Source organism: Ischnura elegans, chromosome 4 (assembly GCF_921293095.1).
Source record: "Ischnura elegans chromosome 4, ioIscEleg1.1, whole genome shotgun sequence".
Classification (NCBI taxonomy): domain Eukaryota; kingdom Metazoa; phylum Arthropoda; class Insecta; order Odonata; family Coenagrionidae; genus Ischnura; species Ischnura elegans.
This window is the reverse complement of record NC_060249.1, coordinates 87,575,161-87,647,249: the sequence shown is the minus strand read 5'-3', so window position 1 is coordinate 87,647,249 and position 72,089 is coordinate 87,575,161. Positions and strand designations below refer to the sequence as shown.

The window sequence follows — 72,089 nt, the reverse complement described above, 5'->3', positions numbered from 1 at the left end:
GCTGTTATATGCTTTCAATGAATTTGAATAACCCCAGCTGCTGCCTGCAATGTGATTTAGAGGAGACCTTAGAGGAGGAGTTGCACCTTTCTTGACGGAGCTGGCATAAGGATCGCGGGGAGCCGTGAGCTACGTGCTTCATGTGTGACGAGTCGACTGTCGAAAGCCGCTTGGAATTCCATTTTTCTATTTAACCACCTTTTTCACCACTCTTCACGCCATTTGATCACTTCTCATTTTTGAATTTACTTACACACAACTTTCAACGTATACTAAATAACATAGTAACTTTCTCTGCGCACAATCGGATAGAACCTACTATTCTCTACTTGCAGATATTCCCGAAAGGGAATGGTAGCATATTTACTTTTAACCTGAGTAGCATGGAAAAATGTACAATATTTAGATAAAAATGAATTCAACTAGGACAAGAAACCTAAACGAAAGCAATCATCTCCACAGTCGTACAATAACAGGAATAATTTTAAAATGGCTTAATATTTACCACCTTCTAATACACATTGGACGAACAGTACGAATTTGTATTATTCTGTTGAGACCGGTGGGTGTCCAAGTCATTTTCTAAGTAATTTTTCTTAAGTGCAAGCTTGAACGTATCTAGTAAATTAATCAAAATTTGGCATTAATTTCTAACTCAGGTAATGACAAAAAACTGCTTTTGCAAATTTTGAGTCCGAATATGCTGCCCATAATAGTATCTACCTATTGAAGTTAAAATTTACCTGATTTTGAAGGTGTTAATACGGATACAATAATAACCCTTTCCTAGCCTAACAGAAAATTTTACTGTAATAGCTATATCCAAGTATTCAAAGGTGCCGAGCGTGAAGTTGTGGACCATGTTACAAGGATTAATAAAGAAAAGTTTCGTAATGTTCACTTAGACTTTTAATTGAGTACAACGCGATTCATGCTTCTGCGTCATCATCTGTCTCGCTCTGTCAGCTGCGACATGTGTACATGAAGATGACGCAGAAACATTGGAAGGCGTTGTACTCAGTTAAAAGTCTACGTGGGCATTTCAAAATCTTCTCCAAATCAATCGTATTAATTTTTTTAAAGAATATAAATTAGTAGTCATTCTCTATTGACTGTGGTAAAACGATAACTAGAATCTCATGAAAAATTTATTTGATTTCGATTTTCAGGTGAGAAAAAAATGAAAACGAACAAGAACCAGAACATAAAGGAATAATTTCCAACATTTCTCATTTTATACACTAATCGATGGTTTTCAGATGTGGTGAAAATGTGGTGAAAAAGTGGAAGTAATCACATTTGAGTGATTTCGAAACAACCCTCACCGACCCGGTACAAGGTGTCGTTTAAATCGAACTCCGGGTTTATAATTACTATCCCTGCAAATATTTCCAAATCATTTCTATATCATGGAATCCTTGAGCATATCTATCAAATAAAATATAATGTGGCATTCATTTTAAATTTAAGTAATTAGAAAAGATGCTGTTTTTCCAAACGTGCAGTCAGAATAGTGCTTACAAAAAAAATACTATTAGAATTCCCATATAACTGGTTTTGAAGGTTTTGGTACAGGTGTACAATGAAATACCATTTCTAACGTAATGCAATATTAATTGTATTTGTAACGTAATAAAAAGTTGTGATTGTTAGCATTTCATGAAATATTGAATTATTTCCATTTTCAAGAGGAAACGAATTCAACACGCACTGGAACTCAAAACGAAGAGATTAAACCATTTCTCATCTAATGTTCAAATCGCTGGTTAAATAAAAAAAGCCAGCATTCTCTCATGAATGAGGTAAAATGATAATTATTATTTCATGAAAGATTGATTTTTTTCCATTTTCAGGTGGAAGCAAATTCAACACGCACAAGAACGAATGGAATAATTTCCACCATTTCTCATCTAATGTACGAATCGGTGGTTTTCAGATGAAACCAGTGGGACGCCTGGGGGAGGGGGTGGAAGAGGGGGTGAACGTATATACGAATGTGCGTGGTTTCCGTGGGACCCTTATCGGAGCAGGGGCGGTGGAGAGTGAAAGAGGATTGGATTGGGAATGCCCCAGGGGCAGCAAGGAGTTCCAACGTGCCATGATGAAAGGGAACAGGAAGAGGACCGGACAACCATCCTCGGACCCTCTCTCCAATCCAATACAAGCCCTCACAGATTTTTTTATCCCCTTCGCCTCCTCACCTTTTTCGTAAAATATTCTGTGATATATTTCTCACTGCCCCGGGATAAAAGTCTTCCCCCTCCACATGACCAATTAAATTCCGAGCTCTTTTTGATCATATAATCATTTCCAAATCGACGGACCAGAACATAACTCTATGCATGCCGGGCTCATACGCAAATAAAGGCTTAAGTCTTCGTTTCAATTGGACGAGTGATGATGAAAGAGGGAAAGAGTTGGTGTCATATTTTATTCAGCGCATCAGAATCGCGTATAATGCCGCAGAAAACGCTGGTACGTCCATCAGATTCTTTTAAACATGTCTGTAAAAATTTCTGAGCTTGCCCTAAATAGCGATTGAATCAACTTTTTAATATAATAATAGCGACAAAAACTTTTTTGGAATCCCATAAAAGGTTATCTTTATACTTTATTATACATAAGTTACTTTATACTGCCACTTATTAGTCCAAAAAAGAACAGGCATAGAGAGACTTAATCAGAAATAATCACTGAGCGAAGAAAAAAGCGTAAAAAAACTTATAAACGTAATATAATACGTTGGACTTCTTATTATATTACACTTGGAAATAAAAATAATTGAAGACTACTACTGGGCTCTTAAAGCATGAATCAGGATGTTTTAAATAATTCACCACATGGTTAGTCTACTGTCTTCGATTCGCAAAGTACCGTGGAGATAAAAAGAAGTCTGTTACTATATTATGGCTAAAATATCACTATCATTACATCGAAACTTGTAGCACGTACGTGGTGGAAGGACTCCATATTAATAATGAAAGACATTTTGTTTCTTCCACAAGTTTATACAAATTTCCATTATATTACCGGTTTCGGCTGTTACACCATTCGCCTCTTAAGTATTTGATAATTATTAATACGTAAATATATTTATATAAATATTAATTCATTATTAGTACCACCACCATGTACCATGGTTTACATGAAGGGAAATCATCACACCTGAAGGCATAAAATTGCTGAGAAAGTCTCATATTTTACCTCGTTATATTGCCAGTCATTTATATTCCCAATCGTCCAATTTCTTTCATTGGCTTCTTCTTTTCCGATTCCAATGCTTCTTCCACCAAAAAAAGTCAACAATATTTCCTCAACCTATATAATACGATTACATATACCAATATGTTATCTTACATCAACTCCCAACCATGGGCATAAGTTGTATTTTTTTGAGTGAGAAACGATACTTGAGTATCGAACTTCATCGTTTCGAAGTAGGTTTTCAGTTGTATTCTTCCAATTAACCCTTATATCACGTGTTTGGGTGGCTGCATATGCTTACAATTTTATTTAATACATAACTCAATCTTTTTATATGTATGAAACTGAAACCAGAGGTATTTCATGTGGCCCGACATTTGTGTGATTTCACCATACAAGTACGAAATTCAAAAATATAGGCCTCATAGCATTGTGCTCCAATCCACGTTGTCAAATGCTTTCTCTAAGTCCACAAACGCAACGAATGTTGGCTTCTTCTTTACCAAAGGAAATTGGGGTTCTTTATAATGACAGAAGAATCATCCACAGTTTATACAAAAACCAAGTAGCCTGGTGATAAAATCAGGGCCCAGCTGTGAAGAAGCAAGAATTAAGAAAGGAGTGCGACAAGGCTGTACATTGTCACCCGTAATTTTCAACGTTTACATTGAAAAAGCCATTAATGAAATCAAAGAAAAGGAATTGGGAGTGAATATCCATGGAGAAAAAAATAGCATGCTAAGATTTGCCGATGACATAGCCGTTATAGCAGAAACAGAGAAGGATTTAAAAAATATTCTGGTTAATATGGGTTGGGTAATGAGTAGATATCAACTGAAAATAAGCACGAAGAAAATCAAGGTCTTAGTATGCAGCAGAAGAGAAGAAGACAAGACCAACATTGAAATAGGGAGGCAAAAACTGATAGAGGTGGATGAATTCTGTTATTTGGGAATCAAGATAACTAGTGACGGGAGAAGCAAGAAAGAAATTATCAGCAGAATAGCCCAGGCGAAGAGAGCATTCCATCAAAAGAGAGACCTGCTTACAGCGGGAAACTTAAATATAGAAGTAAAGAAACAATTTATAAGAACGTACATCTGGAGTATGCTCCTATACGGAAGTGAGGCATGGACAATGACCGCTGCGGAGAAAGCAAGGATAGAGGCCTTTGAAATGTGGTGCTACAGAAGAATGATGAAAATCAAATGGATCGACCGAGTTAGTAACGAGGAAGTCCTAAGAAGGGTAGGAGAGAAGAGAAGCCTCATGAAAACCTTAATAAGAAGACGGAACAACCTTATAGGCCACATCTTGAGACATGATGGCCTGATGAAGACAATCGTCGAAGGACAGGTGGAAGGCAAGAATGGAAAAGGAAGACCTCGAACAAAATATATGGAACAAGTAAAGAGAGATGTGAAAGAGAAGAAATACGTAGGAGTGAAAAGATTAGCTGATAGGAGAACTGAGTGGAAAGCTGCGTCAAACCAATCCTAGGATTGTTGACCAGTGATGATGATGAGCATAAATCTCATATTAATGTATTACCTCTTTTGGGATAACAAATACGTTTCATAACGTAAAATAATCACTAAAATGCGAGTGATAAAATGGAAAGACAATGATCGATATGAATCGAGTAAATATTATATTTCAATCAATATAATACTATAAATAAACTTTCTGTGAACAAAATCAACAGGAAAAATACATAAAACCTACTAAGCGAAAGTAAATAAGTCATGGATATTAAATCAGTAACCATTTTATCCTGTATAATATTTACATTAATTTGATATCAATAGCTATTAGAAAAGATTATAATTAATTCTAGCAGATTAAAATCATACGATGCGATAATTTATACGATACAATAATGTTTGACCAAAAAAATGCGCTGCAATTCGTGTATTGGAGTATAATAAAACAATTTCAATGCTATACACAATTAATTGGAAGGGAATGCCTTTATCGCGATGAAAACTAATAAATGCCCAAAGCTTAGGGGTTTATTATAGATTTTTATGCCAAAAATTTAAATTCTAAGGACAATGAAATTTCACATGATGGTCAAGCTTTCATATTGAAGCCATAATATAATAAATTCCATGCTGAAAAACTAATTCCAAAGTTTTACAGTTAATGGGATTAAAGGCACGGAAATTTGCGCATAAATTTATTCATTCAAATGATAAAGGAAGTTGAACGTGTTGAAATCACTATTATAAAAATCCATAAGTAGGTGAATATTTACTAGAAAATGACAGATTTTTGAAACCATGGTCGGTATTCGAGTTATATATTGAAGGGTGAAAATAGCCATTTTTGGTTTATATTTTACTATAAAAATATACCGCATTTCCACCACGCCAAAGCCTGAAACAAATTCATACGTGTGAAAATAATGTTCTCTGCCATACAAAAGCATTGCTGAAATGATGACTGGACTAGTATAGGAAAATTCATTGTGTGATATAGGGTTAATTAAGGTTAAGAATACCCAATGGGAAAATACATGTCATCACACACCCAATATGGCGACATTTTCCCAAAACCTTCGATGTTAGCCTTAAATATTCTGTGGCTAATATTTCGGGAGTGGAAGATAAAAAAAAGATGTCTCTATTCGGGCGAGGTTGAGACTAAGAAGTCCCCTCTTCCACCTAACCCCTTCACAGCGTCAATGCAACCATATTTAAAAACGGTAGATAAACGTTTACAATACAAAAGATATACACTATGCATTATTTGTGAAATGTCAAAAAAGATAAACAGGTATGTGTGAAAATTTTGTGTAAAAAAAGATTTCTCTTTGTTGGAAAAAACATAGGATAAGGGTGTAGTATCATTCAGCGAAAAAAATACAGTGCAGGAAAGCGCCCACACTAGAAGGGGGGCGTGAAAACCCTGCGAAAACCTACTGAGTGAAAGCTAATGCCATGTTACATATGTTACATGTGAAATACAACATAGTTAATGAGGTACAAAGTATACACAAACACTACAAATGCAGAAATATGACCAGGTGTTGGCAGGCGTCATAAACGGACAAGTGACTGGGAAAAAAATGTTCAGGAATAAATTGCCTCGGAGAAAAGCGTTCCCGGATACTAGGAAAAGCTATGCGATACCAACGTTAAATTCCCACCTACATTCACACTTACCGAGACAGTCACATGCGTGCACATCATCGAATAAGAGCCCGCAAACGCATAGCTGGGAGACCCATATACCGTTCTGCACTTCTATTTGCCCACCATCGGCGCCCGAACCACTTGCCCCACGCTTTCCAACCCCCGCAATCTCTCCCTCCCACGAACACAACGCGAGACGACTCCTAGGCAACTTTGAAAAGCAATCTTATTCCAGTTTTTTATGACACTGACTTCATACGCCGAGTGAGAAAAGCCTTCCCATTCCTTCATCTTCCGTCCCATACCACCCGGTACCAAACCGACAACTCCATGACCACAACTTCTTTTCTCTTCCGTGAACTTTATACTCTCATCTACAACTGCATTTACATACTACCCCGCAAGCCGCCTCAATAGGCAAGTGGGGGAGGGTGTTAGAACACCAGCCGTTTACACATAAAAAGGAAATGATCTATCGTAACTACGCTTAGCACTTATTAAAGTCTTTTATTTTTCGAGGAAAAAACAAATTCCCATACCTATCCTATCGGAAAAATATCTTTCTTAATAAATCTGGTCTGTTGGACCTTGAAATGTAGTGGGGTTCCGCTATGATGTTCTCCGTGCCGCTCTCAAAGATTTCCGTTCTGAATTGCTCAAGCAATCTAAGTCTAGAATCTATGGAAGCTCTCTTTTCGTCTTTTTTTCATAATCCCTTCCCTTTTACTCATTCCTCCTTGTATGATGTCTTTTTTTTTCATGGTCTACTTTCATTTCAACTACCTTTTTCCAATGCCTCTCAAGAATACGTTTTACAGGCAATTAGCTAAAAATATTACCCATTCTTTTTTTTAAAGATATATTCAAATTGATCTCCATAATTAATGGCAAATTGGGTTTTAACTAGCTTCATAATAGTGACTGACGTTCTATACCTACATGAATAAAGAGTGCAGTAAACGTTCATATCAAAGCACAAGAGAAAATATTACGCTATTCCACTATTGGTCCAAATCTTTGAGGATTATCTAATGTAGACCAGTATATTTCCTGTTTTCAATCCATTGCCAACTTCCTGATATTTTTTGTGACGGAAAATCGACTGCCATTTCGAACGATTTCAATGAAATACGATAGAGGGTCTGAGTTAACCGATCTTTAATCGATGTAGAAATACCGAAAATCGAGTTTCGATTCCTTTGTGCTATTATTCGACTCGAAGGATCGCACAAGGCTCCGTCTCTTTCTGTCCCGGCTACCGCTTATACTCCCGTAGATCGGTAGGAGCGAGGATTTTGCTGGGGGAGTGGGGTCGGGGCGTCGCGAGGCGTCAGTTGTAAGCAAGAAGAAGAGGGATGGCGTTCGTGATCAAATTTCGAAGGTGTGTTTGCGAGGTGTTGTTTCTGGGGGAAGGAGCATGGGATAAAGGGTTGGGAATGAGGAGGGAATGGCTGCAACAAGAACCCTGAATGGTTTCCCGTGCTCGAGTTGACACTTTCAGGTAGAGAGCGCTGCGGTGGGAAGTTTTTTTTCCTCCGATCGTAAACGTGGGTTTTGCGAAAAAGATGCGAAAGACTGTTAGTTCACCAACGGATTAAATCAAAGGCAACAGATGAAGTGAAGTACCTGAGAGCTACGATAACCTGAACCTTTCGTGAGGAACACATAAAAGGAATATTTGCGGTACGGCCCTGAATAAATTAGGATTCAAGGCGCATTGTCGGAAGATTTTTGGATGAGAAAGGAGAGGAAAGTGCTGTTTCGCTCTCTTCCGAGCGCACCTTAAATATGCATCGAGCATATAGGATCCGACGCAGAAAGATTTAATTCGTGAATTGAATAATATACAGAGGAAGGCAGTGCAGTTCAAAAACTGCTACGGGCGTACAGATAGCGTTACCCAGATGTTACACTGGCTGAGAACCGCTGGAGATTCGGAGGTAGCGCGCTAGCCTTAGATTGCTTGAACAATTGAGAATAGTTACCTTTAAGACCGACACGGAAAACAAAATATTAGTGCCCCACTATATTTCAAGGTCCGAAAGAGGCGATAAATTAATAGAGATATTTAGCCGAACGGATAGATATAGGAATTTGTTTTTCTCCCGAACCATTAAGGAGTTAAATAAATGTCAATCGTAATTTCGCATTTCGGTAGCTTAACTGGCTAAAGCACTCGGCTGGAAATCTAGGGATACGGCTTCAAATCTCGGTCGAGGCGAATGATTTTTTTTCTCTGTGGATTTTTGGCACGAGTTGAACTTCAAATAATGCTCGGAAAAACTATCACCACTTCGTTTTATTCGGGGATAAAGTATTCAAATTCATTATAGGCAGATTAGAGAATCAAAGCTGAACTGATTCTTTTCATTGTTATACTAAATAATTTTAAATTCTAAATAAAATAAATTTCTCCACTGTTTGGAAAAAAGTAACTAATGGCTGATATAAACGTATCAATTGCTATCATGATCTATTATGCTGAGGAAATCACCATTCCATAAATGCGTTATATTACTTATGTAGTCTCTAATTACAGGCAAAAAGTAAAATGATCACTAGCATTTGGTTCATGCTATGATCTCTGCGTTAAAAACAGTTTATGATTTTTTAACCGTTTAAAACAGCGTAATTTTGTTCTTAAAAGATAACTCAATGTAATCGTAAATGGAAGAAACTATCAACCAAGGTTCATTATTTTTCAATCGACAATTCAAATGACATTAATGTGACGATATATAAAGGCAAATTAGACTAAAAAGCGCGTTCGAAAGATTGTCAAGCTGAAATGGTGCATATGTAACATCGATGATCTTCTTAGACCCTAGTATGTCACCTAAAATTGAAATACTATTCCCGAGCAATGCCCTTAAAATAATAAAAATGTACCGATACATAGAATTGTGTCTTTTAAGTTAACGTCATCAATATCCATATCCCGAGTAATGGTTATGCGTTAATGCAATTCAGGATAAATAATTTCCACCCCTAAAAAAAGGACATTTCCCTTGAATGGCGATTTTGGATACGTAAATGTAAAACTAGATATTTGGTTGAATTAAATACAATGCAAAAGTTTCATAAGATTCATAAGGCCTTTGATAAGCATAAATCGTCTTTTACCCTGGAGGCAGTTATGAGTTTACTTATTTTAATACAATTCCCGTAAAATCTACTTCCATACAGCAAATGTGTATTCTTAACACTTTAAGTATATGTTTCCAAATACCATAGTAAAATTGATCCATATTGTCATGTTCCATTCGTAAAATAATTAGTTATCTATTAATATTCTAGTTAGCATACCACATATTTCAATTTGCAGGTTTATCTTAATAATATTACATTCATTCCTATCTCTCGCAATAAAATACGCTATTTTCAAGCATGCTTGTGATTCTAAGCCTCAAGGTTTAGGCACCTGTATGTACTTTTGTCAACGGCTCAAATTCCCCGATTTCATTCGCAGCGTGTGAGAATAAGATTTTCTCAATTCCTGGGGACTCGGGCGCTGCCGAAAAAGAGAAGCATTGGCGAGGAGAATGGTATTGGGGTCCCATCCGCCTCTATCTCGGGGACCTTAATTTCCTCTTCCGGCGCATAAGCATTCACGGAGTGTCCCTCCGCTGCGTTAAAAGCTAACCCCCTTCCAGAAAAAAAGCATTCTCCCCCACACGTCTCCTCCAACCAACTCCATGGTTCCCTGATTTCACATACGCGCCCGACACCCCTTCTTCTATACGCCATTGTCTGAGACTTCCTGAGGTTATTGAGGTCGCAGATAAAGGAGAGGAGGAAAGGTGAGTGATGTGGGGAATATTACGCACGTGCGTAAACGAAAAGAGGGGTGGGTTGATGAAAGAGATCTTTTTGAAAGGATGGAATCAAAATTTCAATTGTCCTCCCATGGCGAAATTTTGAACAAAAATTGTTTGTATAGCTCGCCATAGCTTTTGAAACCCTCAAGGACAAATATAATGCTGTTTCCAAGAAATAAATTTATAAAAATTCTCGAAATTAATCATTTTCGAATAATAAATAAAGCCCTCATCATCCACTTACACCGAATGAAGGAACTCAAATATAGCTCAGTGCTCATAAACAATATATCACAAACGAGCAAAGACAAACACTCATTTTAAAAAATTTCGGTATAGATAAGCTACGCCTTTGATATTAAACACTTCCTCACAAAACCAAAATAAGTTTTAAATACCAGCGAACTGAAATATCTGAGAAATGAACGGCAATATGTTGCGTAAATTTCATTACAGGCTACATTTTCAGGTTTGTACATAAGGTAACGTAATAGGTGTACATAATGCCAAAGGAACATGCGCCTTAGCGAATGCTAACAGCAATGATTTTTTAAATTAAGCAATCGAATAAAAAATGACGTCCTTTAAAATTTCAAAAAAGATGGAAAAATAACTAATGAAGGTTAGCATATTTACATATCAGTTTTTTTTAAATCATAACCATTATTCTTTTAAAAATCAACGAATAATGCATGCCTCTGGGAAACTATTATACCTACATAAAAAATCAATCAGCACTCCGATTCTCTACTCGCTTAGAATATTCCTCATAAGTCATGGATGACTTATGAGGAACATTCCTCATAAGCCCTGGTGAACATAGCATACCATTCCAAATAAAGCATAAATATTAGTTTTTATTAGATCGGTTCGGTAGAGCATACAATTTACGTATCGTGCATTGAAAAGTTTTCCTTAAACCAACCGCCGTATACTGGAGAGGTTTCATAACGCATAAATACTTTCAAAATGAGGAAAGTCAAGTATTGTAGCCAAGAATATCTCCACTGATTTTTTTAATTTTTGATAGCACTTGTAAAAAAACTTGTTTGCATATATCGAATGAATTACTCGAGCACTCAGGAAAAAAACGAGTAGCTAACTGTAACCCAACAACACTTTGCACAACCAAAGGAAAGATTGTAAGTGGAATAATGCCAATATACTCGTAAATTTAAATACATGATTACTCCAAGGAAGTGAGAAAAGCACGCAATCTACTGAAGCACCGTGAAACAAATTAGAAAAAAATGTATAGTCGGCAAGTGATATGAATCATTTAAGAATAGGTGAACGAAGTAAAACGCATCCGTAATTATTATCTGCAGATATACAGAATAAAACCTCTTTGAAATTTGAGATCACTTAGGTTCGTGGATAAACATATTTGTAATCAATATCCTTTTTAATTTAAAACCTTACATAAGGTTACTTACTTTTCGTTTGGAAGGTTAACTACTCAAAATGGCGATTTCAAAACAAGGTACGGATTTTATTTTTCAGCTTATCACTGCTATCTTATCGATAAAGCAATTGTATGATTGATGCAACAAACCTTAAAAGGATAGTTATTATGAGAATCAACAAATCAAATACGCTACTATTTCATCACAAAAAACAGCACCATAATAAATCCATGATCTTCTCGTCTCTTCGTGCCGATTTCGGAGTATTGCGAAACTCACATATTCAAATTCTTCCTCTTATTCATCCATCACGGCTCTCGGGCTGACTTAGAGGTAAACAGGGAAAAGTGTACGGGTTGTTGACTCTGGAAGAAGCCAGGAGAGCAAGCAAAAAAGAGTAACCAAAAAAGCACATTGAATTTAAGCTTCCGTTGGCGAAAACTTAAGATTCCGCTCGATTGAAAAATTACTCACCGTTAGAAAAGAGACAAGTTGGGGTAAAGAGGAGAATTCGGAATATCCCGATGCTTTGCAAACATTTTGAAATCCCGTTACCACACTTTTACTACAGAAGTAAAACGTTCATATTTCCGAAAGTCATACTAAACATGCCTCTATTTCAATTTTCACATCACATTTATTAAAATATAATATCCTAGTTTTCATGCACAGTTAGGAGATTATAAGCCCATAGTGAACAATCTTTTCCGGAAATCATCTAAGAAATTGATGATTTTTAAGTTATTTAACGCAGCATATTATAGAATACGATACCATAAAAACCCAAATAAACAACATTATATACGATGAATCGAGAATCTAACCATTAACATGCTGCAAAAGTAAGTTACTTGTTATGAAATTGGAAGATATAAATGCAAGTCTATTTGAGAAGATAGTGAAGCATCAATATTTTAAGTTAAACAGCTACGATCTAACTTTATTTCACTAAATATATCTCCAATGATGACAGCTAAATTAAAATCAGACTAAGCAAAATGATTACTAGCAACACATAATCATCATAAGCATTTGCACGAGAAAGATCAAACAGTAGATTGAATAAAAGATAGATACATGAGTCACAATGTTCCTTATAAGTTAAAATGACTTTGGCATTACGAGCACATTTAATGTAAGCATTTAAAATAATGAACTTACGTTTATTTATCTCCTCTAATATCAAAATCCTTCCGAAAACGTTGATGAGTGTAGTTAAACAGCATTCAAGCATTTCAACAATTGATATATTTTCTGTTTCCGTCGTCGCATAACTCAATAAACATGGCGCTGCGGTCGCTGAAAATGTTAGTATTGTAAACACGACTAGTTAAATGATAAATCGTTTAAATTCATTCTTTTCTATGGAGAGGCATGTCTCATCAAATTTACCAGTGCTTAAGTTAACGTTCCTTTCCCTGATTTTCATTTCTGTGGTGGGAAAAATCGTGAACATTTATGTGAAGTGAAAACTTGTCCAAAATTGTCCTGTGCTTCTGGACCGTGACTTCGCAGTACCGCTAATAGTTTGCTCTTCAGAGGTCATCGCTGCTACTCTGCGCAGATAACAACGCGGAAAATCGCCAGAAAACGTGAGTGCATTCATATGAGTTGTTATCGTATGTTTTAATCACCGACAGTATAAACATATATCCTAAGGTAAAGCATTCTTTGCATGACTAACGTTACTCCATTAGTATCCTATTTATATATTTAAGGCCAGTGAACAATGACCACCAAAGCTATTTCATATAACCTGAGTAAGGGTGATCCTATTGATATTTCATTTCTTATTATTTACACGCATATATTTATTGATCGACACTATCGATGATTTCAAACATGCAGTCAGTGAGCCAAATATAATGACATTACAGTCTTTGAATGATATTACGAGCATTTCATGTTGCATGGTAAGGATATGTGCAGGTTAGCGTGCAAATATTCTCTTGCTGTCAGCCATTAAAGCAAAAGAAGGATATGAAACTGGAACATAACGAAAAATATTGCGTTGATTTATACTTATAATGATCTGAGATCACTCCACCCTCAAGATATTTTTTCACTTGCAGATCTTAATTTAGCTTCTAATGTGACGATGTTTATACCTTGCAAAGCGTATTCAGATAACTCTGGCGAATACCATCTTAGCTCGATATAGAATCGATAAAATACAGACGAAAAAATGATACATGCTCAAGGTGACCAAAATTACTTTAAAAAAATAGAATTTACTTCAAGGTCAGCTTTATTTATTCATTTTTTGTGTGGATTTTACTGACCTAAGTTAAGCATAAGGTATATTTATCTTGTTGAACCACCTTTATGAAAAAAGTTAACTGTCTACCTTTCTGGAGCCATGGGGATAATACTATTGCTGGAAATTTTGGAAAACATTACTTTCCTCAAAATTTATTATTTTCTAACTGTTTTACGATTTAAATATATACTTTATTTTTCATTTATTTATTACTACCTTCCCTATAAACAGCATATAACGGCCTTTTACAACGAGGGTTTCCAACATTAGCAAAGTACAACACAAACATACATGCCCTGGATATAATCACCTACCCAGGTGGGATTCGATCTCACGACCTACGGCTTGGCAGGCGAGACTTTACCCCACCGCCACCTAGGCCAGCCTAATTTTTAACATTTGTGAACACGTACGTACTTGAGGAAATAGGACTCGGGAGTTCCTATGGAAAATGCTAATGGTTACAGATGGAAAGTTTGATAACTTATTCGAGCCTAAAAACATGGAATAGGTTGCGAGTTGCAGTTTGATATTTTATAGCTTTTTAAAAATAGAAAAGAACTCAAAATTGAATTTAAATCGCTTGTCATTCATAGCCAATCATAAACTTGATGGAAATTGGCAATCCAAAATTGCAACGGAATAATTACATTACTGCAATGCACTGTACACAGGATAGGGCGATCGCGTGATCCAAACTTTGGGCCACTCATCCCAGAGAGTAAGTACTCAGGGTTCGTATTCATTTTTACATCATGCTCTTCGATATACACTTGCAATTACATTGCATTAATCACGTACCCTCACATGAACAAATTTAATGCAAATTCTATCCTTTGATATAGATATTCAATTATTTATGCGCATATTTTATGTAGGCATGCCTTTGCAAGCTATATTCTATCAGGTGGTACTTTTTTCTTCAGCGATCCAAAATGGGCTACGCTACATTAGCCGTGTATTAAAACACTGAAACAGCAATACGTTACAATCAGCAGCTCAAATTTAGCTTTTGTAAATTATTATCGGATAAAATCTTCCGATATATTTCTCTGCTAAGTTGCATTGCGATTTCTGCATTCAAATTGTAAAAACTACTCATCAAGAGTCGTAGTAGGTAATTCGTTTATTTGTGAATAAAGCGAGCATGAAATTTCAAAAAGCCGTATCAAGTAAGCTAATGAATTTAATACAAAGCATTTTTCCTGTTCAAAACAACTAATATAACTCTGCTCAATTAATTAAGATAAAAGGGCTTTTTAGGGTGAAATACAACGACGCATTTTAAATATTATATATTATCCAATAAGGGTTTGCATGAATTCCATTAGCATCATAAATTTTTAGATCTTTGCATTTATGCCTTTTTGTTTACAATTGTATTTTCAAGAGATGCATATTCCGAAGTTATAAACTTCCAAACATTATATTCGCCAATTTGAAAAAAATAGGATGCCTCAGTATGAAGACCTTGTTCTAAGTACCGGGGTAACACTGAATCATTGAGCTACATCCAAAAATAATCGTTAGAATAAATGGCCAATTAAATTACTGCATGTGCGAAGGCTATGTAAAATATATACTCATAAAATTCATAAGGGGCTGCCTCACAAGGCTAGGGCTGAGATTATCATGTAGCGTCATGACCAGTGCTGCTAAATTATGCTCACTGGCGAGAAAACCCAATTCAACAATTCGTCATTAGTGAGAAAAAAAACAATGAGCGAGGTGAAACTAGCCATGTATAATTTGAATGAATAGTTTTTCTGCATGCTCATTCGCTTATTAATTCAAACTTATTTACCGATTTCTACTACATACATACTCGATCAGAGCGTAAAAAGTCTTTTTCCTAGCGTGCTATAAAAGCTTGTAGCAAAGACAAAAATAATACATAGTAAGAATAATGCAGACATTATGTATCGATACCATTAAACGGGAAAAAATAAGATGGTACCTAATTGATCAAAGAATTTCAGTAGTTTAGTCCCTGCACGTGAAAAAGGCATACTAGCGGAAAATGCCAGTACTTGCTTGTAGTCCGGTCATAAAAAAGTATCTTCGGATGAAAGTTTTGAGGTGAGTTTGATTGTTCAGTCCTATGTGTAATTTGAGTGCATGAATTCGAATATGAGACTTGTTAACAAAATTTAGCGACGAAGCATTGAAAAAATGGCCAAATGGTCTAAAACTTATTCTGTTTAGCTTCTGTGTTTATAACTCGGATCTTATCAACGTTTTAGGGATAAGATCAAAATACTTTTTTTACAAATGATATCCATGCGGTTCTTTTGACTAACCATTTAGACTATAGCACCTTCTGAAAATTGGCGTTTTTGCTTGTCCTCGCAAAAAAAACAGTTTCTCCGCAATTAATCAAACAAACTAACAATTTCTGTACTTTCAAGTTAATATAATTGATTAGTATGTGCATTGAATTGAGCGAAAAAGCTTTTTTCTCACTCCAAGAAGTTGCAGATTACATAAAATTTCCGATTTTTTGAAAATCTTAAACTTAAAAAGACCAAAATATTTGACAAGCCAGAAAATAATAAAGGTTATTATCTAATTTTTCGACAAAAAAAACAATAATACTTTAGCTAAAAGTACAACCATAGTGAGCTTTTTTAATTAATAATAGGGAATATTTTTTTGGGAGAGAAGCAATAACCACCAATTTTCAAAACGCTTTTCAGTGTAAATGATTCGTTAGAAGAAAAAAATCGCAGAGATAAAATTTGGGGTAAATTTTAATACTTCACACTTGAACTGCTAAAATATTCCTTTCAATTTAATAGAAACAGAGAGCTAAAGAAACAATGTAAAAAATTAACATTTTTTTTACCTTTTTACCAATGTTACTTCTTGATATTTACTAAAAAAACTCAGATTCGGATTCAACAGCCCAAAATATATACAGAACAGAAAAAAAAACTTTCCCGTAAAGAGAATATCTTGACCGGACTCATGCAAGAGCAGCTGTTCAACGATACTTCCATCAATCCTCAATTTTGTAAGACGTCATCAAGAATTGCGACAAATGACTCCCCGCAAAAAAATTGTCTCTGGCAATTAAAGAGGAGAAAATTGCTGTACAGAACGTGAAGATATCATGTTTATAAGCAAAATATTAAAAAATCATAGATATAAAAAAACATATCTACTTCCAAAGCCGAAACATTCATTTCCTAAGCCTAAGACTTCCACTTTTTTTCGGTATTGGTTGAAAGTATAGAGAAACTTGAATATTTTAAAACATTAAAATTATAAGAAGTAGTTATGGAAACTCTTTATACCAATATAGAAGGCTTTCAAGATGTCTTCATTTCCAAAAAATATTGCCTTTCTACAGTACGCGTACAAATACTACGTTAATTCGAAATATTGGCCATATTCGAGCACTCATAACCAGTTAAGGGAAATTTTACATTCTCTCCCATTTCAAAAATTGAATTCGATTAAAAAACTGTATTGACAAAAGCGGCTAAGGGATGGATCATAAATATATCTTCGATAAAGAAGAAGAAAGGAGTAGCATGATGATGTAATGTGATTACTTTTTAAATTAATTTTAATTATAATAATTAAAATGAAATTACTTTTACACCAGATGGGCTGCTTATATGGTAAACATTGAACTTCATACAAAAATATTATAACTGAAGCCTGATGCAATGATAGTCTTAATTGGATGGAATCTCGGAAATTTCACAAACGATTACACGATACGTTCCCAATAAAAATAGCATTTTACTTACAAACCTGAGTCTTGATATGAAACACTTACTAGTTGATGCTGAGAAATTATCAGAAGTAATAAGAAGTAAAATTTAAATTAGTTTACCATCAAAAATACTCCTTGCTGTCCTAAAATTTTACAGACTGCGCGGGACAGAAAGAGTTCTTTGAGTAAAGCGCGAGTGACAATCACATTTTACGAGAAATAAACATTGCAAGCTTCCATTTTTGCATATTACTAAACGAGAACGAGTTGCAAACGAGAGAGACTTATAACGCTATTGAAGCCAATCACTTTGTAACAGCGGCATAATATTCCGTCACAGATAAAAATGACTTTGGTGTGCACTGAGTTCTCAACGTCGGAGAATGTTTACATGTCATGATGCAAAATCAATTACCTTTCAATTGACGGCGTAAATAGAGTATTTCGCTCTGACTGCACTGCAGGTGATGTTTTTCCGTTTGGAATTTGATGTGAATTTGCATTCAACCGCTCTCTTACAATAATCGAATATTCTTCTTGGCGATCAAAGGACTACACTTTTTGCAAGCTTAATGGGCCTTTTGCACGAGCTTAATGCAGGAGTGGAGTTATTTCAATTTATTTTCAAAGGTAGATATTAAAAACTTGCATTCATAGAACTTTTCCAAAGTGAACTACAGAGCCTTCAGTGTACATCCAATAACATCGCTTAATTCCTACATCCATGCATTCACGAATGGCTACACTCCTGCACAGGAAAATACGCCGCGAGCACTATTAGCATTTCTGAACAGAGGAACGAGATCACAAAAATAATGCATGCTTTCCATCGACTAGAAAAAAATTTATATCAGAAGACACTGGGATATATTTTCCAATATCTAAAGGAAAATATAAAAATGTTGCATTGATAGAACTTTTATAAGGCAAGCTGCAGAATTTTTAGTGTACCTTCGATAACGTAGCTTAATTTCTACATCGACATATTTGAAAATAGCTACACTCGACGGATACGCCGCAGGCTACATGAACGTAAATAATCCATCCGAGGAGGTCACGTTAAAAAATATATCTGTTATCTATCTTTACATTTAAAATTTAATCTATATAGGAATACGCTGGGATAAAAGGTTACCCTAGCATTCCAAAATGGAAATAAATGGAATTATCTTTATTTTTAATTGTTAATCATTGCAAAATTAAACTAAAAAACCGTGTCTATCCAAAGCTAGAAGCTGCGCGCGCTTTCCTAGCCCGCAGTTTTTTGAGGATGCGACCGACAACGGATGTCATCAGATAGGGAAGGAACGATAAACAGAACCCTGACGTCTGCATTTGCCTACCTTAAACGTAAGGCCATTGATGGTGGGTGGCTTAACGTCCAATCCAATGAACAAGGTAGTATTGCATTAAAAAAAACACAGCATTGGAGATCGAGCAGAGTTAATAATATTTATCCCACCGTAGAGTCTAGATTGCCACTACACCTTCTGTTTCTATTCAAGCATTTTCTTAGCCTCCATTTAAATCAACTAAAGTAGCTCGATCACTCCATTTTCAACAAATGAGTAAGAATCGATAGAAAAATGTTCGCAAGGCTTCGATGATACCCTTAAACCGGTATGCTAACCTAATTACCTGACTTGAAAAAAACGATAAATGAAGTCTAGCGCTCCAATAACGATAGGTGTACCCTGCTACAGGAAGACAACGACACAATACAATTTCAAATACATTTTTTGGTTAAAAAAAGTTCATACTCCTGTTTCATTAGGAATCGAATCATGACATTCTAAGTTCTGGCATTAATAAGCACTTGTGTTGTCGCTTGGATATTCTCAGGAAATTGACCCCATGGAATTCAATTCAAACTATGCTTTTGAGAAATGAAATGTATCAATCGTTTGAATTTCAGTAATTATTAATGACCATGAATTCTAACGTCCCTACAAGTGAACCTTTTCCGGCTTCTTAATGCGCCTCAAAGTTTTATTCTTTCCTCCCTTCTAAGTATTCAACGCATATGAATGAAGTTTCATCCTATGGACAACATTAGCCCATAGGTATCAACAAAATTGCATACCCACTTTTTTAACACGCTATGAAGCTTTGACAACAGAGGACGACCATGACTTTTCAAGCACCCATTAACAAATATTTTACTTGACTAATTATAAACTACACAATTTTACCTACAAGTATTTCACTGCCACGACAGATGCAATAATTTCACGGGGAAGTAAATTCATATGCAGTCTAACGAAATTAATGCACCATGCTTCTTGCATTAGCATCGCACGTAACAGGCTTTTATGAGTATACACGCGGATAAAAGTTTCCTAAGTACCCGAAGGGATTGGTTTGAGTCGGGAAGAAAACAAAGATGTCACGAGCGTCTATAAGGAGTAATTATCCATTTACGCGTATGCGTCCAACGAGGTGACATCTCCTAGCTGTCAGTCTGGTCACATTTGTGAGAGGTATATTTATCGCATAGCAGTTTGGTCTCATTGCAAGTGCTTCGTAAGGGTTTTGTGCACATTTACCATGGAAGAGTTAAGCACTCGGAAAGCGCAAATGGTCGATCCAGAGTCAGACGGAGATTACAGAGATTTTTTGGCCTAGAAAAATATCCCTCACGTCCATGGAGTAGAGAATGCATTGCAGTTACAATGAAGTTGCAATGCACCAAACTGCGTGCATCAGACCGAAAACTCGAATAGGATATTTCAGAGCAAATGTAACATTACGGGGTAAAAAAATTCCTACGGCTTCTTTTAAAAAGCCGATGACAATGAGCATAACTTAAAGTAAGGCTATAGAGAATTAAACACCTGGTATTGCACTCATAATCAAAATTATGAAGCGTATATAACATTTTGAAACATATAAACAAAATAAATATCACACGACATTAATCCGGGAGGGATTACACAAGTTATTTATCCAATAAAGCTTTTTCTTGTATTGCTGTACCACTAGTTATTATGCATTTTAAATGAGATAAAAGTAAGTGCACGCTTTAATTAAATAAATAGAATATTTATTATCAACTATTTAACCATTCTCAAATTCTCACATCTATTATGCTGATAAAAACTTAGAATCCAAGTGAAGATAAACTCAATCAAAGAATACAACTAACTAACCCCAATAATCAAACCTAAAATTTATAGGAAACCATACAATCGTTTACTGTTTGACAGTCCCTTTATATTTCCCACATGGGAAATCGATCCTTCTTTTCATACTCCCACTTTGTCCATGTTTGGTTTAAGAATTGAGAACTAGCCTTTATTTCTCAATTCTAATTCAGATTAATGGACGCAATCAAATACATATTTCATGTCTACACACTAATCAAAGGAATTTGCGTGAAATTTTAGAGAAAACTGAAACTATCTTCTGTATATACCAATGATGACTCAAAGCTACGTGACGGTCTAAGAGACCCGATTCTGAATAAAAACTGGTGGAGAGGATCTCAAAGCCGAACTGCATTATGACACCATCAAGTAAAACCTCAGGGATCGGAAAATCATTACAAGCGAGCATTAACGTCCATATATATGTAATTCAAGGGAGAATGGAACACCTTTGCAACAGTCTAAGGAAAAGAAAACTCAAGAAAACATAGGGAAGTCTGCTGATGGCTCCCCACGCGTCAGGGCTGGGAGTTAGATGTTATCCGATGCCGAGAAACACAGTGACCGCTGCTTAATTAGCGGTCGCAAGGGGTGCCCTGTGGTATGACGCGGGGATAGCGGAGAGGAGGGGGAGAATTAAAACCATGTTCATTATGGGAAAGCTGGCATGCCTTACTTGACCAGAATCGATAGCCGGGGTACCTACGTAGAGGGAGGACCATCGAAGCGGAGAACTTGGAGAGAAAATGGTGAGGAGAGAGTAGATAACATGAAGTTAAAACGAGAGAAAAATGAAAGGAACGTGATACAAAGAGTATTATTGCCCGAATATATGCCCACTTGTACATAGACTTTAATTACGTTCGTTATAGCAATAATTATGACGTGAAATAGGGTCATGAATAGAAGAATAAAAGGGTTTAGGAACGGTAGAGAATAGACAGAGTTACCACCTCCGTAACCGAATAATCAACCAAAATTTATTCCAACAACGGAAAAGATGGCAATAATATTTGCCATGAAAAAGGAGAGTACTGCACTTGCAGCCTGATTTTTTCCCATTCAAAATAGTGGTACCTGGGGATAATTTTCACTTATTTATCAGTCCTCTACGTGGATATTATGCTATGCCTGATTACAATTCCAACCTTGGATTCAGACTGGAGAACTAGGTAACATTAGCATTCATGATGCCAAGGAGATAATATTATATTGAGTATACACACAATAGCTCTGATTGTAGAAAACAAAACATTTCTGCACATGATCCACCGAATGATATATTGCACAGCAAGTGAAAAAGCTCGACTCTTTGAGAACACAATATAGAAAAGCATTATGCTTGTGTAGAAGAGCCTGTATAAAAAATGCAACTTAAAGGCTAGATTAGTGAGCAAACATTACACGGTTATTGTCAAAAAGAGTGATGTATTTTAAATATGAAATTCAGAGGGAAGCGACAAAAAGGTAATAAACGGGTGGGGTTTGGAAATTTGGTGACGCTATAACGAGGCATACGTGCTGCTGATGGAAAACAGGCTTTTTCTATAATATTTCTGCGAATAGTTAATGTCTACTCGAAATTGTTCCTTGCTCAATTATTGATAAAATACCACGATGGGGCAAGCGTTTAAAGCACAAGTATTTAATGACACAAACAAGAGCTTCCAAATGTCTTTGTTTGATTCATGAAAATGATAATTGCATTTATTTTTTGATTAAATGATCAGCAATAATATACTCTTTTAAACTATCGGCTCTGTCGTCTGCGACCTATAACGCCACAAACACCTTACCGGGGAAAAGAAAGACAAGCAGCACTTGTCACCGACAGCCTTTGTTTCAACAGGCGAGGATTTGACCGTATCACCACACAAGCAGGCAACATTTGTCCAGAATTTACCACTAATTTTCCACGAACTAGGTATCAAAAGAGCCATCTCCATTTCGTCATAATCAACAGCAGGTCATAATAAACTGGAAATGATTACCATGCTCATAGCATAATGTAGAACATTCGCAAAAAAATTTCCAGGCGCTCGACGTTCAACACGGTGCCTCGGCACTTCTGGGAACTGCAAAAGAAACTCGATGACCGCAAGGATTCGAACATGCGGCGAAATAAGGGTAAATTATAGGAGATTTCTCCCTCTCCTCTCCAATCCACTGTTATTCCGGGCCATAATATTTTCTTGCTATGCTGCTGACTTGCGAGGCGGCTTCAAGGACTGGAACGGGGAAGACCGCTACGACAGATATTGCCGATCTAGGCACGCGGCCAACTGTTTCTATGGACCCCCCCTGCGCTTTAACGGCTGTCTCCACTTTTTTATCATCATCCCGACCGCACGACGAACAATACCAGAGTCGCCGGTCCCTTCCGCTGTCCTCCGATACTGCCTCATCTCCTCCTCATTCGCACTTCTTCCAGTTCCAACCGTGAGACCTCCAAGAATCCTGCTCGATAACTCTTACATTCAATGAATGAATGCTAGTTAAGGACTGCATTTAGGTTTATAATGCTCTCGGTTTCTCCATAACAGCAAATGCAATATATTACAATTTATGCTCAAGCAAAAAAGATAAAAATATACTTGGCACAATTCTACTTGTGATAAAAAGCAAAACAATACATCGTAAGCATAGAAAGCTCAGGTAAAAATGACAACAAAGAGAATTGAGCAAGAGGAAGAGAAAAATCAGGAAAACTCCTCGGATAACTTATGATAGTACACAATAAAATAAATATAAATGTACACCATACAATTAAAATTGACACCACAAAAGAAAATATAATCTACGGACATTCTCTATGAGGTAATAGTTAAAAAGATTTTCTTTGAAAACTTGCTGAGAAGAGGAATCTTTGAAAAATGACGGCAGGGAATTCCAGAGACTACAACTACAAAAGATAAATAAATTGAGATTAGTGTTTGCTTTAGGTACAGGATGTAGGAGGTGGGAATTTCAATATATATGACTCTGATAAGTCGCCGAGAACAATATCTACGAAAGCCTAAAATTCCTTAATGCTAACACCTCAACCACACACAAATCACTAATCAATACCTATGGAGACAAGAGATTACGTCAAAAATGCATCGACATCCAATCAAATTAAGTCAATATATCAGGAGAAGCAAGCGTGAAGGAAAGGAATTTCTTCATATTGACAGAAACACGTTCAATTTTTCAAGATTATAAAATCTTATTCCGACCTAGGCTATGATGTTACACTACATCACCTTCAAGGTATAATTGTGAATTGGAAAATTGTAGGTTTTTGTTTTAAAATTAAATTATAATTTCTATCCTTATTATATGTAATAGAACGTAATATCTTACGAAAAATACGTGGTCGTAATTACTAAAATGTGGTAACTAACCTTAAATTTAATTTTCACTCAAATTACTCTTTTTTGTAACCACAAACTCCAAATCTTTATTGTCGGTGCCAAGGATAGCTCTTTGCAATAAAGAAAACGATTTTTAGGTCTATGGTTGCCATTTTAACAATAACCCTTAAAACCTACCCATGAGTATAAGCAAATACCACCGCTAGCTAGCAAGCGATTTCACGTATCGGTATCGTAACGCTTATTAAAATTATTGGAAAACACATTTTCGCCCAATCATCTAATAATACAGCCTACCCATAAGTTGCATCTAAAACGCTGTAAAATTATTAATTAAAAATAAATGATTGTTTTATGACAAAGTTTGCCCATAAATTTCATTCTGCTCAAAATCAGGTTGAAGTCTGCAAAGGATATTGATTAACGGTCTTATGGTCTATTTTTTTAAGAGAAAATACAGTGATAATGAAGAATGGGAGAAAGACTTAATTTAGGCAACTCAAGACCATAATAAACTCATTTTATAAAAGTCCACAGCAAAGTCCACTTGGTGGGAATGTGGGGTGGACAGATTTTAATGTTTCTTTTTGAGCTTGCATAGCTTTTTTTCGGTTTTTGTGCGAATTCATATCAGGGGTATTAAGCAATGTATATATTCTCGGAAAATAGCTGAAGTGATGACTTTGGTAGCTTTGAAGTTGAACAAAGAACGTTGTGTGTGTGTGAGACCTTTCTGCATAGATTTGCGCTGTATAGAAATTTATATCTCTAATTATCGAATTCTTAAAACCAATTAACTTTATCAAGGATATAAGCAACATTAGGAGCGTATTAAAAACGTAAACGTTAAATGATACGTAAATTCATAGATGACAACGATTCGCAAATACTAGTTAAATCTACTCTCCTGACTGCCACGACGATAAAAAGCTCATTTTTACTCTTCGGCGGGCCGTAATGAAATCACTCCGAAATCTTCGATCGCGCTCAAAAACTCCTTAGCTACTTCTTTTTCCCAATTCTGAATCCCGACGTACAAGTTACACACTTAACTTATATATTTTATCATAGGTAAATTATGGTGGGAAGGATGACTGTCAGAAATTCTCAATGGCAACTTCTTAATGCAGTGGCCACGGCAAGTAATGGCCAATTCCTGGGAGAAGGGTCACAGACTCGGACGCAAATCGGGCAGTTACCCAGAGAATTATCCTCAAAAATAGTATGGACTAATATATACTACCTCATAGAGTTACCAGATATCACGCAATGCAAGTCCCACTTATAAAATATTCCCGCACCCTCAAGATCCCGCACATAAAACGTTAATCTCGTAGAAATTAAACCAAAAGAGACTAGAATTGTGCCATAAACTACGCCGCAGATATACCGCAATATCACCTGCATAATATTGTCATATATCTAGCTTGGTCGCTCTATATTTGGCGAAATTCCTGCGAACTTCTCCACATCGTTTTGTTGAGCGAAAGAAACTTAAGAAGTTATAATATCTGCAGTGCTATAATAAAAAGATAGAAATAATAAAACCATCAATCTTTCCCATGCAAGTATTCCCTCTCTCTCCATTACTCCGAGATACGACTCGAAGCTAGGAAGCTTATAAATTACTTCACGCTTAAATTTGAGGCACTTACGCATGGGAGACCCTAGTCTGAGCCAATGGCAGTGGAGCAGGCATAAAGATACGGCAGCGTTACGTATTGCACGTATTTCTCACCCCAAATTTCCTTTAATTCCGGTTAAGAACGCAATTTAATCCTCAAAACACCAGCTGTATCTGAGGAGCCCGTAGTTCTAAGTGACGGGCCCAGCCATTAAAGTCATGAGTCGCATCGTATCTCTCCTCTAGAAACAAGCCTCTAGTCGTTTCCCCATTCCCCCTTCATAAGGCTTTCCCAGGGCAATAGCCAGGGGTTCTCCCAGCACTCAAGCCAAAACAACGCCGGGGACCCCGCCCCTGCCGTTCCCCAGAAGAGCACAAGCCCGGAAAGCCCCATTACTACCACTTCGCCAATATTTTAGGACTAAACCTTTTACAATCGCAGCGCATCTTTAAACGCGGGGAAGGGCTGGTTTTTTTTCCGTGCCCGCGCTACGGTGGCCCATCTTTCCCCACACCCCGCAGGAGCAGTATCAGTCAGGGCAGATAGCGCTAGGATGGGCCTCGCACATTCGGCCAAATCTCCAACATCGCCACCCGCCCATATATATACCACGCACGGCCTTCTCTCCCCGACCTACCGACGCCCCACCCCGTGGACCGAGAGCTACCACCACGGCAGCGCTAACGCACGCAGAACTTAACTTCATATAGTGTATTTTCGCTAGTAATGACTTCGAATATCTACTTGAACTGATTTGAATTTAACATCTTATTACTTTCGATCATTTCTCAGTATCAGCGTAAAAGCGTATTTATATCCATACTTACGGTTGTAGGTAAAACATAGTTTATGTTGGGATTTTATCTAATTTTATAACTTGTGAAATTTCTAAGATTCCAGCCAATAACGACAATCGTTCAAAACTTAATTTGGATCAATTTTTTTTATTATGAACAAGACCAACTTATGCCCTGTTTCTTAAATCCCAGAATTGAACTGAACTGAACGTGCATTAATCCTGATATTAACTTTAGAGGATTTGGTTGTTTTCATTCTCCTCGATAGACAACACTTTATTCCTTGATGCAAATTCTATTGCTTTAACGGCAACTTGGGTGAAGATCTTTCGGGTATCACACTGCGTTAAGTTCTGTCTTTCTCCATCCCTCGATTCGACTAGCAACTCAGAGAACTCGCCCTCAGGAATCCAGTGATCTTTGAAGTGACAGATTCCTCGATCTGTGAAGACAAAGAGGGAGTTGCTCATCAAAATTTGAAGGAAAACGGGTTACTTCTAGGATAATTTGAGATTTTCTCAATATAGGGCTATCCCTAATCTGTGACGCCATTTAATGATGTTTGTAACCTACGCACGCTACTAAACCGATTCGGACGTAATGTAGTGGAATTTCGACAAGTTGAGATGAGATGCACTTCTCCACATTTATTGAACGCGTACGACACGTTTCGGCTCACTCACTCGGCCCAGTCGTGTACCAGATCAAGGGGACTGCATGTGGGTGGCCAAATTCCATCCCATAGAAGGCTGATTTCTGTAGCCACTTCGATCGTATTTTAAGCGGCTTTTAAAATTGTCTTCGGCGCGGTGATGAGTGCAATGCGATCCAATTTCTTTCCAATATTTTGCACTATAATCATTTTAATTGCGAGGAAAAGCATTGAAGAGTTATGTATTTTATAAATCACATTATCGTGAATGTGAATTACAGTTCACTCCCCTAATTGTACCTAATTCCCCGAGAAACTCGAATCAATTTGTCCATCAGCGACACAAGTGGAGACTTTAGTGAACCTATTTAAATGCGCGGTGGTTGAAAACACATTTAGAAGCAGGCTTGAGGATCCTCTTTTGTATTAATCGTATACCAGATGATGGCTATGTGTACAAAACGCGTCATACGTATCAAATAATTGTGGAAGTATGCAACCACATTTCATTTCAATAGACGCGCTGTCTTTGAGTTTTCAACTTCACAGCTACGCCACGTTAAGTCAAGTTGAGAAGTTGAGAACGAGGCTTAAGTCTCCAAGCTCCTTCCCTCCATTACAGACGAAAAACCATCTCCTACCGTGTGGGTGGCACTCCTGAGTCCCCACCCCACAAGCACGTGGGGCATTCCGAAACATTTACCGAAACCGCCCAGCACCCGACACATTCATGCATGGAGATTACGCGGAGATGTATACGGTCATGGGCTCACGTCCCCGTTTGTTCCAGGGAACACTATCGCGCCACTCCCCTCCCGCCACCCACAACCCATTCCCAAGCACTACTCCGATCCCTTCCCGTACCCTTAAAATATAAATATCCAACTCTCCACCCAAAAAACATCCACACTATTCCCACACTCCTACAAACCCTATAGTATAAAAAAATACGAAGCGAGAGAAAAAAACTTCCCCTTCGGAAACTTTATGTCGAGCGTTGACTCAGCCCCTAAAAACTTCCGCAAGGTTTGTTTCTCGCTTACCCATGCTGTCGTCTTTTATTCCGTTTAAATTACTCCGGCGGTGACTTATCCATCGCCTCTATCCCTCCACCTCCTCTCCTGAATGGAAATTTACAGTCAAGTTTTGTCCCTTTTTCCTCGGAAAAACTTGATATTCATGCCTAGTTTACTTTCAAATGTATGCAGAAATATAGTTTTATTGCCACGGGGAGTGGTAAAAATATTTTATTTCCCCACGAATAAAGATAAGCCTAGACTGCTAAATTGCAATATTTGAAAAGATTAGCCGTAAAAGATGAGGGAAACGCACGAGAGCGCCAAAGACGCGGAATACATTGGCATACTTCCTGGTGACAGTGTAACTGATATAAATATTTGGGATACCGTCGCATGGGATGGAATATGGCATAAAAGTTTTGGCACTTTTTTCCGATATTGCCAACCACTTTCTTTTTGGGTCCAATTTAAAGCAAGGAATTTACTCACGCATGCAAATAACATTATTCTTCTTTTTGGCCAGGTTGCAAAATCATTGCCACATTGGCTTCCATAGTAGTTTCCTTGCAATTCAAGCATTATTTCCCTTCAAAGTCCATCATATGTTTCCTTCGATACGTTTTTTGTAAGCTTCGTCCACAGCCGAAAACAAATGTTAATTATATAAAAAAATACTTTCCATAGATATTATGCCCAAATCTAAAGAATCAATCCAGTACACACAACATGATACCTTAATTGACAAAAAAATTTCAAATGCCATGTCTATTTGAAGAAATAATAAGAGTTCTGCACTACTAAATGTGAGTCAATATTCCGTGAAAATTCGACCATATTTCAGCACAGACTATTCTTAGTAAAACATTTTAGCTTCGATTATTTTCGGCAATAAAAAACTATCATACATAAAATACTTTAAAATAATGCTTTCATTTGATTTAGCAAATTTTGGAAATTTTAGCCCACGCCAAATGAAAATGCTTCTCTGTTCTACTGCTCAGAATATTGCCTATTACAGAACCATCTACAAATTATGTCATTTTCATTTTGCATCGAAAATACCTTAATTTACTTGAATAGTAAATCATAACAATTAAAAATTATGCAGTATGATAGCTCACAGTTTTCTACCATGTGTGTATGTGATCAACGACTTTATTTCTGGCGCTATTTATAACCGTATGAATAAACAAAAGATGAACAATTTTAAGGATGGTAATATGCCCTCCATATCTATGACTCAATACTGAAAATTTCCTGGACCGTGAGCTACACTAACAACAATATTCTAGATCTGATTTTGCTCAATGGTTCCGTAGGATCCGAAGGAATGGATGGGGAATAGACGACAAATTGATTATTTCATTGTTTAATATTAAGTAAATATCTGGTTGTTTTTCGACATAATCACTTCGGTTGACATTGATCGTGCCTGTGGAAAAGTTTTACTATACATTCTTCATGCAAGGTTGACGGCAATCACTTTCACTGAATGTTACCGTTGGCCTGAATATTATCGTCCGTTTGAAAACGCCTCCCCCTTATCGACATTCTCATTCCAGCGAAAAGATAAAAGTCATACGGTGTTAGCTTGGAATTGCACGGAGGGTGATCAAAAATGTCGGTTGAAAATCAGCGCTGAGAGGACGAACGTTGTCATGGATGCCAAAGCACTTCCAGAAGTCAAAATTTCTCTTCTTTTGTTTTGATAAGTTTGCAATAAGTGTGCTTATTCACCCATAGCAGGTGCATTTACCGTTGACTTTCGTTAGTGATTCCCCCAAGGAATTCATTCCACTTGATTCGTCATTAAGGATTAGCTATATGTAACGCTAGATAGCCATTGTAAGATAACATGACAGTTGTACTGAGACTTCTTCGCTAACTCGAGCTAGGTTTAGCAAACCCTTAGTGACAAAAGATCCGGAATATTAACCGGGAGCCTTTATATTGGTTGCCATCAGCTTTTGTTACTCAAGTAAGCGAAAAAATAAGATCTTTGTTACCTTGTTACATTTTCTTCTTATGGCTACCTAACAATAGCAGTAGTAACTGTAGCTGTAGCTTTAGTAACTGAAGCTGCCCTTTGCGGCGGAAGCGAAACACCCAGGCTCTTTAGCCTTCATCTCTCGTTTCCACCCTTCCCTTCCTCTCATTTTTTCTCCCTGCACTATGCCCATAGCGCTGTACGAAAAATCCCTTCCCTTATAAAAGATTTCCTATCCATTTTTCCTTTCTTTTTAAGTACATATGCCAGCATTATTCCTCCGTCCTTAAGACTTCCCTCCGCCTCCCTATTTCTTGCCCCCTCCCCCAATTTCACTTCTTCACACCTCAGAAACAATCGTTAAATCCTACTCTATAGTCAAGTTTCATTTTTAGAACCTGTAAGGCATATCACTCCTTGCAATATCAAAAGCGCCTTTCTATGTTTTAGATACATTCAACTACACAATAATTATTTAAACTCTTCATAAATTGTTGCTCTCCCTAGCTAGTCCCCCTATTTCTCCTACAGAATGTCCCCGAGATACCTCGTCATGCTACCTTGCCCAACAATTCCATACGTTTCCGCACTATTCATATTTCCTCCAATTAATCACTCACAGATGGTGTATTTCTTTCATTACATAAACATTTATGGTTTCCGCTTTCATTAATACTGGTTCTAAAGGACTACCTCCATTTAAAATGCTTAAAAATATTACAGGCGCTATTAATGAATATTTCCGATGGCGGCTGAATGACCTAGAAATTTATGAGAAACCACTCCGTGAAATGCAATGCCCAACACACCGTTGAACGAAATGGGATCCTACAAGGCAACTAGGCTCAGATAGGAACGATTCCCATTTCCCGCATCCCCGCCGCTATGTCCAAGGGCGATCAGATTCAATTCCTGGCAAGTACCAACCCCGATGGCCTTCCACTAAACGCTACCATTTTTTTCGCTTGACTGGGCATAAAGGGGTGAGCCCTCCCTTTGAGGAAATCTCGTGTAATGCCATGAGGGGACAAAGGAACCAGCCTTCCATGTGACGGGAAAACTTCCAATCTAAGCAGTGACAAATCAGAAGAATCACTCCCGAAAAACTAACACCGTTCTTTCTTCCCCTTATCTCCAAAATTTCCTCGTTTCCACCTATTTCCAAGGGTCCTTAAGCGGCGTCTTTGACGGTCCTCGCCGTCTTGAACGGGATCCTTCCACGCCATACCGCTTTAATGTCCAACCGGCCCGAGAGAGAGAAGGCTAAGAGGGTTCGGTAAGGGTGTAAAGGGGTTGGATCTGTAGGGAATTGGCGCGAGTACACCCTCACTAAGACCCTGAGATATAACCTCCTCAGATCTGCACCGTTTTCTGAACAATCTCGGTGAAAAAATTCACCTCTATTGGGCCCTCGTTGCTCTTGTTAAGGTTTTTACTCCATTCCATCTTTTTAAAGTCGCCATATTGCCGTCTGTAACCCTGAAAATTGTGTTTCATTCCAACTGAGATCTCTCTTTGATTTTATTCTTTCTCTTGCCGACCTCTCATGCTTAGGGGGTACTTTCACAAATAGCTAACCATCTTATTGACTACTTTTCCCTTTTCCCTCAGGAATTCTTGACATTCATTTCACATTCGTCCATGTTATCTCATATGTCCTTAATTACAAAAATTGAGGTAACCTACGCGCCAACAAATAGCGTCGATAAAGAACAGTTTCCCTCAACATCATAAAAAATTGGTTTATCTATTTAAAGAATGAACTTAAAGACTCCCTCCCTCCTGTATAAGGAGTTACATGAATGGTAATAAAATTTATCACTCGTCAGGCACCAATTCTATTAAATATTACATTAAACCAATCAATTACATCAGTAAATTTGCATTGACGGATAACGCATTGTTAAAAATAATGTCGTTAAAAATAATTCACTCTGAAATTCATAGGCAATGGAAAAAACGACCATTATACGACTTAAAAATATCCTTCCACTTAAATCATCATAGCTTGCCAGGAATAACAATATTACCTTCATAGATTACTTTCCGCGGCATTAGCGATACTGAAAAATACGAAGTTAGATCAACTTTCATAGCAGCCTAAGTTATAACTATGGATTGGATAAGCAATGTAAACATCAACAAAGTCACCCCGAAGCGAAGTTCTAGCGAAAATATTTCCCAAGACGTCGCTGAGCAACTATCCACTTGAAACGGGTCCAAAGGTTCGTCGGTCTTGCGTGTCTTGAAAAAGAAAAATAGCATTTTGTTTACTGGCACAACGCCAAAGGAGCTCCTTGGAAGGAGGCACGTCGGACCAAATAACAATCGTTAGTGCCTTCTAGGAAACCTATGTGGGGCGTAAAAACAGCTCCATGGCGACGAGCCTTCTTCCTCAACACCAAGACGCCTCCCCACGCAATCCTTTTCGCGCTTAAGGGATCCCACACTCCCGATACCACCACTGCTCCGTCCCAAGTACTGTGAAGCACCCCGAGGGGGTTTTAAGCTTCTCTGCGCCGTCAAACACGCCTGAGGGCCAGGTTGTGGGAAAGACACACACACAATGGAGCAGATTATGTTTCCATTGATGATGAGGAAAATTGTTCAGACATTCGAGGCATTAAAACTTGAATGTATTTCACCGTTAATTTTCAGTTGACAGAGATTAATCTTTAGGCTTTTAAACCGATAAAATAAATTTTAATACCTGAAAATTTGCTCTCTTATCGTTTTCTTTTCAAGAAATCTTTTTGGTCCTTCACTGTTGCTTACAATTAGTACAAAGAGTAAATATGAAATTTTCAGGTAATACATCAAAGGCGTAGAATTTTAGTTATGATAAAAATTTCACTCTTTCACTAAAAAAATACCGCAAAAAATTCACCGGAGTAGAAGTCTATCGGTTTTACATACATAATTAACACAACAATGCCTCCAATTTTTGCATAATCCGCATCTTTTAGTTAGTAAAACTAAATCCTTAATTCTATAAAACTACTATCATCCTCAAAAAGGAAATTAGGATCCGGTTCAAATAAAAAAAATAAAATTACCAATATTTTTAGGCACAAAGCTTTACATAACGCTAGAGCAACATCGAATGAGTGTAACACATCATTTAGAGAATACAAAACTGCGGTTAACGTACTAAGTATACTCTTTGCAAATTTCATATTGAATTTCTGTAATAAAAAAAATAACTTAGTTTTTCTCGATCGATTTAAAATAATTTATGAAAATTCTAGAGATAATCTACGCTAAAAAACAAAAGTATTCTAACCATCTTAAAATGGTTATATAACCCTACGAACATACGCCCGAGAAAATAAAATATATTCAGATAAGCGTTGGAAATCATAGAAGTCAACATACCACTTACCAACGCTAGAAGGTTTATACAACAACCTAACGCAATAAAATGGTGATTCTCTTTTGCTTACCTTTGATATAAAAAACCATTTTATTGATAAATATGAAATCGTCTCACGCTTGACTTCGTTTAAATACGATGTTTCCATGATGAAAACAACAAATGGTAATTTCTACAAACTAATGTGAAACTCCACAACCGACCTTGTTTGCGACATTCGATGTCATTTTAAAGGATTTTTTTCATTTAAAAATAACACAGAATGTCGAAACCAGCTGCGTAACTAGGAATATGGATTAGGAGGGCCTGGGCAGGCAACACCCCTACCCCCAGGTAACGGGAGGTCCGGGAAACATTTTGAAATATATTATACATCATTTTGGCACTTAAAAATTTTGGTTTCACTCGCAATTACGGGGAAAGTCATCACAATAGGGAAAAAATAAGACATCAGACTTCGACAGTAATTTCAAATACTTTTTTTTGTTTCTCCGTGGCTTTAGGGGGGATCTATCCCCTATTCCCCCCATAATCACGCTACTGGTCGAAACCATGGTAGATATTGGAGTTTTATATCTAAATGTGAAATGTACCTATTGTAGCTTATATTTTATCATGGATTTATTAAAAAATATATCGGATAGCTTGATTGGATAACGACACCTAATATTCATGTATAATGAGCAATGAAATAAGCGACGGTATAAATTGATATGAAAGGAAAAAATACCAGATAAACAGGCTATCCTACATATACCGCATATCCCCAGTGGGAAGCACTATGGTTGCCTTGAACGGGGTTTAGGATCTTCCCACCGACACACCTACACACGCACGCCTCAGGGTCAGGTGGTGGGGAAGACGTGCTCGCTACGGGGCGGATTTCGGCTCCTTTGATGATGAGGAAACACACAGCTCCGCGCTCAACCGCAACTCCACGAGCAAAAGCCCTTTACCGGTCTCTCCCTCACCAAGCCCCACTCCCAACGGTTCACGCTCATTAATCCGTTTTAAAATGAATGCCATCATCCTCCAATCATCGTGGCCAATTATCCCATCAGCTGGCGACCCCGTTTGAAGTTCCTCTCGCTTCTCGTCCTCATTATCATTTACGACGGTTAATGATCGTTCCGTTACTTATTTGGATCATCTCCTTCCCGATCTTTTTCCGATAACGCCAATAAGCCAGCTCATACGTAGAAGATCTTTGCGTAGAGCTACGAGGGAGGTTTTTTTTTAACCACCGATAGCTCAGCAAAAACACCATACAAGCGACGGGTGGCTACTGCGCAGGTAGGGCAGGTCCTCCACACCACACGCTCAAGTAATTTCTAACCGTAAGTTGTTAGTTTAACCCTTAAGTAGGCGCACCTCACTTTGTGACGTAAGTGGGCGCGTGGGGTCTTTTAATACCCCATGCGGAATTGTATATAACTTCGCCAAATTTGTTTATTTTACACTGCTATATTTTACGATAGATGCTGAATGTTGGATAATTCGACTTAAGTACCTTTAATTATTTCCTATTAGTTGAGCTAATTAATATGATCTCTTTTCTTCTATTTGCTTATTTCACTATGTGCGGGTACATAACTCATGTATTTTATCATTTACAAACGTTTTAAACGGTACATAACATTTTAATGCAACATATTTTTCTCTAAAGACATTATTTTAATAATTTTTGCTGAAGGAAATAATTTATATTGTTATTATATAGCAAATGTTTATGTCGAATTAGTTAGTAGCAATCTCATTAACCACACTGCCTCAGTTGATTCTACCGCCAAGTGCGTATTAGGGAGCGATACCCAGAAAACGCCGAATGGCTTCAGTATTGACATCATGTTTGACCTTAATGCCGACAAAAAGAGAATTTTTCTTTAATTCAATGTAGCGAGAGTGTGAAACTGTGTGAAAAATTACGTCCATTCCCAATCATAATAAAAGAAGAGCAAAGCTGACTTCTGGAAGTGTTCTGATCCATGACAACACCCGTCATCTCAGTGCTGATGCAGCCCAACTGCCCCTTGAGCAATTTCAATGGAACATTTTCGATCATCCGGCGTGCAATGCCTACCTAGTACCGGAGGACTTCCATCTTTACGCTGAAATGAAGATTTGGCTAGATGGCAAGCGTTTTAAAACGGGCGATAAGCTTCAGGACAAAGGCATAAATGATTGAAAGTCATCGGTGGCAACATTCCATGAAGAAGGTGCAGCAAAGCTTGAACACAGGCACAACCAATTCCTCAATCACCGAGGTGATTATGTAGAAAGGACACCACAAATTTGCTCAACCTTCAGCAATGAAATAGTTTATAATCAATCACTTCGTCTTCTGATCATGGCCCATTGGAGGCCGAAAAAACGGCCCCCGTACATTTTTTGCTTTCCTGTCAGTCAATGTCATGTTAGTTGTTGAATCGAAGAAACTTAATAGATTTCACATAAGTAACTTTAATATTTACACGTTTCAACACGGTGTGATATCGCCAGGACTAAATTTCAAAGTTTTATTTCGATTCGCCATGAAGCGATTTCACGAATTCACGCCACAAATTATCCATTTTGCTATGCGAGTTAATAAAAACTGATTAGGTTGAGCAAAAATCTTTTTAAATCTAGAGAATTAACAAAGTTCTACAGGAAAAGTTCTTACAGACAAAACTCCCAAAAATATCTAGTTTGATTAAAATTTGAAGCCGCCAAATATCGTTTGCAAAAATGTTTTAACCGCGATTTCTTTACCCACTCAAGAAAATAACGACACCAACTATCCCGCCGAAATAATACTGCATTCGAATTTTCAGAGTTAAATTCCGATACGTAACCAATGAGTTGCCCAATAATAAAATATTGAGATTTAAGGATAATTCTACATAAGAGTTGAACTCGAACTGTTAAGGAAGAATCTATAAACTAATGGCAGAATAAACTTAAATAAAATATTCTAAATACATGGCTTATACTACTCCTTTGGCAGACAAATATTTTCATAAATAAATGTGCATTGCATAGCTGCAGCACTCAAATACGATACAGATTCTATAAAAAAATCTATTTGTTGCATGACAAGGAAAAGCACGGATTCTCTGAGATGAATCTCCAAAAATACGAGTAAGGCAGTCTGAAAAAAAGATAAAACATCCTCACGTTACCAATGATGTCAACCAAAACATACAATGCACTTCGGCATCCTTGGGCGCTGATATTCGTCGTTTTTCAAAAGGAAACAAACTCAGAGCGCAGTAATATATACATCTCTCCAATTCTGTAAGGCCAAGACATTTGCGTCATCTCAAATGCTTCAAAACCATATGAACAAATGTAATCGCTAAATCTTGCGAGGATGAATCTAAAAAGGAGGAAACGCCTGTAGTCCGCTGCGAGCGATACGCTGCAGCCTTTGCATTAGCGGTGACCTAAGATCTCTACGAAGATCCTTGATGCAGGCTATTCTACATAAACTTGGCTCAAAGCTTGCGTATTTTCGAAGAAATTTCTTTTACTGTGAGATAACGACTAGGAAAATGCAAGGAGACCAAATCTTTTGAGAACGAGTCGCAGCGTGTCGGAAATGGTCCATAAAGACTTAGTGCCTGTTCTGGGTGCCACATTACGCCCTGGAACTGCTAGGTCTTCAGAAATTCCCGTGTCATTCACTGCTTTCCAGGCAAAATGTTTCAAATGGAATCGGAAAACTTTTGTGCTACGTAGTCGGTGCTTAGGTAAATTATTATGGCCTCTTCCGCCCACGGTCAATGGTCAGTAACGATAATGGCTGCAGGGGTTACTCAGGTTCGACCGACATATGATGAGTTGTGGGAATAATAAAGCATAAAATCATTTTAAATTGGGAAAGAATACTTCAAAATAAGATTTGTAGTCCATATTATGCGAAAAATTTTAGAGGTAGATAACGATGCAGGGGAATTCTATATTCTTGAGCCACGAATTTAAATAATTCACTGTGAAAGACCTTGTTTGTACCACGATATGGGATCCACAAGCAGATATTACATTTGCGTAACTCTATTCCTGACTTTGCTTACTCTAGATAACGTGTCGCGAATTTGAATGATTTTACCTAAACATTTTAAAGGAACAACAGACTGGGAAAAATTGAAATTGTTGAAAGATGAAAAATTTTGGCAACGAATAATCACTCCAAATCATGTATCACATTCATAACATCGTTCAAAAAGAACGTGAGGAATATCTAAAAAAAAAATGTTTCACGCTAGAAAAATAAGTTTGAATTTTAAAGAATAGCGGACAGGCGAAGTCTATAGAGCTTTGAATTACTGCCGCACTCGATTTAATACAGAAAGGTTGATATCCTAGCATTTAAATATGGGTGGCAAAATGTAGCCCTACTACTCAACTTAGCTAGCGCTAATCGTCATAAAATTTTATTTTATCGTATATTAAAGTAATTTTCAAATATTCTTTACGTTTAATGAAGCAATCATGTATACGAGGACTACAACCAAAACTTGAAGAAAGATAAGTGCCAATGATTGGATTTCACCTAAGAAATTTCCGCGATGCCCCTAAAATGAAGCACGTAAATACACAAAAGTGTATTATTTAAAGAAAGAATCTATTCATCATGTTCCTTATGACGCGCTACGGCATAGTTTCCCACCTGAATGCAAATATTACTATTGAAAATTATTATTTACACCATATGGCGTCTCATTACACAGCTGAATAACATTCTTGACAAAGCGATTTAAATGATTTCATTACGGCCTTTCAGGGAACATGTAAAAGTTAATACTATCGTCGTGGTTAACAAAATACTTCAAATCAGAACTGGATCTATGAGTGGGTAGGTATATGGGGGAAAATTAAATCTGTAAGATCATTCGATGACAAGCTGAAGTCTAATGGCCAAAAATGGCGAACATAAAAGCCGAGAATCGTCAGCTATCCTGCATTCACCATACTATTCTCGGATTCCAAAGCGTGGATTCCCTGAATATTTATTTTAAACAAAATCAATTCAATAAATTTTGGTTAGCCATCATATGATCCCCGAGACAAATTTCATGAAAATGAATAACAATTGGATAAATAATCTTGTTATGGTTCTTATGCTGCAAAAATCAGAATTTTAAATTGAATAATAATATAAATAGGTAAAATAAAAGCCTTTTTAATTTCAAATATTATATTAGTTACAAATTGTGCATACTTACTGTTACCTCTATGTATGTTATAGCACATAGACATTCGCTATTCCCATGTTAAAGGTTACTTTAAAACCATCTTTGGTAACAAAGCAGTGAAATTATACACTCGAATTTCCATGAGAAGTAATTCCCCTCAGACGGGAATCAAACCACGGACCTTCGGCTCATGGACCTAGATAAAGGAACCCCGCGTTCCATCCTTGATGGCAACGCGAAGGAGAAAGGACTTCCATGAAGTCCTTTTCAGGACCAGTTGAGAGCCTCAACATGTATGCATGAAAGAGTACGTGCATAAAAGTTTCATACTGCTCCATTGTAAAAGTATGGTAAACCCACGTACCCCAGCCTCCGGAATCCATCATCCATATCGATACCTCCACTGCACAAACGCTCAACAATTGCCCACTGAATCAAATCCACTTATCTTGTACTATAAGGGCTATCTAGATGAGCGGATTTGATTCGGTGGGCGATTTTTGAGCGTTTATGCAGCGGAGGTATGGATATGATATATCTAGGGCCATTTTTTACAAAAGCGTCTGAAATAACACACCTTGGTAATACACATCAATATTTACTTACAAATGTAGAACGCATATGTACAATTAAAGATAAACGATAACAAATATCACAGCAATTTCATTACGTACAGCCTACATATTTATATTAGGAACTGCCAATAGTTATAACCAAGTGTCTTGAATTCATGCCCAATGATGGAAGCATTACGAGCAAAGAATTAATCGGTGAAAGATGAAGAATCCGTATTGGCTATCAGGGCCACGTGGGAAAAGACTGAAGACAGATAAAGGCTACCGGGAATTGCGCGAGAGTTCTACATTACTTAAAGAGGATCCGTGAATATCTCTGGAGAGGAGCGCGATGAAATGAGAGGCGTGAGCCATTTGTCACGGCTGAGCGACCCGAGGAAGGTTGAAGGACTCTGCCGAGGAGGAGAGTGGCTCGCCGAATAGGAGATCCAGGCGGATTAAGCCCTGTGAGTGCGTGTAAGAGGGTGCCCGAGTAAGGAGGCTGTGAAAGAATGACGGGAGCTTAAGGACAGGATGTAAGACTTTGTAGACAAGAACAGAAGAAAGAAGTGACTCTAATCTTCACGGAATGATATAAAGGTTGCGAGGAATGTAGATTGTCTTTTGAAATACTTATAACCATATACATTCTGATGAATAAAGGGGTGTATAGATGGGTAGTCGTTTGCTGCAAAAACTGCTTGGCTGTCACCGTATTAAAATAAATAAAGGTGTAGACAGACATAATATAGTTAACACATACCCGGAATCGAAGTTAAAGTAAAAACTCGGTCGGGGAATGGGAAAAAATACATTATTACGAAAAATGTCCTCTTCAATCAGCCATTTTCTCTTCACTCTAAAATGAAAATGTGCAAAAATTTGCGGGCCACTTTTCATGAGTTAGTGACGTCATTTAAGTTCTGGTTCATTGAGTCGTTCATAGAGACCTGATCCTTGATGGAAGTAATCGTTCATTTTAATGTTTATGACAAAGAACAATGCGAGATGGGTGCGCGAGACCGAGAAGCAGCGCAGAAGCAGTGGATCGCTTGGCAAGAGTTATTGACGTCATCAACTTATTAGCGAAAGGTGGAAGCACGTCGAATTTTTCGCCGCAAAAACCTTGAAAAGTATGCGATGTTTTTTGGTCTACAGAGGTTGCAATTTTTATGCTAACATTGCTCTCAAGTAAGTGTAAATGGGATAGGAAAACTGTAACGATTACGTAATACTATGCTACGTAATACTCCCCCTCCAAATTAGGTTATTTCAATTTTAAACTTGTAGTACTTGTGCACTGCTCATAGAAAAGATAATGGAAAAGAACAAGCCAACATTCGTTGCGTTTGTGGACTTAGAGAAAGCATTTGATAACGTGGATTGGAGCACAATGCTTGGAATCCTAAAGGATATTGGGGTTCTTTATAATGACAGAAGAATCATTCACAGTTTATACAAAAACCAAATAGCCGTGATAAAATCAGGGCCCAGCTGTGAAGAAGCAAGAATTAAGAAAGGATTGCGACAAGGCTGTACATTGTCACCCGTAATTTTCAACGTTTACATTGAAAAAGCCATTAAGGAAATCAAAGAAAAGGCATTGGGAGTGAATATCCATGGAGAAAAAAATAGCATGCTAAGATTTGCCGATGACATAGCCGTTATAGCAGAAACAGAGAAGGATTTAAAAAATATTCTGGTTAATATGGGTAGGGTAATGAGTAGATATCAACTGAAAATAAGCACGAAGAAAACCAAGATCTTAGTATGCAGCAGAAGAGAAGAAGTCGAGACCAACATTAAAATAGGGAGGCAAAAACTGATAGAAGTGGATGAATTCTGTTATTTGGAAAGCAAGATAACTAGTGACGGGAGAAGCAAGAAAGAAATTATCAGCAGAATAGCCCAGACGAAGAGAGCATTCCACCAAAAGAGAGACCTGCTAACAGCGGGAAACTTAAATATGGATGTAAAGAAACAATTTATAAGAACCTACATCTGGAGTATGCTCCTACACGGAAGTGAGGCATGGACAATGACCGCAGCGGAGAAAGCAAGGATAGAGGCCTTTGAAATGTGGTGCTACAGAAGAATGATGAAAATCAAATGGATCGACCGAGTTAGTAACGAGGAAGTCCTAAGAAGGGTAGGAGAGAAGAGAAGCCTCATGAAAACCTTAATAAGAAGACGGAACAACCATATAGGCCACATCTTGAGACATGATGGCCTGATGAAGACAATCGTCGAAGGACAGGTGGAAGGCAAGAATGGAAAAGGAAGACCTCGAACAAAATATATGGAACAAGTAAAGAGAGATGTGAAAGAGAAGAAATACGTAGGAGTGAAAAGATTAGCTGATAGGAGAACTGAGTGGAGAGCTGCGTCAAACCAATCCTAGGATTGCTGACCAGTGATGATGAGTACTTGTGCTGCGGTACGCTAATGCATACTCAATATTTCCAGTGGTAAACTATATTAGGTCCAAAAACTCTTGTAAACATGTGATATTTTATCTAATTACAAGATCAAATTACAATATTTAAATATATTTAAAATTGCTCAGCTCAATTTAAAATTAGACTAAATCTTCAAAAACATAGTTTAAACAAATACGTCTATCATTCAACGTTACTTATCTGTGTAGAAAATAGGTCGTTTCTTGAGAGCATCAAACAATCCTATCTAGGCTTGAGCATCGATAACGTCTGTCTTACAGTCATTGCACGCATCCCTTCTACAAAGTCCCCATATCTTGAGACGTCCTCCCCTTCCACGCGCTAAATTCTTAAATACCCTTCCCCTTCCATTTGGCTCCCTCCACGTCTCCCCTATATCCTTACAACAATGCCTCCCAGCACCCCATAAGGTTTCCACCAAGTTTTCTTCCCCTTCCCAATTCCCTTCTCCAATACCCTCCACCCACCCGCACTGACTCAAAAACACCTCCCCTCGGCACGAACCAGCCACCCCTATCTGCGACCGCCATCCTCTGGAAACTCCAACATCTTAACCATCCACCGCCTAACCATTCCCATTGGATCCAGCCCCGTCGCCCCGCTACCAAAATCCCATCACCACCGCCGCCGCCGCCTCCGCCGTCTTGCAAGGGCGTCCCGCTAGAGCCGTTGCTAGAGATGCTTATACCATCCCCACCCCGCCAAACTCCTTCCTTTTTGGCTCTAATCGCCCTAATCCACTACAACGGCTTCGCTAATTACACCACCTTCCCTCCTCCAAGACATAGGTCTACCTCCCCTCTCTCCCCCGCTGACTCTCATCTCTCCTTACACGTAGACCACCGTATTTCCCAGGGCCCGCATTTGCCACTTTCCTCATCATCCCATGGAAAAGCTCTTCTTCCTCCTCCTCCTCCTCCTCCTCCCACGCTTCCACGTGCTTCACAGATACACGCGTCCCTAATACTCAGGCCATAGGCATAGGAATTGGGACGGAATTGGGGGAGATAAGAGTTAATAATTGGGCTTTCAAGATGTCGGAATTCTTTGGAGAAAAAAAAAGATCAAATCACAGGGACAAATTATGCATGCTCAAGATTGCTGCTTTCATCCTTAAGGATTACAGAGGGGTACAAAATTCAAGCTAGTTTAAAGAAAATGTTTTTTTCAGTAGCTTCAAAGTATTTAGCTCAAAATAATTATTAGCCAAAAAACTCGGCATTTACAGAACTCTTCTGATTCAAGGTGAAATAAATATACTTTTTCTGTTTAAAAACATTTATATGCATAACTCGATCACGTTTAAAAAATAAAAATGTGGTAGTACGTGTTTAATTCCAAATTTATTATTTTTGTCGTTATTCACGTAATTTTAAAATCGCTGTAGGAGATATGCTGACCACAATATTAACAGGCTCTTACTCTTCTCGGATATTCTCGAAAATGAAATTTGCCGTAAGGACATGGTTACGGATTCTTACAATCCTCTTGATTATCGTACTCGTACACTCTATTTAAACTTATGAACACACAACGAGCTAGGCCAACAATAAGCGACTATACTATGGTGAAAGAACTCAATCGGAAGTATCCTGATCTGCCATGGAGAGAATTAACTGTATTTTATGCAAAAAATTACATAGAAAGCATTCAGAAGCACGCCCACGTTTTTTTTCTACGAAATGGTAGCGTTTTGAAATTCAGAAACCAGCATTGAAAATATACAATATCATGAAAAATATATCTCAACAAATATTTTTAATGCTGAAACTAAAGTCAACGTCCAAACTCATTCTGATATTCGTGTTCTTAATACTACTTCAGCAGGTGAAATATTTTCTATTTGTTTTCTCGTCGGGTAAGTTACATTCGCTCGCTAACACGTTCTGCAAATTATAGGTTAGAAAATGCGATAGCGAAAATAAAACAGACGCAGGTGAGAGGGTAGAAAAATGTGCACCAATGAAATGATCCAGGTTTGATAAATGTTACATGTTTACTTCAAAATCTATCCCAAAAAGCTTGTGATTATTAGTTGGAAATCATCCCTGCAGGAGAGAGATAGAACTTGAGCCGAGAAACCATGCACTGGACGTCCTAGCAGCAGTGGCGTAGCCAGGAATATCGTTCGAGGGGGTCCAAAAGCAGGGGAGGAAATTTTTGAGAAACAAGGTACTAAGTAGAGGGTTTTAAACTAATTTCAAGATTTTTATCGTAATAGAAAAAAAACTTCATTTGTCAAAGAAATATTTTATAAATTCATGACTTCTCAATATTTGGTTTTCTTTTATGAAGGAAAATAATTTTGATTTTATATTTAGGGGGGGGGGGATCCGGACCCCACCCTGGCTACGCCACTGCCTAGTAGGAGTCTTGAAGTGTACGGTTACCCTTTTCTTTTTGCTGAGAGGAACTGCGGCAGAAGAAAGATAGTGGCAATGAAATGGAAAGTGGTTGGACTAAGAGGGGGCGTGTCGCTCTCTCGTTTCTGAAAGGGAGAGATCCAAAAGACGAAAGCGCGGGGGCGCTCTTTTGACGGCGCGGCCATTTACTCGCTCGCAAACTGACGAGACCACGCTCTCCGAAAACGATAAATAAAAGACTGACGCAGTTGTCACGGCGAGAAAGGTTCAGGGAAGCGGAAGGACACTGCTTTTGAGGCAAGATAAATAATTTCTGAGCGGAACATAAAATATTTCTTAGAAACGAGCGAAAACTTGATTCAAGAAAAGTGTTTCCTATTCTTTTCTTAAACATAGGAGTTCTATCACACGGGGAGCATTTGATATTTAATTTCTGTGCATAAACTTAACAATTTTCGGCACGAATTCTTGCACTAAATTTTCAGAAATCTTGAATTAATTTGTGCAAGATCGTAAAAATAGAGGAGTAAGGTTTTATTAAATGTAACAAATTCACTTAGTATATATGAACTAATAATAAAAATATGTTTATGTTTCCCATTTTTAATTAAACACACAGGCATTGCTGGATCATTATTTCCATCTTATTTTCCTATTACTGGAGCATTCTTTCCATCAAATTACGTTCCTAATACCAACATATTTATTAAGCTCCTAAAGAACATTTTTTACAACCTAACACATATGCTTAAGCCCTAATAAGAACCTCAATAGTTATACTTTTAACCTCAAAGAATCTGAAAATATTCATAAAATGGAGTATAAGCGTATAGCCGTCTTTTCTTGGCGAATTTGCTTCAAAAATCCACACAATATGGCATTGATACCCGTAGAGTATCTCATATTTTAGGACCAGTTCTTACGATTTGCACAAGCCAAGGAAGTCATCATATGTACATCCGTATATCCTTCTTTGCCTCTGCAACAGGGTCCGAAAATGCCATGACATTTTTCGCGGAAAATTTATAATAGTGGGGTATAACCTATCCTAAAACTCTCTAATAATGGAATAATCTACCCAAGGGAAATCATACCTTCTTCTAGAATCCAAAAGCGTTTAACTTAAAAGACTGGTCTGTTTTACATCTCTTATGAACTGTTACATGCACCCCATGTAAGGACTCCCTTTTTCATGCCCCATGACAAGGCAAATTAGGTTTTACCAAGAATATATTACATCTACAAGTTAACACGAGACATGTTTTTGTATTTAAAGAATTATTTGAAGAGCCCAAGTTATTCTTTCAAGCTAAAGGTTACTTTTTTCTGTGAAGCTCGGGATTGTTCTGATTAACTATATTAAAAATTATTTTAAGGTACAACTCGTTTATCACACAATGATATCGAGCACCCAGTATCATGGCATACTACGGTAAACACGCATGAATTACAACACCATCAACTAACAAGGAAGCTGGCCTTAGAAATCCTTTTGAAAAAAGAATATTCACAACGCTTTAAGAGAATCATAATGGGTAGGGAAGGCATCACCTAGGAAAGCAAATAAATCCGCTCATCCGTCAACACTAACCATCCTATTTTGGAAAATAAGAATGGTGAAAAATAGAGCGAGCCCTTCACAGACCCTTGCGAGACATGATAAAAACAGCGTCCCTCGAAAAACGCCCCAAAATAACAAACTTCTCCCCCGGTCCAAGAGAGCGCAAGCACACAAAAAATGATACACCTCAAGGATGCGATGGAGATGTGGAAGTGGAGGGAAAGATGGCTTGGAACAGGAAGGAAGTATGGGGACTTAGTCAAGATCTTTTTAGTCAGAGGGGAGAAGTGCATGAAGAAAAGGCGGAGCCGAGGTTGGCCGGAGGAGATGAGGGGATTACTCCACGAAACAAAGCATGCGTTACTTTCATGAAAATTTCTACGTCAACTATTGCAATCGTTAAGAAAGATTTAGTGTTATAATTTTTTTGTTTTTTTTTTCCCGGCAAACAATTGCAGTAAAGTTTTCTCGGGTTTCGCACCGGGTCAGGTCCTCCATATCTCCTTCCAATGTTTCGATGAACAACTCGCCCATCGTTATCTGGAATTCAGGAATCCAATCCTTGGATCCCTGACGACGATGAGCGAGTTGTTCGTCGAAATGTTGGAAGGAGATATGGCGGACCTGACCCGGTGCGAAACCCGAGAAAACTTTACTGCAAATATTTAATGCTTTCACACTGAATTGACTGCGCGAAGAATTCTCAAGATCGCCACTGGGTCGGAAACTGCATAACTGCCGACGCGACGTTTTGATGTCCCTGAGGACGATTGCCGAGTCGGACATCGACGTAATGAAGTTCCTTACCCGGTGACGATCTCAAGAACTCATCACGCAGTCTTTTAATTGTTATTTATCGAACCACAGCAAAAAAATTGGCTTTAGGAGCTGTTTTTTATGGAGAATTTAAAAATCAGTTTCCTAATAGGCTCTATTACAAATACTATTCTAATCCCGCGAAGAATAATGAAAATAACTCGAACATATACGTCCTTTAACAGCACACCTGAGCTAAGGTACGTCAAGTAATAGCAATCATTATTGGCATAAAACTTGAGGTTGTCCCTATATTACTTTCCAAGTTATTAGCACATAAATGCAGTAGTTGAAGTCATCTAGTACTAAATCACAAAGTGACATAGCAATGACTCTTAGGTTAGCTCAAAATATTTGAAAAAGTATTAACTTAAAAATATAAAGATAGAATAACCCATATTCTGCTTTTAGTATCGTTAAATCCAATGTATGTCGCCTATGATGACCAAGCTTTTTTTTCGATAACTGAATTTTAAAAACTTTGTGTATGTCCACAGTATTTATTGTTGAACTACTCGTTTCAGCGAATCACCTTAGCCATCATCATGTACAAATAATTTTTTTTTTTTTTTCAAGTATCATTATATTATGTTCCACAACATCTCGCCGAACACTATTGAATACAAGCTTTTTTTAATAACAAGCGCGAAAATAAATTGTTAGCACAGGTACCGAGGCGAAAGAGGGTGAAGTAGATTAATAAAGGGGAGGTGGGAGAGGACCGGAAGAGGGCAAAGTGGGAAGGGGGAATGAATTAACAATGCGGAAGGGTGACAAGAGAGAGAGGCGGGCTGAGAGGGTATTTAGCAAGTTGGCCAAAGGACGCAACGGCTGATGGCTTGGAATAACGAAGGCACGAGAGAAGTGACGCGGAAGAGGGATGGAGCCGAGAGGAAGGTGAAGAGGAGGATAAAATCATTATGCATACAGCACACATTGTTACGGTCTTTAACGTGAAACGTGAATTCGCTTGAGTAGAGTTTGAAATCGTTTAAGACTTGAAGCGGTGAAAATCAGGGTTGGCAATGCCTCGTTCAGATTACGTTTGTTCCAGCAATCGTCGGAACAATCGTGCATTCACACGACGATGGTTAAAACCTGTGCTGACCTCTAGTGCTGACATCTAAAGTGAACGAGAAATTGACGGTTAGCAAACCTGTTGAGGTTTGCAGGGTCAAGATATTACTGTGTTCAACGTGTATTTTTCGAATAATTTTTCTTCCGCCCATATTCTTCCTTCCCAGGACAAATACATGAAAAAAAAATTGAGCGTAGAGAGCATCACGAACTTTTTGTCTTCTCTTGTTGTTTCCGTTTCCGGTCTCCCAGCGCCTAACCATCGTAAAGTGGCAACGTTCGGAACTACGTGAACTATTGTCAGGACATGCATTCACACGGCTAGTTCGGCCAACTATCGTTAGGACTATCGTTAGGACGATCGTAATGTGAACGAGGCACAAGTGCAACGAAAATGTTTCGTTTCGACCCGAAGGGATACGAAAACAAGAGGCCTAGGTTTATTTTCGCACGAAATTAAAATCGCCGAGGAGTTTAGTGTCGACCCGGAACGAAACTTTACTCACTGGAAAGAAACTAAATTAATCGTAACTCCGCTGCTCATAGTTAAGTTTTGATCCCATAATCTGAGTGGAGGGGTATAAGAGGGATTAGTTTCGACCCATTACGTTTGACATACGTGTAGAGAGGTTAAAACAATGAGCTTAAAAATCGAATGGCCAGTTTGTGTTCACCGTTCTCCTGTTGGTGGTAAAATATGGGTATCCCATGCATGTAATGGCGGTAGGCCGAACCTCTACTTCAATTCAACCATACTTCGTACTTGGTGTGTGGGTCGAAACTAAACTGTTAGAAGGTGAATCACGCGGTCCCTGTGGAGTGAAACATTATCTAAGTTTCGTTTTATCTCACAGTTTTAGTTTAGTTTCAACCCAAAGTAGTTTTGACTCCGATTTCGTTTCGACCCTGAGTTTATCTCCCAATGTTTAAATCCATATCGTTTTGTTTCTACATTCTGCTCCCTGGAACGAAACTATTGAAATTTTACTGGTTTTGACTTTCGTTTCGTTTCATTTGCCAACCCCGTTAAAAATGCGATACATCCATAATACGTCCTTGTGAGTTAATACGTTCTTGTCTACTTTCACTATGCATTTGAAAATACAAGACCATGGTCGGTAGTGGGGCTATAGCCTTTTGGGAGCCTGAGAGCAGATGTCCACAGGTCATGTCGCTATGAAACACGCATTTTTTGCATATACGACATACGCAATCCTAGGGAAACAATTATTGGACATAGAATAATGAAACAAACATTGCAATACCGAATTGAAAACAGACAACCGATTTCTCGGAGTTTTCAAGGTGGCTCACCCGTGACACATCGCACATGCAGCTAAGGTTAGACGCTTTGAAGCGGGGCTGGACGATGCGGAAAAGCTATTCAAAATACACTCCACAGTCAACAGCCCAAATGGTTATGCAATATAGCAGTTGAATTCCAACAAATAAACGAGTACGTAAGAATTCAGTAGCTATGAAACATCCTCTGATTCTCAAGATAGATTTTGCGAAGTTATATGATCAGAAAAATGTCCACAGTGTGCGAGCAGCATCAAATCATCCGTCACTCAGAGTCGATCCGCGGAACCCCTGTTTCGTAGCATGATACTTTACCCACGACGCCGCCGGAGCGATTGTATCCTCTGGCAGTCTAAATGCACAATATGTCGGCTGTGTTCACAGATGTCCTGACGAAAGTAAACTCCATTCTAGGTGAGTCATGGGCGAAGCATACTTCGGAGAACGTGGGGATGAATCGTGGCTAGATCTTTTGCGCGTTGTCATAATGCGACGGATATGATGAGTATTTCCCCGGTGTAAGGGGCACGTAGCTTTTGAAATTCCCGGTTTTATGAACACATTACGAAGGAAAAATTTTGAAAGACATGCGTTCTTGCGATGGCCGCTTTCAGACGCCAATGACCTCTTCGTTATTTTTTTCCGCCACTGTAATTCCACATTATTCCTCAGATACAGCCTCAAAAGGTATTAGGCGGGAGGTACCGTTTAGGACACCAGCCTTTAACCTCGACCGGAGTGCTAAATAATTTAGTTGCGCGTGATGACCCATTTCTTTGCCTTAGCTTAAAATTGTTATATTCCTTAAATATTTGAGGAAAGAATGATTCTATCTAAAATAATGAAACCTATCCTATTGATATGAAAGGGAGTGGCACTTTTACAGAGTATTTCAATGCGTACTACACGTTAAATTATTATGAAAAGGTCATTTCAATGTACCGAACTTCCACTATATCACGCCAGAATCGGTTGAACTTCTTCGGACTGCCTATCCGTTTGCAAAAATATCTTTCCTGCTTACCCATTTCTATACGAGACCTGAACTAGAGTGCGCTTCCAAGATCAACAATGTTCAAGGGAGAACTATCCGCGGTGGTGAGAGAACATGGAAAAAATCCTCCGACCTGCAAATGAAAATTGGTTCTCTTGTGGGGGGAAAAATTTAGACCACGCAAATTCGTGGAGGGTGTTCCGAGATTGGCCGGCAAGTGGAGAGGGTCTGAAGACAGGGGAGGAATTCGGTCGGGAGAGGAGAGAGCAAGGTGACAGGAGCCGGATTTAATTACTTGTGAGACCCGTTTGTTTCATTGGGCCGGATGCGGTTTCTCGACCCCTCCCAACCGCACGCAGCACTTCTCGCCTTCAACACTTCGCCACGTCTTTTCGATTTTCCTCTTTATCAAAATGTCTCTTTTAAATTTTACCACTCCGTGGTATTCACGCAATATTTTTTGCCGGTTAGTCAAAATTCGTCTAGTTATTTCATTTGCGTAACATTGGTGGATGGGAAATATTAGAAAAGGCAGGCACTAGAAAAACTCCGTCGATGGCTGACCTGTCCTTTTCGAAGAACGCGAAATCGAATAGGATAGGCTAAATGTGCATAAGTATCACTGAAAAGGCAGAGTGCGGGAGACGCATAAGAATTTTAGCCTTTTTTATGTCTATGTTGGGGATCTCTGGTTGAGGTGCTTTGGAATATGATAGAATTGTAAAGCAGAAGTATGTATGTTTTTACAGTATTGTGCAATATTTATGGCTATAATAAACTTTGCACACTACTTCACTCATTAATTTAACGTTCGAAATATCTAAAAATTCTACCTTACTTCTCTCCACGCTATTCCTTCTCTTTATCTCATATTGAAAATGAGGTGAAACTGTTGATATCGGCTGAGCTAAGAAACTAATATTTTGAGTGAGTTGACAAAGTTAATATTACCCTTGGTTACTACAACGAAGGACTATGTGACTGAGAGAATTAGCGATGACTCAAACACAATGTGAAGCATTGTAAGATGCAGGTATTCGGAAGAAGTAATAATTGTGGTTGCTTTAAAAAATGGTGAAAAGAAAGAAAAAATCGAGGCAGATAGAAAAACATATAAATGACTTGGAACACGATTTGCGATAGGATGAAACTTTCTAATGTCGTATTCCGGAAATGACTAGTAGCCGATATCTCAAGATTGTACCGGAAGACATGCGTTTATTTTCTTCTTTTTCAAGGTTCTCTTTACGCCGAAATACAAGTGTGTTTGTAACGTAGGTGTAATTAAATTAAAAATGAACTGTAAATTACGGATGGGTACCTAGATGACCAAGAAATAGTAACGTGAAAAAAACAGGTACCAAGTATGCCAATTAAAACAAATACAAACCTGTAACACGATATGTACTAAGATAAGCCTCCATTTATTATTTCTAAAGTGACATAATTAAACGTCTTGAGGAACTCGAGCAACTCCGAAAGCCAACCTTTTCGAATTCCGTCTCCTTCAGCTCTCATTGCGCATTAAAACAAATCCCCAAGGGTGATTTAAGGTTTTCATGAATGCATTCTCGATTGATGAGTTTTAAGGCATTTATTACACCGTCGACAGAGTCAAAAATATAGGTTCTTTCTGCAGGACACCCAATTCCGTTCAAGTTAATTTAACGTACTAATGTACTCGGCGCAAATGTCAAAAAATTGCGGATGCTACAAGAAGATATCAGAAGGTGATTGGGTGATGAAAGTGCAAACTTTCTTCCCGTAAAGACGAAGACAAACATTGGAAAAAGAGAAAGCATTCGCTGATTTTTAGAAGAAAAAAAAAACAATCGACTCGAGACGAAAAAATGAGGAGTACGAAGAAGTTGGCGAGAGTTTGGCAAGAAACTCCGCGCGTACTCAAAGAAATGGGAAAAACAGCAGGAAACAAGACAGGGAACGAAATGAAAGGGCAAGATAGGAAAGGGAAGTGGTCGGGTATCCTGAGAAGGAGATTTTAAGGGAGTGAGAGGTCGGATGGGAAGAGGGGAAAAAATTAAAACGAGAGTCGTAATTAGGACGGGATGGGGAGCAGAGAAGAAAGGCAGCGCCAAGGGTGTGGAAGCGGGGGAAAAGAAACTAAAAAGATCGCTCCAGGGCAAAGATCCGTTAAGAAAGTGGAAAAGGGGCGTGGGAGATGAATGAAAAAAGAAAAAATATATATATTAAGGCGCCGAGATAGGAGGAAAGAGATGCGGGAGTATGGGGAATGAGGAAAATGGCAATGGAAAGAGGGAGGTGACCGTAGTTTGAGCTGATGAGCACGGGCGCTGGGGAATAGAGGCACAGTCAGAGGGTGATTGTAGCAGGGACAAGAATTCCCAGGGAAAAAGAGAGGGAATATCTTTCGCGAATGGAGTCTATCTAATTAACGGCGCGTTTAAACTCTACTTGATAACGAGGCGAGCGGCAAGTTAGAGGGTCCATAACCTTGCCCATTATTTATCTTAAATAAAGCCCACCCAAGAGAGGAGCTACAGAGGCACGGATCAAATTTATTTCTTATTTTACCGAACAGTTTAGAAAGTGGGATAAGGCTGTTTACTCTCAATTATGTATACCGCAGTGAAAGGAATGATATATCAAGAAATGACGAGAAAAGACTTTTCTTAGCGCATTAGCAATACAGGAATAGACTTTTGAAAGGCCAAACTACAAGAAGAATACACGTTTTTGCGATATTGTTTCATAGAGTATTTGTAACCGAATATAACATTTATATGATATCCCACCCATTCGCCATCACAGCAATAATTAAAATTCCACACCCTACTGATTTTAAGTGCTACAATATTTCAGCGAGGTTTTATTACGTTAGTGGAGATAGAAAATCATAATTCTTATGTCTCATACGAAAGTAAGATTGAAATAGAGTGATTACATGCTATGGAAACGATTAATGCTTTTTAGCGGTTACAAACGATTAATTCTGCGCGCTGCTTTCTAACTATTACCAGGTTTACAATTTCCCAGGCTTACAATTTCCCAGGCTACATGAAAACATAAATAAACAAATGCTCAAGAGATGTAAATACAACAAATTATTGGACAGCATGAAAAGTGTTTTAAATATTAACTTTTGTTGTTTATCTTTTGGTAATACTACTGCCTACCTATTCATTCAAGCATATTAAGCTGATTTTTATGCAAAAAAATTGCTAAGGATAAAAAAATCGTTAGTAATTATTTATTTATTTATTTCACACACCACCGAAAACAGCACTGCTCGGCCTTTACATCGGGGTTGATAACATTTTAACAATCACAAACATCCATGCCCTGGATAAGGGTAACTTACCCAGGCGGGACTCGAACCCGCGACCTTCGGATTGGCAGGCGAGGACTTTACCCCGCCGCCACCGAGGCCGGCCATTATAGAAATTAACTTAAACGCAATTGTGTGCCAGGGGTTATCTGGTCACCACTAACGTGAATTTTTGCTGTTTTTAAAATATTTGAACGTTGAACACGCTATTCAGTATATTTTCCTCAATTTTCAAAGGCATGCAGAACTTACTACCTAATGTAGAAAATTGAAAACAGCAATGATACCGCGAGAACTTACATACGCGAAAGTCTAAGAACCGTTAAAATGGTTCTAAACTTTTTCACTAAGTAATTTTACCATATGGCTTGGATAATGGAGGACTAATCCACATACGTGTGAAATTCATACATTTAAGGTAAAGGGCAAGTTCACCTGGGTCACCTCGCACTTCAAGAACTTCGTTTTATGGTATCGTAAGGCTTCACCTAGGGTTTGAACCTAGACTCCTCGATCAGAAGTCAATCGCGCTAAAAAAAGAGGCAATTTTTATATCGTATCTGCCACGTAAACAGCGTAAGAAATTATGATCCACGTTCAATTTATGCCGGATCAGGTCCGTAAATAGTCGGGTATTCTGTAAAGAAGGAAGCACCAAATGCTCTAAACTGCGAATCCTAGAGTCGATCTATGTAGGGAAACTAGTTCCAGGTGTCGACTGCAACTAGCCCTAATGTAGCATCTTAAAATATCATTCTGTACAGGCGCATCTAGAATTCCAGTCTAGAAAATTGTATCGGTAACATTTGAGCCACATAAACGTACTTGAAATTCCGTCCACAAAATATTATGTCAGAATACTTGTCAACAATAGATGAAATTTCAAATACGATTTTATGGCTTAAATGGTACAATTACGACTTTCTGAACTGAGGAATTCCAATTACACCTGTATGAAATGATTTATTGAGATACTACTTCACGGCTAGGAGCGTTTGATGCGTCAAAGTACGATGGTTGCCCAGGAAGTAATGCACCAAAACTTTTTTCTTAGTCGACAACTATAGTGTGGACTCGAAACATTACGTACTTATGCATAATTTGAAGGTTCGTGAATTCGCATGCAAAATTTCTTTCTCTATGCAAATATTCGCATGCAAATTTTCCGACAGATAGAGTAGCTTAACGACCATTTCAAAATGGTATCTGTAAGTAAGGCACGTAGCAAGCAGCGTGCCATCATTGAATTTCCCACTGCACAGAAAGAAACTGAGGGAAATATTCACGAACTTTTGAGCTAAGTCTATGAAGCACCTGTGGTCAACAGGAGTACAATTAGACACTGGGCTCAGAGAACAAGTACATCAGAAGGAGGCTTAGCTGTGCTCCAAGATTTGCAGTGGTCAGGGAGACTAACCACGGCTGTCACAGCTGAAATGTTGCAGCAAGCTGATGATGCCATTTACAAATAAAGGTGCATTACGACTTGGCAGCTGGTTCTAAATCAGTTAATCAGGAGAATTGAACCTTCCAGCGACCTCAGCGCCACACAACTCCTGAAGGTATTATGATTCGACAAGATAATGCTCGGCCCTATACAAGTTTGAGGACTACTGAACGCATGGCAAAACAGGGTTGGACAATGTTTCCCATTCACTCTACAGCCCTGACCTGGCTCCCTCGGACTTCCACTTGTTTGGCCCATTAAAGAACGCCATTCGTGGTAGACATTGCGGACAACGAGGAGGTGATTCACTCAGTGAAGAAATGACTCTGTTGTCAGAACAAGGATTAGCACCGAAAACAGGGTATACATGCCCTTGCTTCACGCTGGATGACGGCCATAGAAATGGACGGAGATCACTTGGAAAAATAGGTTCTATAGCTGAAATATCATTCTTTCATTAATGTGTTATTCCCATCATGTGCGATTAATAAATGTTGAAGAAAAAAATATGGTGTATTACTTTCTGGGCAACCCTCGTAGCCACAGTACTTAGAGCAAAACCACGTCGACGCCATAGAGGAGGAGGCAGTCTCTCAGGAATTTCCATTGAATGATCATAAGGGCGTGCGCGTCTTGGGAGAAGGCGAGACGGAAGCAGCCGAAGAGGCGGACGGATGGAAGAGTCGGGAGAGGATATGACACTCCCTAAGCAACGACACGGAATGGACGCGGAGGCGGAAGCGATGCCGAAAAAAAAGGGGGAGGAAGCAAGAATGGAAAGTGGAGGGAAAAGTAGAGTAAGACCGGGTCGGGTGGGTGCTGCGAGTGTTAAGTTGTAAAAAACTGAGCGGACGGAAAAAAATGGACAGGGATGATAAAGTGAGGAAGAGCTGGAGAGAGGTGGAGAGGATAGCGAAGGGAGAGAGAGTGAGGAAGCTTGAGTGGAGGATTCCTTGAGGGAACGTGGAAGTGGAAGATGACGTGAGGGGAGGTAGGCAAGGGGGAGGGACACTGGGTCAAGATCTTTAGCATAGTATCGCAGAAACTTAAATGGACGCAATGTTTAACGTTTTTAATCATCTTTTCATTACCCAGATATAGGCTAATACATCATTAATGTCGTACGTCTCGCACTGAAAATTTTTACTCACCATAGTAATTCTACTAACATCGTAATTAAGGTCACCAAACCTTGATAATGACGTATGCGTCAAAAAGGGGTTAATAATGAACTATTGGTAAAGAGCAACACAGATAATTTTAATCGTTTCAATTAGGGAGGCATTGGAGCCGAGTATTAGTTGACGCCTTAAATAAATAGAGCATAAATTTATAAAAAAACAGAGTCAAATGAAGCTGATTTGCCAAAGGAAAAACCTATTTTGAGGTAGTCCTCTTGATTTAAAGAGATTAGAATAGAGCTTCAAGTTTTATTTACAATCATCAATATAAGTTCAGATCAAACACCGATTCCTTTGACAAAATTGCGTCTAAAATAAATTATAGAAATAGAATATACGATTATGATTTCTGCGATACAATGCAAAAGGTATACATAAAAAAAACATTAAAATGTTATAAGAATTTTCTTTATTAAATACCAATGCCTGAGCATGTTCTAGAAACTAAATTGTGACCTGTATTAGAGAAATGCACAAAAATTTCTTTTACCTAATTATGGCAAGGAGTTATTAATGTGTGTCTCGAGTCGTAAAACCTGTTCAATATCCTTTAAAATTATTTTAATATTTATGAGAGGATTAACTGTGAATGGAGTATTTCACGTCTAAATCAAAGTAATGCCGCCTTGCTAGGTTTTGTCATTTCTAATTTCATTGGCACCCACGGTGTAGTGACTTCTTGGTAAACTTTCGCGTGAAATATCCTAGAATGCGCCCTTACATTGCTGAAATAAGTAAATCATGAAACTACCGGAGACATCCTCAGTTCAAAAACATAAAATAAAAAAGCTGATTTATCAAGAGAGTCTTTGTCACGCGAAAGCAGTACTGTGCCGAAGTAGGTAACTTGTGCGAAAACAGGGGCAATGTTTTCACACAAGTTACTTCCGCAACGCATTATTAAAGTATTGCAAATTAAAAGCGTTTCTTGAAAAACTAAAACTAGTTGGTTATTACAAGTTTACCAGTAGCCTTAGGATTTTTCACATTCCTTACAGAAATTATTTAAATTTTAAACTTACAAAATGCCGACAAGACGCCTACAAATGTTTGCAGAAGTGAACTTGCAAAAAAAAAGCAGTAAAACCGCAACACCACACTATAAAACCAGCTAAGGTTTTAGAAGTACGTATCAGATGCAAGTTTGACCGACTCAGGCGTGATATAGTGGAGGTTCAACATGTTGAAATAAAATGTACGCGTGGTACGAATTAAATATTTAGGGATATATGCAAAAAATTGCATATATCCCTAATTATTTAATTCGTACCACGCGTTTCGCCACGGAGAGACATCATCTGGTACGAGACATTATCTGGTCTTGCACCAATTGATGGCTGTGTACGTCGAATCGCGTATCGTACACATTAAATAATTTTGGATATGTGCAAATGCCTTTTATTTTGCAACAAAGCCGCCTAAATACAACTGAATGGAATTAAACACTAATGAACGGTTTGAGCTGTGGGATATTTTCACTCAATGATACGAGTAACATTACGCCAAGTTGCGCAAAGTGAAGCTTTTCTCGGGAAGAGAGGAAAAGACGGATTCCTCCAAAGAAAAGGAGATAGGGCGTGGCTAGAAGGAGGAGGCATCCACGGTGGGTGAGTAGGATACGAGAGGAAGAGATAGGGGAAGGATTCACAGGGTTTGCGAGCTGCTGAAAGGGAAAGGGAACTGTATGTTTTTTTCATCCTTTTTTTTGGGGGGGGAAGGAAAGAGTGAGCTGGGACTTGAGAATGGGAAGGGAAGCAGGAAATGACGCGGCGAAGCACAAAAAAGCTTTGAAGTCTTATTCCATCTCACTCCTCCCTTCCCAGGTCGCCCTCCCGCCCTTCGAGGCGCAAAGAATCCTGAATTTCCTCCCCGTAATGCCCTCCCGTCGAGTCTCGCTGGTAGTTTTGAAGCTGGAGAGCGTAATTCATGCACATCCGTAAACTACCGTCCGAGGCTTCCGCGAACAAAGCTCGAGGAAATTGTGGGGAACAAAGCGAGTGAATTTTAGAACACTTGTATCAATTCGCACCTTCCTTTGTGCAAATACTTGATGGATTCAAGTGGCTCAAGATTTTTTTTTAACTTATCGAGCACAATTCTCGCAGTTTTTAAGTCTACGTTATTCCATTCGTATTGAAACTGTGAGCTTAAACTGTGCCTATGTCATGCATGTACCACAAAATTTTCACACAAAAACATTACAAAAATTTTGCATCATTGGTATTTAAAATGTTAATATAAACAAGACAAAATATTCAAATTACATTATTCACTTTTAAATGATCAAATTTTCGTCAGGGTGGTTCAATTATAATTCTCTAATAGGCACTGTTAGTATGAATATGTATTTGTAAACGCGAGACACTTACTGAACCTGTAAATATTTGAATTCTAAGCGTGATTTATTTTGTGCTCAAATTATTATTCACGTTTTACTATGATAAATTAACGTTTCCAAACGGATTTATAACACCTTTCTAATTATCGCAAATTTTGTTTTATCAGCCAAAAATTATTTAAAAATAAAATTAGGCACCACTAAATAATATCCCATTATTATCTCGTTCCCTCGTAAATTATATGTTCCTCATATACTAAACATGATAGGTACCTAAAATGCATTATCCCCACAGCCACAGTTTTTGGTCGCCCTTTCATTACACGTGCTAATAAAATAATAGGTATCAAACGGATTAAGACGGAGAGCACTTTCACCAATGCTGACGCCAGTTGTGTGATAACTCTCTACACCCAGGATTGTATCCACGCGTACTCGAGAGCACAACCACACAAACTCGAAAACGTCATCGCCAATACAGCCCATTCCAATGCGCGTCATCCAACCTCCCCCTCCCCTTCCCCCTCCTCCTTCGCAAACTTCCCCACCCCGCTCCCCCCAAAACTTACTCTCTTCCATCGCACGTCCTCAGCTTCCCTCTACTTCCCGCCACATCATCCACAAATCATCACAAACCAGCGAACCCAAATAACTTCCAAGTCCTAAAGCTGAGGTTTAATTCAAGCTACAAGCGCTCCCTCCAACTTGAGAATTCCGTCGGCCTCACTCACTCCCCCAATAGTGTAAGCAGCGCGGAAACGAATATCCCGCAGGCAATTTCCCCTCGAAGACTCAAAAATATTTGCCGGTGAATACATTCAATATCATGATAATCTGGAATTTTCATTAGTAAGAAACGTATTTAGTTTATATGAGAGATTCTCCGTCTCCTTTACAAATAACCTACCCTACCTTGCATGTAACTTTATACAATGACTTAAATTACGGGAGACTTGAAGGATTTCATAACTAAAGTTAATTTAAATTAAACAAAACGATGTGAACATAATTATAGTTAAGGATTGTCCATGCAGAATCAGTGATACGAGAATTACCATAATAAAGGAACGGTAACATAATGGCAGGATGGTAACGTCACATTTAATTCGAGCTTTATTTAAAACTATTATCTCCTCTTTTCACGATGAACAGTTTCTGTGCATGATTCTATAGCATCTGATTACGTCATACTTAATCAGGGACCTTGCATGGTGGCAATCAAAACGAAGTAAAGCTGAGCTAGACTGAATTGAATTCCTCAATTTATCAACATAAAGTTTTTTTGTAGGTAACTTCCCTACGGCTTGCACCCTCAATAGGGCCAATCTTAACGTGCACATGAGGACCGTAGAAACCAAGGGATATGAGTGCAGCTTTTATAATTTCGGATAATGAGTACAAGAGACTGGTTGGTGGGGTACACAATATTGCTGTGGCAAAAGGATATAAGTGAACCAATAATGAGTATAGATACACAGATTCAGTGATTCACTTGTATTCCTTTACCACAGCAATATTGCGTACTCCACCACTTATCCCCAAAATTAGGTACTGTTGTGCCCCTTGGTATCAAGGGCCCTCATATATGCCTGAAATACTGTAATTTCCCGCACCATCCTTAAACCGTATCCAATTTAAACTGCCGTAATTTACCCTCATGGTGTAAGTTCATCACCAGTAGCGAAACATGCACACCCCCACCCAAAGCCAGCTGCAAAAACCGCTGAGCACGCTGACATGAAAGAAAACTCGGGGAAGAAATTGGAAAGCACCCACGCCTTATCCAAATAACTCGGGGCAGTCATTCGTGAGACTCGGATGAAAGTGAAGGAGGCGAGAGCGCGCGTGGCCCAACTTCCCATCACACCCTGGGGGCGCGGAGCGAGGAAAAGGCAAGCGGACAAAACTACAGTCTCCACCCCGTCAGCGTCTCAGGGCGACTCCCGGCCCATCCTTCCCCAAAGCCCCAGAAAACTCCGTCAGCTCCACTCACCTAGCGCTCATCCCAGCCACCCAGCACGCCAACACACGGGGATGAAGTTGGGCCGAGGGGGTGCATGAGTCAATATTTGCCCGACGAAATTGCAGCACGCTCTCCTTACTAACGGATGGATATGGTGGAGATACAGCGAAGGGGGAGATTTGGGTTTGCCCGGGGGATGGGGATCGTGGGGTGAGGCTCAGTTGTTTTTGGTCCGGGTGGTGGGTGGGGTACCGGAGGATAAGGGGTAGTTTGCGGGGTTTGGGGGTTTGGTCGTAGGTGGTGGCGAAGAGCCATCCGACGCGCATCCATCTCCGGTAACAAATATTTGCCTGTAGAAACTGACCGCTGGACAATGATGGGTGGGGAGGAGGCCACGGAGTGGAGGGCACTGGTTTGAGGAGATGAGTTGAGCTTTGCTGGGTTGGGGTGTCGGCCCTGCAGGAGAGTTATGAATAGGTATTCGTGTGTGAGTGGCCAAAATATTAGGGAGGGGGTGATGGGGAAATGCTCTCATACTTAAATATCAAGCGTGACGTACGGTGGAGTCATAAAATCGCAATGCAAATAAAGGATTCACGGTGACACGCACACAATAAAGTTATAAAGATCACGGGCATTCATACGTAATCACGAAGATTAATTCCATAGGCCATAAGGAAACTTAGAACTGGAGTACGCATATCAGAGTGTTAAATTAGTCCCCCGAGTTGGAGGTTAACACAAAATGGACTAGTTTACAAAGTTTTTACACCTTTATATTTTCATAATTAAAATTGTCAGCAATTATCCAATATTTTTAGCCTCCAAGGTTTGAAGCTCTTTACCTTTTGATGCATTTACTATAGAACAGAATTTGTTTTACTCTACATGACAATACATCATTGACACTTTGTCTTTATCTCTAGTGAACATATCTAGGAATTCAACTAGATAACGTTTCGAGGTTTTTCAATGAGCGACACTTATAATGGATAATAGTCATTGCTTTATCACCAGAGACCAGCAAAGTGAAGAAATGATTTTTTTGTAATAATGTTTTTGACAGATAAATCAATCTTATAGATTAAGTTGCATTAAGATTAGGAGTAGAAGGTCGTATTCACTTCAAATATGACATCAATCAAGCTCGGATTTCAACTATGAATCTCACCCCGGTTTTTTTCAATACTCCTATAATTTCCCACTTCAAGAAGAACACACAACTTGAAAATGTTTGAAAAACAAAACCTAAATACGATGAATGAAAATCCCAAAGTATTTCACATCAATAAAAGCCTTAAGGCTTTTTACTCGATCTGTGATTTTTACATTGCAAAGTTGAGATCAACGAAATGTCATGTCCCTCAATATCCATAACAATTCGAATTGCCAAGGTCTCCAAAGCAAATCTAGTAGTTAAGAATTGACGAACTAATTTTTACTTCTTAAAGCAATTAAACCACAGTGTTAGTTGTGAAAAACAAACTTTAATGAAAATTATTTCATCCAAGTGTGATGGGGTGTATCCCAGTTCCCAAGCGGGGAGAGCACTGTTTGTCTCTCAACACCCTCTACCATCATTTCAGGCAAAAAGTGCCATGAATGCAAGTTCCCTTCAGAAGGCCCCATAATTCCACCGCAAGAAGGGTCCCTCGTCATGGACAGACCCCAACACCAGCACCAATTCCCCTTCGTCCAAGAAACTCAGGACCCCGCCCCAAGTAACCAAGGAGTGAGATGAGCCCCCGGCAAACATTTCAATACCACCTGCCCAGAAATTCCACTGCGACGTGTCATACCAGGAGCCCAGGGGCAACTTGTTATCAAACATTCCAAGACAGTGGTCAAGCTTGGGGCGACCCTCTTCATTTCCTTCCTCCTGCCACCTTTCCACGCTTCTGAATACCACCATGCCACCCTCACGCTATCTCCACTGCGATCTTGCGAAACTATTTCCCCTTAATTTTCCCATTCTACTGGTTGCTTGTCCGAAAATGCAAACTATGTTAAAGGAGAAGGCGTTAGGGAGGCAAAAGGGTGGACAAGACTGACACATGATTCCCTTTTCGCATAGCTCATACTATAGGGAGCTGAAAGGGCGCAGATTATATTTTGCTGCATACTCTTTTTAGGCTGATGATGCATTAGTAACGACCATTTAAAAGTACGTCCGTTTAAAGTGAGAAAAAAGATAAACAATTACCGACAAATTACAATTTTATCAATTTCATGAAATTACTTTAGCATACTTTCGTGTACATAGGTACCTCATTTAGGTTAAACGAAAGTCCTCGGGACACAGTATGCCTCATCCGGTGGACTTTGCTAGTTAAACCAAGAATCGATAATCAATGAGCAACTTTTGTTCGTCATTTTATTATCATAACGCTACATTAACCAATGGTTTAACATTTTAATAAACATATTCGAGAAATAACCGATCAAGCTAATCGTAAAACGGGTTTTGTTAAAAGAACATTAGGAAAGTGCGACGACAAAGTGAGAGAAATTAGCTACTTATCCCTCGTTAGACCACATTTGGAATACGCTGCCAGTGTTGGGGACCCTCATGAAAAAGGCTTAATAAAAGAGTTAGAACGCGTGCAAAGAAGAGCTGCCAGGTATGTGAAAGGTCGTTACGATAGTCTTGTTAGTGTAACTGACGTCTTAGATAAACTCGGATGGGAATCTCTGTCGGACCGTAGATTGAAAAATAGACTAAACCTTTTAGATAAATTCAAGAGCAGTGTCTTTTCTATAGAAGTAAACCATATCTTACGGACGCCAACATACTACGGAAGATCAGATCATATAAATAAAATAAGAGAGATAGATTGTAGAACAGATTCGGAATTTCATTTTTTCCACGATCAATAAGAGATTATAACGGCAGCAATAGAACCCGTAAATAGATTGCATGACTTGTAGTGTAGCCTACTAACCTATGTAATAATTAATGCATGTCTATAAATTCAATTATTGTTTCTAACAGCATATAGTAGTATAGTTTGTTAGTATACGGGACGTTTTTTGGACGGTGTGGTGTGCATGTGGGAGTCCAAATGCATACTGCATGCTGGTGATTGATCACCCCCTGCCAAATACCCTAGAGGTGGCTCGCAGGGTATTATGTAGATGTATGTAGATGTAACCAAAATCATGAATCCTTCAAAAATTCTAAACTTCCAGAAACCATTTTACCTAGGGTAAGATGAGAATCAATGACTCATCTTACGTTACACTGCAGTCTAGTTATCCCCTTCGCGAGATAGTGTTGGGACTTCGATTTCGATTAAAATCGATTATCGATTTTTAATCGTCAAAGATCGAGAATATTGATATCGAGCCACGTCCTTAAAGTTTCGATTCGGACACGATTTTCCAACATCGATCTTGATCATTTCGTTCGAAGAGCGTCACTGCCGACCTACAACCACGGATGGCGATAGAAACTAAACGAAAGTCAGCAGCAGTAAAAAATTTCAATAGATTCGTTCCCAGGAGCGAAATATAGAAACAAAACGAAATGGTTTTGAACCCTGGGAACTAAACTCATGGTCGAAACGAAGTCGGAGTCAAAACTACTTCGGATCGAAACTAAAATAAAACTCTGGGACGAAACGAAACGCAGATAATATTTCGTACCGAAAGAACCACGTTCTTCACCTTCAAACCGTTTAGTTTTCACCCACATACCGAGTACGAAGTACGGTTGAATGAAGTAGAGGTTCGGTCTACCGTCATTGGATGCATGGGGCACCCATATTTTTACCACTAACAGGGGAACAGTGAACGCAAACTGGCCATTCGATTTTTAAGCTCGATTTTTCAACCTCTCTACACGTAGTAATATGTCAAACGTAATGGGTCGAAACTATTCCATCTTATACCCCTCCACTTAACTTCTAGGATCGAAAGATAACTATGAGCAGCGGCGTTTCGATTAATTTAGCTTCGTTCCCGGAGTAAAGTTTCGTCCCAGGTCGAAATTAAACTCTTTGGTGAATTTAATTTCGTGCGGGATGGAAACTAAACCTAGGCCTTGTATTTTCGTTTCGCTTAGGGTCGAAACCAAACATTTTCGTTTTCTGTCCCTTGACATCCCTGCCTACGTCTTCTATCCCGAGTGACAGACTTTGGCCGGAAAATTGGAAAGGCAGGCCCTCGGTCATCAAGAAAGCATCTCGACCAGTTGATCTTTCTTAAAACAGTTAGTGGAGCAGAGTGTCTCCAAGCGGTGATCCCAAAACTTAAATGTGGGTGCATTTTTTAAGTTTTACTACTAATATTTCAATAGTTTTTAGGTATACCGGGACTAGCCACGGTGATAACTTTACGGAAGTGACCCGCAAATCCACATTCACAAAATCCAAAACACCCCCAGATTCACAAAATATCTACAGGAAGAAATGACGCCTCGGTAGCCTTGCAGCCTAAAGCACTTGACTGGAAATCGGAGGATCCGGGTTCAATCTCGGTCAAGGCGACTGATTCCCTGTTGATTTTTCAAGTACTTACATACACCATTTTTTAGCATATTTTTGGGATTTTTTCCTACTACTCAAATGTGTATTATGAATGTTTTTCAAATAAATAAGAAAACTGTCTTTGTACAAACAGTATTTTTTTATGACTGTCTAATTTATCGATCTTTTGGTTCAATTTTCGATTTTTAATGAAAAGTAGAAGCTTGCATTTGGATTTATAATCGATTTCGAGCGACGTTTTTCCATCCCTTTAGATATAATATCTCGCCACACCCATTGTCCTCACTCTTTCATCTTTTTACAGGAGAAAAGATGCAGCGAAGACCGAGGATAAAAGCGTTCCGTAAAGTGAAGAGGAACTCATCGTCAGGAGATGAGAAAAAGAGGGATGAGGGCGCGAAATTGACATCATTCTCCCGCCCCTCAGCGGACAGGGCTGCTCACAACGTGCGGCCGCAGACGAGGAAGAAGTCACTGGGATCGAGGAGGAAGAAAATCTCGGAGAGGGCTAAGGGTTCGTCGAATCCCTCTGCCTCGGAGAATGTTGAGTCCTCGTCCGCTGTGTCAAGTATGGGGAGGAAGTCACCTCCTATGCCCTGGCGTAATAGGACTGTTCACACTGTGATAACGGGAAAAAACATTGTAAGTATCGGGGAGATAAATGGGACTGGAGAGACTGCTTTAATACTTGTTGTAAGTTTTCATTAAACTCTAATTCTTCCCGGTACCATTTTTAATCAATAAACCGAGCCCCTTTTTATCGCTTTGATTCAGAGCATATTTACGATGACTGCTAATTTTCGGGTTCTCCAGCCGCGTTTGTCGTTTATGGTTGACAACAGTTTCGAAAGCCATCCTGCTTTCTTCTTCAGGTCGAAGGTGAGAAGTTTTCATTTTTTGCCGTCTTATATAGCACTGGCCGATCTCCCCCTGTGCGCTGATTGGTCCGAACTCTCTTCCACACGTTGCTGATTGGGTAGCCGTTGTCCCTGTAAATAGTTTGTGTTTTGTGAATTTCAATTGCTTCGAAACTGTTGGATGGCTTTCGAAACTGTTGTCAACCATAAACGTTAGACGCGGCTGGAGAACCCGAAAATTAGCAGTCATCGTGAACAACGCCGCGGAAACCTACGCACGAATTTCAAAGCATATTTATGTTCCAATTTCAATCCATACTTTTTTCCTTGGTAGAAACATAGCACACTAAGTTCCGATTTCACAAGGTATTCATATTATTTCATTGATATTACCTTTGCCTAGGGATATTTCCCTAGGGTGAAAAAGCATGGGTAAGAAACGTAGAGAGTAATATGGTGGGTTGAGAAAGATAAAAGCGAGAGAGTGGATGGTCGATACACCAAAGGAAAACAAACAAGTTAAGGCAGTTAATCCAATCTTCTTCTCCATGAGTAATCCAAGAACCAGAATTGCTTCTGTTCTGCCATTGCTTTTCATGAATGGGAATTGGCACTCATCTAGGAATTATTTTGCCAGTTTTTCTATTCTGCTATAAATGAATCTTGTCAGAATCTTTGGCACACATGTCGTCGGGCTAAATAATTCTCTGCCCTCTCATTTTTGGAAATATGCTTGTATATGTTCTTCTTGGAGTTGCGTGATACCTCTTGAGTAAATTCGCCTATAGTTTTTAAATTTGAATACAAGTTTTCTCTCCTTCAATTTTAATTAACTCTGCTGGATTATCATCTATTCCTTGAGCCTTATTCCTTCGTAGCTGTCTTATTTTTGCGTCAAATTTCGATCCTAAGATGTCCCCATGTAATTCTTTTCAACCTCACTTTCATCTTCGAAAATTTTTGTGCTATCTTTACATCTAAACAACAGCTTTTCCAATTATTCTTTTCATCTCTTCACTTTGTCTTCGTTTTCAGTCAGAATATTTCCATCTTCGTCCCAACAGTATGGTATTACAGTTGCTAAGGTATTACATCTTACACTCCGTATTTTGAAATGGTTCTTCACAATTCTTCTGGCAGCGTTTACCTCTACCGCACAAGATTATTGTGCACATCTTTGCATAGATTAATCATCCACCTTTACCTAACCTTTCTGTTGAAAATTGAGGACAGAATAGCGGGAGGAGCGTGGATAATGAACAACTTGAGGCTGGATGACGATACTTGGTGACAGGAAACATAGTAAAGGATACACCATTGTATGTTCCACAGAAGTTTACTTAACCTTCTTAAGTAAAGGCTTATTAAGTTTCGTGGATAATGAACCTATGCGAAGGTGGGAAAATTTACCTCAGCCACTTTTTAATATTGAAGGAAAAACAGCATGAGTAACAGATAGATTTTTGAGATGCTTAAAAATTTTGGATCTCTGAAGTAGCTCTTATTACACGCAATGCTGAAGTTCACATTTTTCAAAATGCTACGTTCCATGAAGGCTCTGATGTAAAATGACTTCTACTGTGTGCCGCTAGCGTTCTCCAAGTCACTTATGACCACTTTATTGCCAATTACGGATTGAATTCTTATATGAATTGAAAGCTAACTCCATACTTAACCCTTAGAGTATCGGGGAGCGCTATCGCGAAAGTGAAAAGTGCCAGGAACGCGATAGCACTCCTCCTGCAATTTCACTCTTAGATGCTGATAGTTCACTAATCAATCAGTAGTTAATATTCATATTATTTTAATATTAACTATTCTCGTTCAATTATAAAAATAAGCTCATATTACCAAAAATTCGTCAAATAATACATTAAAATATGAAACCACATCCAATAATATTTCCAAAAGTTATAGAATATATATTTGTAGTTGTCTTTGACGCATAATTTTTTCCTAAGCTACTGGAAAATCATCAAAAATGCCTCGGCACTTTTAGCATTGTACCTAGAAAATCGGTAGGCACTCAAAAGATTAAGTACTAATACTAGCGATAAGAAAAAGGTTTAGAAGGTAATAAAAAATCTGTTAATAAAAGCTGGGAAACAATAACACCATACAATGATATGAATAGCCAACATTGACGTTTAAACAATAATTTATGCATAAATAGGCCGATTTCCTAATAAGACAAAATGATCGAATACCACAAGGTGTCAAATACTCTTCTCAGAGACTTTTTAACCTCGTTCTCGCGTGATCAATTTTAATCTAGAAAAAAATTAAGGAAAATCATATTGAATTCCGAAATATTATATGCATTGATATCTTTCATGACGTTAGTTGTTTATTTATCTCGCTTGAAAATTATTGCAGGAACACATCAAAGCGATAAGCAAACAACCCGCATTTATAAATCCTCCGATGAAATTTGCAAATCCTCGACCTAATGTAGACCCAGGAATGGGTCATGCAACTACTTTCCCAAGAAAAAATTTTGGAATCACTGCATCCAGAAGGGTACCACAGGATATCAACAGGGCAAGCCTCGAAAAGGAGGATATGCTTCAAAGAAAGCACATGGGAGATTATTCTGGAATCAGAACGATCTCCTTGGAAACGAACAAAAAGATTGACACGCTCGTCACCGCCCTTGCATCAATGCTTCCCCCTTGCGGTAGCAAATCTCAGCTCGACATGGTCGTGGGATCTTTCGCCAGCGCTCTGAAGGAGAAGATGAGCCCGGGCTTGAGTCAGCAGAAGAGAGACAAGAAAGTCCCGGGCACAGAATCGGGAAACCATAATATTCCACGGGGTAATCAGCGCCTTTCTTCGAACAGTTCGACGGTCATGAATCCAACTGAAGCATGGGTTGCAAGGTGCAAGGGAAATACCACTGGGCAAAGAAGGGTACCCATGGTTGCATCAACCGGTTCCACCAGGCCGAGTAAATTTCAGCCGTCTCTCGTTCCGCAAACGGCCGTGGTTGCCCGTAAGTACGGGTCCACCAAGATTCACAATGACTCCGACGATAGTGGAGCGAAAAATGATAGCGACTATAGCACCAAAAAAGGAATGAAAATCAATCGATAAAGACTTCATTTCCCAGAGAATACCTCACGCAGAAACCTATTTGAATTTATCATTAAAGGAAGAAAATTTTAACAGAGGTGTATAAGTTTAGTTAAATGTATATGTTGCATTTTTCAAAATGTGTCGCAATTGTAATGTTTGTTTGCGATTTACTGTCAGATTAATACCAGAGTACCTAGCCGAAATTGTTTTTACGTTGATTGTATTAAGGTTATTTGTACAAATGCAAGCAATAGCCAATGAAAATAAATTGTAAAACCTGTTGATATTGTATAATATAAAAGAAGTATACTGTTACTTTTTAATTGAAAATTTCCTTGCACTACAATGACGCCGAGCATTTTATAACGCTTTTATCATCTATTAATGGAATTGACAAGAAACGAATGGTTTTTGGGGTGACTTTGTAATAATGCTTTATGATAGATTAAAATAAAAGCTTTGCAATTTTATCATAAAAGATAACAATGACGCAATAATTTTTCACATAGAATTTAACTTAAGTACACGACCGGCGTCATAATGTGACATCTTCAGGATTATCTTTATCAATTTTAATATTAGAAAAATATTTTAACCTTTTAAGCGCAGTTAACTCTCCGTTACTATTGCTTTTTGACAGGTGAATATGCACGGGTAATTTAAACAAACACGTATGATAATTGATAATAAATAAGTGGTGCGATGTGAACATTATACTTCATGAGATAATTTCACCCAAGTTTTTTATGGATAGATTTAGCTGAAAAAGAATTTAATGAACATACTGTTCATTCTTTCAGGAAATATCGAAATTCGTTTAATTAGCTGAAAATAGGGAGGCCTTGCGTTATGCATCCTTTTCTTAAGGGGTTATTTTTAATTGACTGAAATATCATTGGCTGTTTTGAATACAAGAAATAGTCTTAAAAGGTATAAACTCGTTTACTTCTTCCATGCAGCACCTTTCATGCATTGCTTTCATTAAGTGGCGCTCGAACCATAAGCTCCAAGACTGTACCTGAATGCAATAGCCAAGATGAGAACTATTGAGAAATTCCTTAAAAGGTTAAAAAGAAAGTATTGATTCTGCGGTTGTGAGCAAATACACCTATTCAAACTATTATCAACACCAAATGACTCACTAGTGCAGCTAAACAAAAGCACTAGCAAATTTTGGTTTTAAGGTTTCCGCAGCGATTAGATGCACTATTAAAATCCATTTTCGGGTGTATGTCTGCGCGCTTAATATTTAGACTCGACGTTTCGTTCCTCTTGCTGGGAACGAAAATAATGTCTTTCGTGTTCTTTCGTGTCTCCTGACGACGTTCGCTGTACGAGGAACGAAACGTCGAGTTTAAATACTAAGCACGCAGGTGTACACCCGAAAATGGATTGTAATAAAAGAATTAGCAGTTTTTATGGTACTCTGTGGCAGAATTCAGCTTAACACGTTCCCTGCCGCGGTGTTTTAGACAAATTCACCCATTACGCTGACGGGTTTTTTTCATGATTCCTTCGTTTTCATTCCTGGATCCTTTCAATTTGAGTTTTCGTGTGCATTTGGCTACACACGCCGCGTCGGTGACGTCATATACTCGTCGCCGAAATAGCTGTGACCAATGGCATGCTATGAGCGACCAAAAGAAAGGCTCATTCTTCGGTAATAATGACCCAAGCGGCCCGGCGTTGAGACGAAGTACATGTGTCGGTCAGTATGACCGAAGCGGTGCTGAACGTGCATATCAACAGCATGGAAAGAATGAAGAGTGTATTTGAGATTTAATCCTCGAGTGGGCGCGCTGGCGTATATAGTACGCCAATCTTCAAAAACCAAGGATTTCAACATTGTACGTACGTTCTGGTCTAGCATGGCCTTGCATATTCTTACCTTGAACTTTGACTGCCTATAGTGCGACTTTTAAAATCTTAAAGTATTGTAGCTAATTTATTTTTAGACCGGCAAGATCAACCGACACCCGTGGCATGCAAAGTACGTCGCGCGACCAGCCCTGTACCTTGTGCTTTGCTTTTCTTGAATGAGCTCGTGTATTCTCACAATATCATTGTGACTGTCTATAGTGTGAGTTTTTAAATCCAACCGGCTGCATACCACCTGAACCACCAGTGTACCTTAATATCTGTATCGCCTATTAATGTATAGGCTTCAACCAATTTTTACGAATAAAGATAAATTTTTACAAAAATCGAGGGTTATCATATAAATGCATATATATCGTAAATATCGATGGCTAAGTCCTAACAACACATATCTCAAAATTGGCAGCTTTTCAGGAGAGCAAAAAAAAACAATTAATATTTTACTTGTACACTGAAATTAAAAACCATAATTTCATGAAACAGAAAAAGAAGCATCCATTTGCAAACAAAGGGTTATTTTTTGCTCCCATTTTTTTTTGTAATGCTATGCTATAACACTTTGTTTAAGATACCTGTCTCAAAACGGCCGAATTTGAGATACGTGTTGTTAGAACTTAGCCATCGATACGCATATCGTGGACGAAGTACGCCACGCGCCCGACCATGTAAAAATATAAGGGTTCGAGGGTTAAATGGAAGAAAATTAAAAATGTTTTTTGAACGTTTGCCCACTTCAAAACCCTTGGCTCTTAAATCGCTATAGAGAGAGGGAGAAAGTAGGTTCTCAGAACGCACCACGGGGATCCTCTGGGAAGGAATGCGGGATGAGGAGAAAAATGAAAGAAGGGCACGTTCGCGAGGAGCCTGGTGGAAACGCGAGTTTTAAGCCACAAAATGATTGCAAAAGAGCTTAGGCGTAAGCACTCTCCGGCAGCTCCTCCTCTTTTAGGGGGGGGTAGAAGGTGGCCCTGGGGACCGCCAAAGTCCCCCTTTTGAGAGATGAACACGAATAAGGCGAAATGGGATGACAACTAAGTGGCTGCGTGAAATAAATGGAATACGATACAAAAGAGGGTGCATCGAGGATATTTTTTTTCCTCTCTCCCACCTCCCTTCATCTCGCAAAGATTTGTACGCCAAGACTTTATTTTCCCGAGGAAGCTCCGCCAATACCGGGGAAAATAAATTAAACGATAATGTTTCGGCATTATTCTCCATTCTAACAGCAGATTGTATTTTTTAATGATGTTGGCTTCCAAGAAAAAGTTTTTGGTAGTACAAAATAAATTTCCTTCTTCCTCGTTCCTCGAAGGAGGAAGCTGCGCCAAACAAACTCGCCTTTTTTAAAGAAACTGCTTACAAATGCATGAGTTTTTCACGAATCTCGTATTTTATTCTCGGAGAAGTCATAATTACCATACAAGAGGGATATATCTCGTCTCTCAGAATCGGGAATCTCATACATTTTGAGATAAGATCCTTATGTGGACGCAAAAACGTCAAATCTTAAGCACATACGTCGAAGTACTTCATTGGGTACTTTCATACGATTTAAAAAATGCTGAAACGCCATCAAAACTGTGTATCGGAAACAGTTAAATCCCGCTGTAACTGCGTTTTTCGACTAACTTGCATTGAAAACTTTCACTTTTAACCTATATTATGTCAGGACCCTAATTTGCAATATTCGACGTCGATGAGCGATGTACGTCAAGGTATAAGGCAACAAATAGTGGTGTAGTCAGGGAG

At 38.5% G+C, this 72,089-nt stretch overlaps 1 protein-coding gene across 1 annotated transcript; it reads left to right on the top strand.

Annotated features, from left to right (window-relative positions):
• The first annotated feature begins 12,854 nt into the window (after positions 1-12,854).
• On the top strand, positions 12,855-68,945 carry LOC124157748. Its single transcript, XM_046532746.1, has 3 exons — positions 12,855-13,157; positions 64,835-65,172; positions 67,764-68,945. Exons 2-3 carry the CDS (start codon positions 64,843-64,845, stop codon positions 68,478-68,480), a joined length of 1,047 nt encoding a protein of 348 aa, XP_046388702.1. The 5' UTR covers positions 12,855-13,157; positions 64,835-64,842; the 3' UTR covers positions 68,481-68,945.
• Positions 68,946-72,089: the final 3,144 nt, after the last annotated feature.

Coding starts and splice junctions, on each gene's coding strand:
- LOC124157748 (XM_046532746.1), top strand. CDS start 64,843: ATGCAGCGAAGACCGAGGATAAAAGCGTTCCGTAAAGTGAAGAGGAAC. Junction 65,173..67,763: donor TGATAACGGGAAAAAACATT/GTAAGTATCGGG, acceptor AAATTATTGCAG/GAACACATCAAAGCGATAAG.